Here is a 72089-nt window from a genome sequence, read left to right on the forward strand (position 1 = left end):
GAAAGATGAGCCGAGGTTATATTGCACATTCCAGTACCTTCAGAAAGTCTGAAACCTGGGTATGCATTTAAACACCTCTTAGTTGTGATAACTCGTTTAGCATTCTGAAGTGAGTTCTAAATGGAGCCTTCATGCTCTTTTGATTATGAGTCGGTTAACCAAGACGGTTGCACAGGGACAACAATGTAGAAAATCAAGATGTTACTCTTGATTTCATTGAACCTCCCAATGAACCGGGTTCCGATTCAACGAACCATTGGATCCATGAGGGATGCCATGGTGGAAAACATTAGTGTTCTTATGAAGATACCACCACTTGTGTTTTTGACGATGAAAACGCTTCTCCAAGGGGGGAGAAATGTCATGCCAAGGGTAGGACTAGATGGGCACGGCCCGGGCAATGTGCCGGACACATATGCAGTAAACGGGTCTATATATGGAAGAGGGCCAGGGGCCTATATATAGGATGGTTGGGAGGTTATTCGCATGTCTGTCTACCCGCTAGTCTAACAGATTTTGGGAGGGTCTTCAATAATTGGTTCATTTGGAGGCTCTCCTTTGTAGGGCTTGAGTAGGCTCCCATGAAAATCATTGTGTATGAGCCAATGGTTAGGCAACTTGAGTTGATAAGCCACCTCATTGATTGGCTTCAAAATTTGAAAAGGACCATAGTATCTTTTTGCTAGTTTAGCATAAATTACTTTTGATGGCCCATAGGATTTTTGCCCGTCGTTTGCCTCAATCCAGCCTTAAGAAACTTAAGTAAGACCCAATCATTTTCTTTGAACATTAAGGCCCTTCTGTGCTTGTCAGCAGCAGCTTTTTGTCTTAGTTGGGAGATGGATATAGCTTTCTTAATCTTTTGAAAAGATGCTTGCAGGTCACGGCTATACTCATCGGCAGTGAAGATCTTCCCATGTACTTTAAGTAGCAAGGGACTTTTAGGTCTTCCCTCTATGATTTCAAAAGGTGCTTTTCCCGTAGAAGTATGGGTAGTATTATTGTATGCAAACTCTACAAGAGGTAAGTACTTTTCTTCCCATTGTCAGCGTTGATCTACTTATGTAACATAGGTCTTTAGTAGATCAAGAATCGTAAGATTGGCTATCTCACTTTGGCCATCCTTTTGTGGGTATATCTCCCAAGCACCAAATGGATTAGTCATCCATCTTGGAATGATGTCGTAGGGTAAAAAGGGATCCTCTACCCGCTAAGACAAAATGACTAATGACTATGACTTTATCTCTTTTACCTCATAGTCGAGGACGACTATGATTTCAAGAGAGAGGAAATGTCATTAAATATCTAATATCTAACCAAACCAAATGATTTTCTCATATTAAACTGATCAATTAATGTGGGATAATAAACAGGAACAAGGGTTAGAATATAGACATATGCTTACGAATCTATCTCAACACGAGGCCAATGGTAAAGGGGCCCAAATTAGAGATGGTCTATCAAAGAGCAAGGTTAACTAATGGAGCTTAAAAGACCTTAGGGTTAGCTTCATTAAAGACCTCCAATGGTTAGTGTTAAAAGTCCTTTGACCTTAAGCACGTTAGGGCTGAGCTTGAGGTGGGAACCCTACCTAAACTTTTCTTTGACCTTAAGCAAGCTAGGGATGTGCTTGAGGTGGGAACCCGACCTAAACTTGCCTTTGACCTTAGGCAAGCTAGGGCTGAGCTTGAGGTGGGAACTCCACCTAAGGTGTTTGTCATGCTTGATGACTAGGGTACTTGAGGTACTTGTCATACTTAATGAAGAAGTTGCTTAAGAAGCTTCCTATGCATGGAGGGTAAGATGCTTGATTCAAAAAGAGACCCTACACACTTGATGAGAAAGTTGCTTGAGAAGCTTCCTATGCATGGGGGGTAAGATGCTTGAGTCAAAAAGAGACCCTACACACTTAAAAGTCCAAATTTAGGGGAATCTTTGACCTAACCTTCCACTCACCCAAGGGGCACCCCTTTTCTAAAAGGGCACATGGGACACATGTCAGACTCTCACTAAGCTTAATTGCATGGGTACTTGAATGCTATTGGTTGGGCTAAAGAGGGGTCCAATGAGCTTCTACTTCCATCCAGCAAATATCTAGATATTTTCAAGCTCTCTCTCTCTCTCTCTCTCTCTCTCTCTCTAAGGGGTAAGGAGGACACTTGTCAAAAGACTACCCATGTACTTGACTGCATGCTGCATGTGATTGGCTAGGGGGAGAGGGGTCCAATGAGATTGAAGCATGTGGAAAAGCTACCACTCACCCAAAGCAAGGAGGGGGGGTGCTAGGGGGATATACTCCACACACAAAGTCATTTGGAAGGGCATTCTCACTTGGTGAAAGTTGAGGAACACCACCTCCTGCTCCAAGCTTGTGGGAAGTGAGAGACTACATCACACTCTTGGCTATGGAATGCAAATCCAACCAAGATCCATGCGTCAATGCTTAAGCTTGCCATCTTCTCCATTTCCATTACTATGCTATTATGTATGCTAGCAAGAAGAGTAATGATAAGTGAGGAACTATTTCTTTCTCCTAAGGAATGTTTCTTCTTCCTCTTCACTACCCTCATTCCCCGCTAGCTCTCTCCACCTTCGAAGGTGTTTGAGGCCTTGGGACTGAGGCTTGGGATAGTTAATTCTTTCTACAAGTTTATGCTATGCTTGTGATGCATGAAGCTTTCCATCTTCATTGCATCACGTAGGTCACAAGGAACACAAAGATTGTATTGTACCAAGTCTCTCTTGATGGGAGAAACTATAATACAAATGTCTATTGGAGGGGGGACCGGCTCAATATGAATCCGGTCCTCAACTATTGTCATGTTCTCTAAACTCTCTCTCTTGCAAAAGTATTGTTCATGGCAAGTTAACTTAGTACCATGTTTATGTTGCTACCATCAATTAAGTTCACCCGCTATGCTCACAAAGTAATCTCTAAAAAATGCTTCACCTAATTTCCTAATTCTGCTACTCTCAAAGTTCATAGGCCATTTTCATTACATTGGTATCAAATCATTTGGCTTCTCTTTTCTTACTTAAGAAGAGAGGTCCTTAAGTAGCCTATTAATGGTTGTTTTTGTTAATTATATTATGGTAAGTGGGTCTGGGATATATTATCGGTTTTGTTGAGCCCACTATGTGGGATATGGTGCACACTTCATAAGATTTGGTCTTAATAATGGAGTCTTTTTAGACTTGCCTACGGCTTTACCATTATTGAGCCATAAGAAGTCTGAAAGGAGCTATCCCTCGGCCATTTTCTATGTTACACTCACTCCACTACTCTCTATAATTAACCAATTCAAGCCGTGGGTGTAGATACTTAAGTGCCTATTTTCAAAGGCTAAGAGGAGTAGCAACTAAGGTTTTGAATTTCCAAAACATACACTAAGTAAACATATAAGTTTAATTAACATGGCTGACAATAACCAAGAGAGTAGAATGAACATTGATAACTTTGATTTTGCACATGAAGGTGCCAATGATGATGCCCCCATGTTTGTTAATTATCTTGTCACTAGGTTGCAACAAGCTATAGGCAACCCTACTTTGCAAGTCGAAGTTACTCAACAACTTCGTGCTTATGGGATTTCCTTTCCTCTCCAAGAGGAGAGAGAGCTTACGAGGCCTCTTGAAGAGACCCCCAAAAGAAGACTCTCTCCCATACGAGAGGAGGAATCCAAAGATCAAGAAAGCAATGAATCCCTAAATTCCTCCGAAGATGTGGCTCCACGAAGAAGGGGGACTAAAAGATCGCCAACTCCTCTCAAGAGGAAACGGTTAACCCATAGTCCTTCTCCTCATCACTCCAAAAGGGAAGAGAGGAAACCAAGGAAGAAAAGGGCAAGAAAGAGGTCACCCTCTTCTCCTTCTTCTTCACCTTCCTCCTCTACTGATGAAAGCTATGGCTATTCTCCTAGAGAATATAAGAGGGGAGGACATCGCAAATCTTACCATGCATGGCGAAGGTCACAAAAGCTCAAGAAGTTCAAAGAGGGAGGAAATAGTATCTCTTTTCTCACCTATGATGGCACCTTTGGTGCTACGACAAAGTATTGGCCTTCATCCAACAAATTGATGAGGCCTTTGGAGATGAGGGCTTCACGGAGTCCTCCAAGCTATGCCATGTAGCTATGCACTTCCAAAAATCGGCTCATCAATGGTGGGCTGGCCTTCGTGGCAATGGCGAAGCCCCAAAGACATGGAAAACTCTACAAGTTTCCATCATGAAGAAATTCCTTGCAACTGATGCAAAGGACAAAGTGCTCATTGAATGGCGGAGCTTAAGGCTTCTCTCTCATGAGTCTATCCACAAATATGTGGACAAGTTTTGGGATTTACATCTCAAGGCTAATGTCTTTGAAAAGATAGACTTTGCTGAGCAAAAATAACAATTCTGTGAGAGATTACCTGAAGAGATGGCCGAGTATGTCAACTCTCAACGGCCTAACTCTATCAGCGAAGTAATCCACCATACCATGGTTGCTTCATGCATCAATTTCCAACAAGAGGTTAGACGGAATGTCAAACCCATGGAAAATAAAGACAAAAGTGATGCAAAGGGAAAAATTAATGCCCTAAATTTTTCCCACAGCCATTCCAATAACAACAACAACAATTGGTCCAAGGAGAAAGGAATTTATAAAGGTAAAAATAAACTCTCCTTAAGAGCTTGAAACTTTTCGCAAGGATCACAAATGTTTTAAGTGTGGGGAGCAAGGACATGGCTGTCGTTCTTTGCCCCAAAAGAAATGCTCGCAATGGGACTCCTAGAGCTTTGACTATCGAAGTTCCAAAAGAGGATACTCATTGCAGAGGATCACCTCTCTCCTATGCTTGGGGAAAGGTAAGGGAGCATGATGCTTTCATCTTGTTTGACCTTGGTTCTACTCTCAACTTCATATCAATGGAGTTGGCCACCAATTTGGGCATTCAAGCTTTTGAGATGGGAGATGCACTAACTGTCGATGCCGCTTTCAAGGGACAACAAGCCTCCGTTACTCCCTTGATTGGGAAGTTGAGGCTTCATGTCCAAAGCTATGTCGACAAAGAAGACTTCTTTATCTCTTCTCTCCAGCATGAGGATACTATCCTAGGGATACCATGGTTCAACTGCATGGCTGCCAACATGAAGTTCCCTGAAAGGAGAATCTACTTCACCTATAGGGGAAAGAATATGTATATGCATGCTAATGAGTCTGGTCGTACTATACCACTTGTAAATCCTCTCGCCCTTGATAAATCAATGAAAAGCTCAGTTTCTATGTACATGATTTTTGTCAAAGAATCCCTAAAAGGTCCTAATGTTTCATCAAAGGTGAATGGTAAGAATCAAGAAGAGTTAGACTTGTCTAACTTCCTAAAAGGATTCCAAGCTGTGTTCATTGATGATATCCCTATGGACTTATCTCCAAAACGAGGGGATGATGACCATCGAATTGAGCTCCTATCAGGAAGCTCACCGCCTAACAAACCTCCCTATCGAGTTTCACAAGCTCAACAAGAGGAGATCATGAGGCAAGTACAAGAATTGGTAGACAAAGGAATGGTGAGGCCTAGCTCCTCTCCCTTTTGCTCTCCAATCCTTTTAGTGCAAAAGAAAGATGGTATATACTGCATGTGTGTGGACTATTGTGCACTAAACCATATCACTATCAAAAACAAATTTCCCGTACCTCGGGTAGAAGGTCTGTTTGATAAGCTACAAGGCTCTACCTACTTCAGTAGGATTGACCTTAAGAGTGGCTACCATCAAATAAGGATAGTGAATGAAGATATCCTAAAGACCGCGTTTTGTACAACATTTGGCCTTTATGAATATCTAGTCATGCCTTTTGGCTTGACTAATGCACAAGCTACATTCAATCGATTAATGGAGAAAATTTTTAGACCCTACCGCAAATTCACTGGAGTGTTCTTTGATGATACCATCATCTACTCCAATTCCTTGGAGGAACACAAGCAACATCTCCAAGTGATTTTTCAAGCATTAAGGGAGAATAAGCTTTTTCTCAATCAAAAGAAAACCGAATTTTTCCTTCAAGAGATTCATTACTTAGGTCATATTATCTCTCGAGATGGTATTCGTATGGATCCATCAAAGTTGTAGGTAATAAAAGTATGGCCTAATCCAAGGAATCTACATGAGCTAAGAAGATTTATTGTTGGTATGTGTGCATACTATATACGCTTCATAGCAAAATTCTCTCAAATAGTAGGACCATTACATGACTTAACAAAGAAAAACGTTAAGTATCATGGACTGCTAAGGAGCAAAGTACTTTTGACAATCTCAAAGAGAAGTTTATCTCCCAACCAGTCCTTATTCTTTCGGATCTCTCAAAGCCATTTGAGCTCCAATGTGATGCTTGTGGTGATTGCCTTGGAGCAGTCCTGCTTCAAGAAGGGCATGCCATAGCATATGAGAGCCAAAGGCTCAACACGGATGAACGGGTCTTAGGCATTTATAAGAAAGAGCTGTTAGTTGTTCTACATGCCCTAAACACATGGAAGCACTATCTATTGGGGACTCCATTCATCTCACGATTAGACCATCAAAGTCTCAAGTACTTCAGGACACAAACAAAGCTTTCCAACAAACAAATGAGGTGGGCAAATTTTCTTTGACAATTTAATTTCCACATTTCTCACATTGGTGGCAAGCACAATCAAGTGGCTGATGCACTTTCACGATAACCAAAAGTTAATGCGGTGTCAATAACAACTCACAATGATCTACCTTCTATGATAGATGAGTATTCTATTGAACCTGACTTTAAAGACATAATGTCAGCCCTTGCTTTGGGGAAGAAAGAGGAAACATTCACCTTGCAGGATGGTTATCTTCTCCATGGCAAATAGGCTATGTGTTCCCACTCCCTTCGTGAGAAAGTCATGTATGAATCCCATGCTCCTCCCTATGCGGGGCATAGAGGCATTCAACCTACTCTTCAAGGAGTAGAGATGTACTTTTATTGGCCTACCATGAAGGTGGACATACAAGAGTATGTTTCAAAATGTGTAGTATGACAAAAGACCAAGTATGATAGAGGGAAGCAACCTCGATTACTCCAGCCATTTCCCATTCCTAATTCACCATGGGAGAGTATATCCATGGATTTTATCTTTGGATTACCATAATCTATCCATGGGAATACGAAAATATGGACAATAGTTGACAGGTTTAGCAAGCAAGAACACTTTATCCCTGTCAAGAAGACTATTAAGGCACACCAAATGGCAACTCTCTTTATATTATAGATTTTCAAACACCATGGATTACCAACATCCATCGTGTCAGATAGAGATCCTAGAATGACCAGTAATTTCTAGAAAGGTCTCTTCAAAAATCTAGGTACAAGATTGAATTTCTCTTCGGCCTATCAGCTGCCGCAAGCATGTCTGCTCTTTAGTCCATTTCATCTTCCCAAGTAGAGTGACAAATTCTACATGGTGTTTGAGAGACGTCGTCATCCCAAAAATGATTCTTAGTATGCATACTACTTAAATTTGTGCACAATAAAGAGAGAATTAGTCTTATAAGACAAAACATTGATCATTAAAAGAAACATGTACATTTGCTTACTCTAATGTAGCATTGTAAGCGTTGACAAGGTTCATACTATCCTTAAGCTGGATTCCTTGCATCCATCTAGCATCTTCAAAAGGATAATTTTTGAACTTAATAAGATACCGTCGAATAATCTTACCATGTCATAGTACCTTGTCTTCATACCGAAGGATAGCTTTGGGTTGTAGTAGCTCTTCTTGATCTTCGATTTCAGGAGGGTCTTCAATAATTGGTTCATTTGGGGCTCTCCTTTGTAGGGCTTGAGTACGCTCACATGAAAAGCATTGTGTATGAGCCAATGGTTAGGAAACTTGAGTTGATAAGCCACCTCATTGATTGGCTTCAAAATTTGAAAAGGACCATAGTATCTTTTTGCTAGTTTAGCATAATACTTTTGATGGCCCGTAGGATTTTTGCCCGTCGTTTGCCTCAATCGAGCCTTAAGAAACTTAAGTAAGACCCAATCATTTTCTTTGAACATTAAGGCCCTTCTGTTCTTCTCAGCAACAGTTTTTGTCTTAGTAGGGAGATGGATATAGCCTCCTTAATCTTTTAAAAAGATGCTTGCAGGTCACAACTATACTCATCGGCAGCGAAGATCTTCCCATGTACTTTAAGTAGCAAGGGACTTTTAGGTCTTCTCTCTATGATTTCAAAAGGTGCTTTTCCCGTAGAAGTATGGATAGTATTATTGTACGCAAACTCTTCAAGAGGTAAGTAATTTTTTTTCCGATTGTCAGCGTTGATCTACTTCTGTAACATAGGTCTTTAGTAGATCAAGAATCGTAAGATTGGCTATCTCACTTTGGCCATCCGTTTGTGGGTATACCTCCCAAGCACCAAATAGATTTGTCATCCATCATGGAATGATGTCGTAGGGTAAAAAGGGATCCTCTACCCACTAAGACAAAATGACTAATGACTATGACGTTATCTCTTTTACCTCATAGTCGAGGACAACTATGATTTCAAGAGAGAGGTAATGTCATTAAATGTCTAATATCTAACCAACCCAAATGATTTTCGCATAGTAAACTGATCACTTAATGTGGGATAATAAACGAGAACAAGGGTTAGAATATAGACATATGCTTACGAATCTGTCTCAACACGGGGCCAATGGTAAAAGGGCCCAAATGAGAGATGGTCTATCAAAGAGCAAGGTTAACTAATGGAGCTTAAAAGACCTTAGGGTTAGCTTCATTAAAGACCTCCAATGGTTAGTGTTAAAAGTCCTTTGACCTTGATCGACCTTGATCGATCACTAAGGTACTTGAGGTACTTGTCATACTTAATGAGGAAGTTGCTTAAGAAGCTTCCTATGCATGGAGGGTAAGATGCTTGAGTCAAAAAGAGACCCTAGACACTTAATGAGAAAGTTGCTTGAGAAGCTTCCTATGCATGGGGGGTAAGATGCTTGAGTCAAAAAGAGACCCTACACACTTAAAAATCCAAAGTTAGGGAAATCTTTGACCTAACCTTCCACTCACCCAAGGGGCACCCCCTTTTCTAAAAGGGCACATGGGGACATGTCAGACTCTCACACTAAGCTTAACCGCATGGATGATTGAATGCTATTGGTTGGGCTAAAGAGGGGTCCAATGAGCTTCTACTTCCATCCAACAAATATCTAGATATTTTCAAGCTCTCTCTCTCTCTCTAAGGGGTAAGGAGGACACTTGTTAAAAGACTACCCATGTACTTGACTGCATGCTGCATGTGATTGGCTAGGGGGAGAGGGGTCCAACGAGATTGAAGCATGTGGAAAATCTACCACTCACCCAAAGCAAGGAGGGGGGGTGCTACGGGGATATACTCCACACACACACTCATTTGGAAGGGCATTCTCACTTGGTGAAAGTTGAGGAACACCACCTCCTTCTCCAAGCTTGTGGGAAGTGAGAGTCTACATCAACACTCTTGGCTATGGAAAGCAAATCCAACCAAGAGCCATGCTTCAATGCTTAAGCTTTCCATCTTCTCCATCTCCATTACTATGCTATTATGTATGCTAGCAAGAAGAGTAATGATAAGTGAGGAACTATTTCTTTCTAAGGAATGTTTCTTCTTCCTCTTCACTACCCTCATTCCCCGCTAGCTCTCTCCACCTTCGAAGGTGTTTGAGGCCTTGGGACTGAGGCTTGGGATAGTTAATTCTTTCTACAAGTTTATGCTATGCTTGTGATGCATGAAGCTTTCCATCTTCATTGCATCACGTAGGTCACAAGGAACACAAAGATTGTATTGTACCAAGTCTCTCGTTATGGGAAAAACTATAATACAAATGCCTATTGGAGGGGGGACCGGCTCCATTGAATCTGGTCCTCAACTATTGGCATGTTCTTTAAACTCTCTGTCTTGCAAAAGTATTGTTCATGCCAAGTTAACTAAGTACCATGTTTATGTTGCTACCATCAATTAGGTTCACCCGCTATGCTCACAACATAATCTCTAAAAAATGCTTCACCTAATTTCCTAATTCCGCTACTCTCAAAGTTCATAGGCCATTTCCATTACATGCTTGATGCTTGTTTGTATTGCCATGTGGATGCACATGATGTGCGCTTTTCCGCGGATGATATTCTTTGCCTTGCAATAGCATATGTGGACTGATTTTTAGTTGTTTTGAGCATCAATTTGAGCCATATTTTGGTTAGTTTGCATCCAGGTTAGTGCTAGTATATGCCTTGCTTGTAGAGTGTGGTTGATGCACTTTGTGTGTTGGATTACAAGATTGTTTTCTAAGTTCAAGGAGTTGAGACTTTGTGACAGCTCATATGTGAACTGATTTTCAGTTGTTTTGAGCATCAATTTGTGTCATATTTTGGTTGGTTTGCATCCAGGTTTATGCTAGTATATGCCTTGCTTGTAGTGTGTGGTTGATGCACTTTGTGTTTCGGATTACAAGATTGTTTTGTAGGTTCAAGGAGTTGAGACTTTGGGGCAGCTCACGTATGCTTGAGTGCAGATTTTACGCACGATTCGCTCATGGTTTTGTGCATGTTTATGGCATGTAGGGTTTTTATGGTTAGATAGCCAAGACATTGTCAAAACTCTGATGGATTTCTCTTCTGATTTTATTTGTTTATGCGCATGGTGTGTAGTCACGTTTGATTGCATTTGGCACTTAGTGGTTGCTTTGCCATAGTGTTTTGGCATCGCATTGTGAGAGTGTTTGCTCACAGGATTATGTCATTTGACATATATGTGGTAATCTCTTCAAAAGGGAGATTGTTGATGATAGATTCATCGGTTATTGGTTAGTGCTCTTGGATTTGAGCAGAATTTGTGGCATCATTTGAGCGATTGTGCTCACTTGTTTTGTTACTTTAATCGCCATATTTTTTGATAGTTCTCTTGGACAGATTATGTTATATTTTGACAGTATATGGTGTGTGAGTTAGCCGGGCTTTGTCTATTCAGTTGATCGATTTGTGTTTCATCTTATCACCGGTTATCATCATGAATTTGGCATGTACATCATTGTCAGGGTTTATGCTTTTTCATAGAAAGTTTGATGGTGTTATGGAATTGATATTTTACTATTTATTGTAGTTGACAGGTCGAAAAGGCTTGACCAAGCTAGGCTATTGCAAAAGGATATCATATTTTATGTATTCAAGTGCTCTTGAGGACCTTTGGCCATTTATGCTTGGCCGGCCAGTTTGTACCCATTTTTGACTGTTCAAGAAATCTATAAATGAAATATGTACAAGAGGGAAATGGTCACTCTTGCACGGGGGAGATTGCACCAAGTGCTTGCATTGTTCTTCTCTCCTCTTCCCTCTTCTCTCTCGTCGTACAAGCATAGCACTCTGCTTTAGGAGGTGCGTCTGCACGTGCTCTGCTAATCTGTCTTGCTCTCTGTCTCTCTCATGTCAGATTTACTATGGTGTCGTACGCGTACAGGATTGTGCAGGTATGTAGATCTATTGTTTACTGTATACATCCCGTTTGTAGCAGATGGTTCAAACTTTGAGCATTGGAAAGCATGTATGCATGATGCATTGACTCAATTGGGCCAAGTGTTGCCACTACAGGGCATGGATGCTAGGCCAGAGTCTAGGCCAGAGTCTATGAATGATGATGAGTGGGAGGACTTGAATGAGCTTGCACGTTCAACGATCATGTTACACCTTGGTGAGTCTATCTATCGCATTGGTTTGGATGCATGTACAGCTAGAGATTTATGGAAAAGATTGTGCAATGCTTTTGGCACAAATGAGTCTAGAGAGATGTCTACAGTCAAAGGATGATCTTGAAGACATAGAGATGTTGTGTGTTGGCATTGTGTTCATATAGGGCATGTACATAGGCGTTGTTTTTGGTGGATGAGGTAGCACAGGAGACAACACCGGAGAGATGCTATCACTTTGGATGATGTGGGAGAAGATGTAACGTATGTGGCACAAATGAGTCTAGAGAGATGTCTACAGTCAAAGGACGATCTTGAAGACATAGAGATGTTGTGTGTTGGCATTGTGTTCATATAGGGCATGTACATAGGCGTTGTTTTTGGTGGATGAGGTAGCACAGGAGACAACACCGGAGAGATGCTATCACTTTGGATGATGTGGGAGAAGATGTAACGTATGTGGCTATACATGACGGAGATGTTGACTTTGCTTCCATGTTTACTCCTGACTTTCTTATGTCAGCTTTTGATGACACATTACCTTTGCATTGGATACTAGATATGAGTGCTAGATTTTGCATCATGTCGAGTCGTTAGTGGTTTAGCATATATGCTAGTGGTATGTTTGGACATGAGTGTCTAGCTGATGGTTCAATGCATGACATAAATGTGAGTGCTAGGTTTCACGTCACACCGAGTCATTAGTGGTTTAGCATATATGCTAGTGGTATGCTGGGACATGAGTGTCTAGCTGATGGTTCAGTGCATGACATAGTTGGTGCAGGAGATGTCAGATTATTGTTGTCGAGGGGTGCATCATACGTGTTGCAAGATGTACGCCATATGCCAGGTTTGACGTAGACCTTGATCTCTGTAGTCAGTTACGAGATAGTGGATGTCAAGAAGTGCTGGACGAGCACAATTTCAAATTGCATCATGGGCAGCTAGGTCATAACGAGAAGTGCCAGTGTTGGTACCATTCATGCAATGCGAGTACATCACGTACAAGACGGCACAATCTTTGTGAGTACGTAGCCATGCAAAGAGATGAGGCATGTCCCCTTTGCGGATAGGTTGCATGATGATCTAGTTTGTGAGCATGTTGAGACAATTGTGCAACAGGGCATGTCATTCGTGGATACGATGATCGATATGGATGGCTTGAGCGCTGATGATTCAGTTGTGATTTGGTCATTCATGGATATGCTTGGGCCACAGGTGGCAAAGGTCATGACACGCTTCAATATTCCCCTAAGGTATGTTGGGTCCAATAGCGGACATTCCCATGCGTTTTTCTTTGCCTTGCTTTGCATCCGGACATTGAGCTCCATCAAGCCACCCTATATTTCTGCCAGGTCTACCTAGAGACATTCCCACACTCTTTAAAAAAAGGCCTGGAAAGGTATAAGAATCCATCCATTTAGTGTTTCCGTTTAAGATAAAGTTCTCTAAAGATCCTTCGTCGTCGTTTTTGAAAAGATAGCACAAGAATTAGATTGAAATCAAAATGGAAATGTGAAAACAAAGAATAGACATGAGATTGGAACTGATATATTCATACACTAGAAAGTGCACAATGGCTTAGGCCATTTCAATGCCATTTTTTGATACAATATGATCTAGAAGTTGCTCCTTCCATACCATAAAGACCAATTTAAAGAGATTCAGACAAATCTCTTTCTCCTTGCATCTCTCAAACACCATTTCCAAAAATAGGAGATGCATATCCTTCCTTGAAAACATTGTGGAATCATCCAAAAATATAGCCACAAAATTATGTAAGAACTCACTAAATATCCCCATCATACATCTCAAAAATATAGCAGGAGCATTACATGCTTCAAATGGCATGACTAAGTACATGAATGCTCCCCATTTAGTCAGATGAACATCATTTTTGCTCTATCTTTTGGTGCTATTCTCAATTGATTATAGCCATTGTATCCATCCATGAAATTGTATATTTCGTGGCCAACAATTTTGTCTAACATCATGTCAGTGAATGGAAGAAAAAATGGGTCTTTGATTCTCCGACTCTTGTTTGAGTATTCAAATTTTAATGATCCACAGATACCCTCAGCTTCCCATTCTTCTTTGGTACAACCGCTATAAAAAATAACTAGTCACTACTCGCTACTTCAGTGATGAACCTTGGTTTCAATAACTTACCAATTTCCTCTTTGATCTTCTTAGCATAACCGGGATTCATCCTATATCTCCGGAGCCTTATTACTAGTCTTGCATTTGGTTTCAGTGGTATCCTATGTTGACAAACCTCTAGATCTTACCCTTTCAGATTTGTATGTTGCCAAGCAAACACATCCCTATACTTGTGAAATAGTTGATTGGCCCTCTCTTTGATCTCTGGTTTCAGATGCTTATTGATTTTCACCATTTTGAGATTCTCCTTTGAATCGAGATTGCATTCTTCAATTTCTTGATCATCTGGCAATAACCAATTTGGTCCACCTCCTTTCCATTTTTCCACTAATTTGCCTCCTTATCTATCTGAATTCCTGCTGCATATTCATTAAGTGGATTCCCTATCTTAGTTGAACCTGCTTACATGTCCATCCATTCACTGCTTTGATAGAAAATCTCTACATTAGTCTACCTTTTGACCCTCCTCTAACCTGAAGTCTTCAATTGCCTGTGCTTATTTTGCTAGTGTTCTTCTATCAAAAGTCACTGGTCTCTCTACTGGGCTAGACTTAGTGAAGTTTTGTGGATATTGTTTCCTTTGTCTTTCTGCTCTATCTCTATCCATTAGCACCGCATTCAAATAGAATTTTGCTATAGGAAATATGTTCATTGATGCGAGCATCCCCTCAACCTTCTTCGTCACATACTCCCTACATAGCTTTTCTACTCGCATAGCTTTCTTTCAGCTTCTAGTATTTTTGGTTTTTACCTGAATATGTCTATTGGGTCCATGGATTGTCAATGTGACCTCTATAGTCACGAATGGCTCTAGCATTCCTGAGCCACGGTCAACCCAACAACATGCTATATGCTCCTTGCACATCCAGCACTAGAAAACTGGTCTTACAGTTTTCTTTTCCAACTCTGATTTGTAAATTTTCTACTAACCCATTGGCCAAGACAACTCTTTGGTCAGACATCCTTATTTGAATGGTGTTGGCTTCATGTCGAATGCCTAATATGTTCTCCCAATATATTAACCTCTGCCCCGCCATCCAAATGACATGCAAGATGATCCTCACTTGCATAGAAGCATTTGATGGCATTGACAAAGTAGAACACCCTCGGGAGGTGTTCCTTGAAGGAACAAATGAATCAACTAGAACCTAGAGACAAAATCTCCCTCAAAGACTGCCATTATGGGAAGTACGCATGAATAATGTTTCTACCCTCACACTACATGCAGACGTTTGAAGAAGCTTTCATGATGGGTTTCTTTGAGATGGACTCCACCATCTCCAACCTACTAAGCAAGGATCTACAAGCAGGCATGTTGCTTATCAGAGCACGCTACTAAACAACCCACTACCTATCAATCAAGGTAGATATTATAGCCAAAGTCACCAAGTTCAACAAAGTCATTAAGACTTTGGTAAAAGAGACAATTTGACTATTGAAGATCTTCCACAACTTGCACGAGGATGTGCATCTGTTAGGAGGGGGGGTGTTTGGCTGAAGCAGTTACGGGCACCCTCCTAGTCAACCACTATAGAAGGCGAAGACAGTTCCAACAACAGGTGGGAACTGTCTCCTGAAAAGCCGAACAATGGATCAGTCACACGTCAGTAATTACCACGGCAGTTACTACAGTAACTTCTGGAAGGCTAAAATAGGACCCATTACATTGTAATCGGGCTTCTTGCTTCTTAGTTCTCTTGGCTTAGCACTTATCTTTTGGATTTAGCTTTCAAGTATTTTTGAGCTACAATCTCTTCACCTTTAACTTCACCTTGTAATCATTACTGCTATAATCATTTGAGCTTCAACCCGTTACACCTTGTACTGGTTGTCCCTGAACTATGAATCTGAAACTACAAACACTTTTCCAGTTGTCCAGTATGTCTCTCATTTCAGTATACTATTTCAGTTCAGATAACTATTTCAGTCCAGTCTCTGTTCTCTATTCTAGTTTCACTAGCTGAACTGACGACTTACCAGTAGCCTTAAATTCTAACACTGGAATCAGCTATCTGAAGAGATGATCAAGACTTTGGAAAAGAGACAATTTGACTATTGAAGATCTTCCACAACTTGCACGAGGATGTGCACCTATTAGGAAGGGGGGGTGTTTGGCTGAAGCAGCTGACGGGCACCCTCCTAGTTGACCACACCTTGTCCAAGCCACATTTTTTAATGTAATATATCTTTTTTTTTTGGGAAGCCTTGTAAATGCAGCTAATGTAATTTTGGTCCAAAAGCTGTAAACTTTGAGCCGTAATATTTGATCATGTGCTCAAAACCCAAGTAGTCAGTCGTTGGCCAATTTTTTAAACCTAGGTATATAAGCCAAACGCCTTATTTTTTATAGGGGTTTTTAAATATTATCTTTGAGAATTTGAGTACACGGGTAGAAGACCTATTTGATAAGCTACAAGGGTCGACCTACTTTAGTAGGATTGACCTAAAAAGTGGCTACCATCAAATAAGGATAGTTGATCAAGACATTGTAAAGACCGCATTTTGCACTATGTTTGGTATTTACAAATACATTGTCATGCCTTTTGGCTTGACCAATGCACCAACCACATTTAACCAATTGATGGAGAAGCTATTCAGGCCTCATCGAACCTTTACTGGAGTGTTCTTTGATGATATAATCATCTACTCTAACTCACTAGACGAACACAAGCAACACCTCCAGGTAATATTTCAAGTCTTACGAGAGAATAAACTTTATATTAATCGAAATAAAAGTGAGTTTTTCTTACAAGAGATTCAATATTTAGGTCACATTACCTCTCGAGATGGCATCCAAATGGATCCATCAAAGCTAGAGGTAATAAAAGGATGGCCTAATCCAAGGAATCTACATGAACTAAGAAGCTTTAGGTATGTGTGTATACTATAGACACTTCATAGAAAAGTTCTCACAAATCACGGACCATTACATGAACTAACAAAGAAAAACGTTAGGTATACATGGTCTGCCAAGGTGAACAATGCTTTCAAAAAGCTTAAAGAAAAGCTTATCTCTCAACATGTGTTGCTTATACTGTCGGATCTCTCAAAGCCATTTGAGGTCCAATGTGATGCTTGTGGTGATTGCCTTGGATTTTTTTTACTCCAAGAAGGGCACGCCATAGCCTACAAAATTCGAAGGCTCGGTCCTGTTGAGCAAGCTCTAGGCATATATTGAAAAAGAGCTCCTCGTAGTTCTACATGCCTTAGACTTGTGGAAGCACTATTTATTGGGGACTCCTTTCATTCTGCGAACGAATCTCCAAAGCCTTAAGGACTTCATGACGCAGACCAAGCTCTCCGACAAACAAATGAGGTGGGAAAATTTCTTTTCGCAATTTCAGTTTCATATTTCTCACATTGCTGGCAAGCATAATCAAGTAGCCAATGCACTCTCAAGACGGCCCGAGAGTGAATGCGGTTTCCATAGCAACTCACAATGATCTATCTTCTATGATAGATGATTACGCTATTGATCCTGATTTTAGAGATGTGATTTTAGACCTTGCACTTTATCTTCTCTATGGCAATAGGCTATGTATCGCTAACTCACTACGTGAGAAAGTAATGTATGAATCTCATGTTCCTCCTTATGCGGGGCATAGAGGGATTCAGTCTACCCTGAAAGGGATAGAAACATATTTCTATTGGCCTGCCATGAAAGAAAACATACAAGAGTATGTTTATAAATATGTGGTATGCCAAAAGACGAAGTTTGATAGAGAGAAGCAACCTGGATTGCTTCAACCTTTGCCAATCCCTAATTCACCATGGGAGAGTATATCCATGGATTTTATCTTTGAATTGCCTAAGTCTATCCATGGCAATATGGGAATATGGACGATAGTAGACAGGTTCAGCAAACAAGCTCATTTTATATCTGTCAAAAAGACTATCAAAGCCCGTCAAATGGCAACCCTCTTCATATCACAAATCTTCAAGTACCATGGCTTGCCAATGTCCATAGTGTCGGATAGAGATCCTAGAATGACTAGTAATTTCTGGAAGGGTCTCTTTGAGAATTTAGGGACAAGGCTAAACTTCTCTTCGGCCTATCATCCGCAAACGGATGGCCAAAGTGAAATAGCTAACCTAACAATTCTTGATCTACTAAAAGCCTACGTAACGGAAGTAGATCAAAGGTCCCAATGGGAGAAGTACTTACCCTTAGTGTAGCATGCCTACAATAATATTGTACGTACCTCCATGGGAAAAGCACCTTTCGAGGTAATTGAGGGAAGATTCAAAAGCCCGCTGCTACTTAAGGTACATGGGAAGATCTTCGCTTAGTATAGCCGAGACCTACAAGAATCTTTCCAAAAGATTAAGGATGTTATCTCTATCTCACAACAAAGACAAAAGGCTGTTGCTAATAAGCACAGAAGAGCCCAAACCTTTAAAGAAAATGATTGGGTCTTGCTTAAATTTCCCAAGGCTCGATTAAGGCATACCACGGGCAAGAATCCTGTGGGACACAAAAAGTACTATGCTAAGTTAGCAAAAAGGTACTATGGTCCCTTCCAGATTCTTAGAACAATCAATGAGATGGCCTATCAACTCAAGTTGCCCAGTCATTGGCTCATACACAATGCTTTCTATGTGAGCCTATTAAAGCCTTACAAAGGAGAGCCACCTCAAGAACCAACTATTGAAGACCCACCGGAGATCAAGGACCAAGAAGAGGTGATGCAGCCTGAGTCCATTCTTGGTGCTGCAGCCCGAGTCCATTTTCCGACATGAAGACAATGTATTGAGAGGTAGTAAGATTATCCAACGGTATCTTATTAAGTTTAAGAACTATCCTTTTGAAGATGCTAGATGGATGCAAGGCATACAATCAAAGGATAACCTAAACCTTGTCAATGCTTACAATGCTTCCCTAGAGTAAGCAAATGTGACAATGTTTAAAATGAACAAAGTTTTTGTCTTATAAGACTTTTTTTTTTAATTGTGCACAAATGTTAAGAAGTATGCATGATTAGGATCAAGTTTGTAGAGACGACGTGTTCCAAACACCACGTAGAGCTTGTCACTCTACTTTGGAAGATTGATAGGACTAATGCGTAGACATGCTTGCGGTAGCTTAGGCTCTCAAGCACCAAATGGATTAGTCATCCATTCTGGAATGATGTCGTAGGGTAAAATAAGGATCCTCTACCTGCTAGGAAAAGGACTAATGAATAGGCTTTATCTTCTCTACCCCATAGTCGAGGACAACTATGATTTCAAGGGGAGGTAATGTCATAATCTAATTCTCCTAAATGATTTTCTCATGTTAAACTGATCATTTAATATGGGGAAGTACCAGGGGAGAAAAAGCTAGAATATTGGTTAGGCTGGTAGACCAGTCACAGTAGGGATACAAAGGAGGGAAAATAGGGATCCAAAGGGGGGGCCATCTGCAAAAGAGCAATGTGCATCAATGGGCTTCAAAGACCCTAAGGTTTAGCCCATTAAGACTTCCAAAATGCTAAGGTTCCAAAATTCAAAGGTAATGTCCAATGGTCAAAACGTAGGGAATATTGGATGCTTGTGGGAAGACTCAAAAGCCTTCCCACATCCCTATCCTTGAGGGGGCTAGTCCTTTTAGTAGGGGATGAGAGAGAAACACACACACACACACACACACACACACACACACACTAGCAAGCTCCTTTTACACAAAGGGCATGGTGGACACATGTCAGATCCCTAGCCCAGTTGCCCCCAAGGTGCATTCAAATCCTATTGGATGGCCATAGAGGTGGACCAATGAGAATTAGGCTAGAGTAAATCTAGTAATTAATTTAAAAACACTTGATAAAAGAACCAATAGAAATTAAGCTCTCTAGAAGACTATTGGGGACAGTCTCCCAAGGGGTCCAATGAGCATTCAGCAGCACAATGGCTTGCCTGATTCCTATTGGCCAGAAGACTAAGGGGTCCAAGGAGAGTTTAATTGCATTATTTAAATACCTAAAGCTGTCACAAAAGGGGAAAGGGGGACACATGTCACAAGGCTATCACTTATGCTTCTTAATTGTCATTGGCTAAGCTTTGCAGGGTCCAATAGGATCCCAGCATGTGCAATTAGCAAGAGGGGTCGACCAAGAGAGAGAGGGGGTTGATTTTTGCAAGGCATTAACACTTACACACTCACAAAAGCTCATGTGGGAAGTAAATAAGACTATCTCTCCTTCTCAAGCTTTAATGGAAAGCTCATCATCTACTCCAAGCTTGTGAGAAGGGAGGCCTACACCAACAACTCTTGGCTTTGTGATGCAAATCCAACCAAGATCCAAGCTCCAATGCATGCTCATATCCTCTACCATGCTAATTACTAAACTATGCTAAGCTATTATGAGTGATTATGTGAGGAGACATACTTCTTTCTCGTAAGAATACTCCTTCTTCCTCTCGATCTACTCTCATACCCCGCTAGCTCTCACCATCTTTGAAGGTGTGTGAGGTCTTGGGTCTGAGACTGTGAGGGAATTGATGTTGTGTTTTACAAGTGTGAGCTTGCTGCTTGAAGCTTCCATCTTCATTGCACCAGCAAGTTATTGAAGGAACACAAAATATTGTATTGTAAAATGCCTCCCTTGATGGAGGAAACCTATAATACAAAGCCTTTTGGAGTGGGGACCGGCTCCATGTAAATCCGGTCCTCAACTATTGTCAATAGCTTAATTTCTCTCTCTTTATGAAGTATTGTTCATGCCTATCTAACTAGGTGTTATGCTTTTGTTGCTCTCTCCATCCAAGCACTCTTGCTATGCTCATTAGGAATATATTCTAATGAAATGCTCACTATGTCTATGTTATTTTCCGCTACACACAAGTTATTAGACCATTAAATGTTACATAATGAATGATGTTTGCTCTAGCCTTTGATAGAGGATCAATTTAATGGATCATTGGCAAGCAAGCACATGACTATCTCTAGCTTAGCTTCATGTCCTTAATAACAATACCAATGCTAGTAGATCAGCACACCTTACTTAGCATTGGGCAAAACAACTCTAGCAGCATAACTATAAGCACTTGTAGTGGATCAACCATAGACATTATATCCACATAATCTGGTTGTACAACAAGACTATGCACAAAGTTTCAGATGCCCTTTGCAACTAGAACGTGCTACGTCATGTAAGCCACACTAAATAATTGTCTCCATAGAATTTTTCCTTTAAAAAGAAGATGTAAAACACATCATTGTTATTCGCAATATAGTTACGATTGCATGAAATGGAAAAGTCGATGATGTAGAGGAAAATTTTCAAAAAATCAATGTGTGCTACATGGCACAACCCACAAAAGACTACTAAAAGTGCCTATATATGCTAAAATTTTCATTGTCCAAAAGCAACACCTCAGAGAGAAACAATTGGTTGCATAGGACAATTTGTAGTCGAAACAAAGGTCAAACCAAAGCAATGGGCAAGGTAGAGCTGACTTCAAAAGGAGAAATTTCAGTTGCTACACTTGCAAGAAGTATGAGCAGTTCGCAGCTCAACGTCCATATAGTTTGAAACCAAAAGCGTTTGAAGCAAAAGGAGTTAAACCAATTCTGGTAAGGGCAACCACAAGGAGTGTTGGACTAGTAATTGAAGACTTAATAAACAAGCTATATTAGGAGATGAAACAAACTGAAGAGGCTCAAAGGTGGGAAAAGTAGTGGGCTACATTGAATGCTAAGGCTAAGGCTAAGGAGGTTGATGAGTGGCAAGAGCAAAGAACTTTGGTAGCCAAGATCACAGAGGATCTGGTTAAGAATATTTCGGAGCAGTCAGGGTGCTCAGATGCTAGAACCATCAACAGACTCATGCCACAACTTTCAAGAGCTCAGGAGAGCAAGCCCACAAAAGGTGTATTTGGTAAGGAAGAAGTTGAAAAGAAATTTGATGAGTTAGTTAAGGCCTTGATGGAGTGCCTAGAAGAGGAGGTACGACAAGTCAACTAGACTTGGCCCATACCCCCTCTCTTGTGCTCACTCACACTCACATCCAACAAGAAGATAAGGTGAGAGAGAAAGAGAGCAAGAGCACTGCATTAGTATTTTGAGAATGAAGAAAACCTAGGTCACAAGCCTTTGTGTGGGGTCATCTTGCTCACAAACGAGCATCCATATTCGGCCAGTTAGCACTAATTTCTTCTCTAAATAAGTTTGTGGTGAGCCTCTCATCAACGATCATGCAATCCCTGACCATGCACCTACGAGACTGAGAAGCCCGACCCATGAATCATTATCAGAGAAATAATAAGAATGTCATGCTAAAGTTAATAGTCAGCAAGAAGCAATCTAACTAGGAAGAATATCTACCCTTTTGAAATTTTCCTATAATAGGTCCAAACATTCAACAATTGGATTTACACCATTCATGTTGATTTATGGTTTCTAATTGAGATCTCCTATGGTTGTAGGCCTAACGAAGGAGAAGATTCAAAGCTCGATGCAAGAGCATTCGTAGCACACAAGATCGCACTACAACTTATGCAAACAAAGAAGACATAAAAGTGAACTTTGTAGAAGGTGGACTTATATTCCTAAAGGTTCCTTTGAAGTCAAAAACCATGAAAACGAGAAAGTGTGATGAAATTTCTCCTAGATATTATGGTCCTTTTAGGATCCTTAAGAAGATTGGGGATGTAACATATAAACTTGAGTTACGTGAGAGTTTTCAAGTACATCGTGTCTTTCATTTTAGCAAATTGAAGAAATAAATTCATAAGTTGCAAAATTTAGTTTCCCTAGAGATTGGCGGCCTTGATAGAGCCACCAAAGATACCCCATGAACTTGAGAGGATTTTAGAGCATCGGGATAGACAAACCTAACATAAAGTATATCAAGCGGCACTTGTTAAATAGACAATCATGTATGAAGAGCAACTGCTTGGGAGCACCATAGTGTGATTGCCAAGAAGTTCCCCTAGTATGTTTTCAAGGACAAAAACTCTTCTCAAGGGGGGGTAGAGTCACATAGCTTGTCATTGCTAGTGATAATGGTCAACCGGATTCCCTGGGCGGTCGGAGTGCAAAGGGAATTTGGGGTTCAAGGGGATGACACCCACCGATGGAGACTAATGGGTGACCATGCAAGTGTGAGTAGGCTTTCCATCACTATAAATGCCCGACCATTAACAATATGGTTGCATTTGGAGTTCAAAATCCCAAAGTATACCAATTTCAAAGGGTCTAGTCAAGTTCAATTCCAATGTATTCTTTGAGGCTAGTAAGGCCACAAATTGCCAAAATTGCCACTTTGTAATAGAAGGGTGCACAGAAAATGATTTTTACTTTAAAAACCCGACCAAGAAGCCTCTTTTTAGGTCTTTGGAGTGGGTCTTAGATCTCCAAATGAGAAAAATTTATAGTGTAGGATTGCTCTACGTACGTACCTATGGAAAGAATGTACAATTCCAATCCCCTATGAAGAGTCCCAGACCTTTGGGCTTTCCTAGGTTTTTGACTCAACTAGTATAGAACCTTGCAACATACTTTGGCAAAATTTGGTCCCTTTCTACATGCAAATGCTCTCCCTATTTACAATCGAATGGAAAAAATCATTAATTATGCATCAATGATATTATTTTTTATGGTTTGATTATAAGATGAATTTTGGAGATCTTTGAGAGAGATTTTAGCCTACGTACCCTACTCCTAGTATGTTGGAAATCAAATGAACTTAAAAAAATCAAAACTCTGATAGTAATCTCAATGTTGTTTTTGAATGGTCTTTGGGGCTCTTGTTTTTTCCAAGGCAAAAAAAAAACAAACAAACTCAAATGTCCATGACAGTCAAGTGTATCACTTGACTCTACCCAAAAAGAGTTAATGAATGCTGTTTGCTCTAGCCTATGATAGAGGATCAATCTAATAGATCATTGGCAAGCAAACACATGACTCTCTCTAGCTTAGGTTCATGTCCTTAATAACAACACCAATGCTAGTAGGTCAGCACGCCTTACTTAGCATTGGGCCAAACAACTCTAGCAGCATCATCAGAACTATCAGCACTTGTACCATCAACCATATTAGACATTATATCCACATAATCTGGTCGTACAACAAGACTATGCACAAAGTTTAAGATGCCCCTTTGCAACTAGAACGTGCTACATCATGTAAGCCTGCACTTGTCTCCATCGAATTTTTCCTCAAAAAACAAGATGCAAAACACATCATTGCTATTCGCAATTTACTGATGATTGCACGAAATGGAAAAGTCAAGTACGTGGAGAATTTTTTTGTAAAAAACCAATGTGTGTTACATGGAACAACCCACAAAAGACTAACCAAAGTGCTTATTCTGCTAAAATTTGCAATGTCCAAAAGCAGCAAAGAGAGAAACAATTGCTTGCATAACACAATTCGTAGTGGAAGCAAAGGTGAAAATGAGCCTAAATTAGAACTTTGAAAATAGAAAGTTCTATGAGCTCTTCCAAAGGTTGTATCCCCGTAAAAATGGTCATCAAATATCATTGTGATATGAGAAAGTGAACTAGGAGGTTGTTGGCAATGCTGCTCAAAGTTTGCCATTGTACCAAATGTTGGAAATGGGAGTGCACGATGTGCATAAATGTGGGGAAGAAAAAAAAGAAGAAGGTCAAGGGCGGGGGCACAACAACACAAATTTCAAAGTCTACTATGATACCAAATGTTGGAGATGGGATTGTAGGAATGCAAATGGATATGGAGAAAAGGAAAAGAAGCTCAAGGGAACATATCACAAGACCAATATCACTGAGTATGCTATTAAAAAGATAAGTCTTGTCCTATGTATGTGGGTGTATATACAAGTGGAGGAATAGAACCTGAAAGAAATTGCCCCGATGGTCCTAAGTGTGTTCACCAATTCGGAGATACCGATGAGCAAAAGATCGTGAAAAGATGTAGGGAAGTGTGTAGAGCGTAGTAGAGTTATGCGGCTGCTGACGTATGGTAGTGAAATTTATGAGGATAGTTAGAGATACTTTCACATAACTGACAATGATTCTTGGGTAGGTCCAAGAAGCTATGGGTTGTTTTGAACAAATGTGAAGTGAAGTTTTGATTTGTGGCATGTGAGGAATGCACTTAAGAAGGGGGCCAACCCTAAGTTGGTGGGCAAGTGTATTCTTGAGGAGCTTATGGATGATATGGTTGGGTGCAAATGAAGGGTACAAAGGTTACTTGAGTCATGCATACTGATATGAAATTAGAGATTCATGTGTGTTTTATGAGGATAATTAGTGAGAATGATTGTGGGCAAGTGCATGCTCATGGTGGGCCTAGTCAAGCTAAGTGGACTAATGTGGCATTGTCCATGATAACCCACATCCAAGAGCACAAGGCTCATGAGCCACTACGCATGAGGCCTATCCTCCTCTCACTCAAGATGCAAGTTGAGCACAAATTAAAGCAAACTATTCTTTTGCCTTTTACTAAAGAATAAAGTGTGCTCGACCCATTTTAAGCACCTTCCATCCATTCCTAAGTAGAAATAGAAACTTGAACATCAAAAACACGAGCAACCTAGAGCTTGATGCTCATTAATTCATCGAAAGCGGTGCCAAAAATGTTAAGAATAGAGGCCTTTCCATGCGTTGTGTGCAAGCCACAAGGGCTGTAAACACACAACCTTGCTGTAGGCAAGCCCGACAGATGTAGGAAGTGTGTCACTCACCGTACTCTGTTGTCATCGAGTGATCCTCATGCCATAGTGAAGAGGGAGCTTGCCATTGCTTCTTGACTGCATCGTTGCCATTGTATCGACGTCGCTACTCTATCATCCATACCCTCTCTCTTGTGCTCACTCACACTAACATGCAACAAGAAGATAAGGTGAGAGAGAAGGAGAGCAAGAGCATTGCATCAATATTTTGAGAATGAAGAAAACCTAGGTGACAAGGCCTTTTGTGGGGACGTTCACAAGCGGGCGTCCACATTCGACCAATCAACACTAATTTCTTCTCTAAATAAGTTTGTGGTGTGCCTCTCATCAACGATCACCCAGTCCTCGACCATGCACCTACATGACTGAAAAGCTCGACCCATGAATCAATATAAGATAAACAATATGAATGCCATCCTCAAGTTAACCATAAGTAAGAAGCAATCTAATTGGGAAGAATATCTACCCTTATTGAAATTTTCCTATAGTAGGTCCAAACATTCAACAACTAGGTTTACACCATTCGTGTTGATTTATGGTTTCTAGTTGAGATCTCCTATGGTTGTATGCCTAGAGAAGGAGAAGATTCAAATCTAGACATGAGAGAATTCGTAGCGCACAAGATCGCGCTAAAACTTATGCAAACGAATAAGACATAAAAGTGACCTTTGCAGAAGGTGCCCTTGTATTCCTAAAGGTCCGTCTGAAGTCAGAAACCATGAAAATGGGAAAGCGTGACAAACTTTCTCTTAGATATTTTGGTCCTTTCAGGATCCATAAGAAGATTGGGGATGCAATGTATAAACTTGAGTTACAGGAGAGTTTTCAAGTACATCGTGTCTTTCATTTTATCAAATTGCAGAAATCAATTTTCTAAGTTGGAGAACATAGTTTTCCCAAATATTGGTGGCCTTGATAGAGCCACCAAAGATACCCCACAAACTTGAGAGGGTTTTAGGCTATCGGGATGGACAAACATGACATACAATATATCAAGAGGCACTTGTTAAATGTGAAGTGCACGAGATCAAGACACACTTGTCTCAACATGCTCACAAACTAGATCATCATGCAACCTATCCGCAAAGGAGACATGCCTCGTCTCTCTGCATGGCTACATACTCAAAAAGATTGTGCCGTCTTGCACGTGACGTACTCGCATCACATGAATGGTACCAACACTAGCACTTCTCGCTAAGACTAGCTGCCCATGATGCAATTTGAAATTGTGCTCGTCCAGCACTTCCTGACATCCACTGTCTCGTAACTGACCATAGAGATCAAGCTCTGCGTCAAACCTAGCACATGGCGTACATCTTGCAACATGTATGATGCACCACTCGACAACAATAATATGACATCTCCTGCACCAACTATGTCATGCACTGAACCATCAGCTAGACACTCATGTCCAAGCATACCACTAGCATATATGCTAAACCGCTAACGACTCAGCATGACGTGAAATCTAGCTTTCACATCTATGTCATGCACATAACCATCAGCTAGACACTCATGTCCAAGCATACCACTAGCATATATGCTAAACCACTAACGACTCGGCGTGACGTGAAATCTAGCACTCACGTCTAGTATCCAATGCAAAGGTAATGTGTCATCAAAAGCCGACATAAGAAAGTAAGGAGTAAACATGGAAGCAAAGTCAACATCTTCGTCATGCATAGCCACATACGTTACATCTTCTCCCACATCATCCAAAGTGATAGCATCTCTCTTGTGTTGTCTCCTGTGCCGCCTCATCCACCAAAAACAACGCCTATGTACATGCCCTATATGAACACAATGTTAACACACAACATCCCTACGTCTTCAAGATCATCCTTTGACTGTAGACATCTCTCTAGACTCATTTGTGCCAAAAGCATTGCACAATCTTTGCCATAAATCTCTAGCTGTACATGCATCCAAACCAATGCGATAGATAGACTCATCAAGGTGTAACATGATCGTCGAACATGCAAGCTCGTTCAAGTCCTCCCACTCATCATCAGTCATAGACTCTGGCCTAGCATCCATGCCCTGTCGTGGCAACACTTGGCCCAATTGAGTCAATGCATCATGCATACATGCTTTCCAATGCTCAAAGTTTGAACCATCAAACTTCGTATGAAAAAGCATAAACCCTGACAATGATGTACATGCCAAAATTATGGTGATAACTTGTGATAAGATCAAGCACAAATCGATCAACTGAATAGCCAAAGCCAAGCTAACTCACACACCAAGTACTGTCAAAATATAACATAATCTGTCCAAGAGAACTGCCAGAAAATATGGCGATCAATGTAGCAAAACAAGTGAGGCAAATCGCTCAAATGATGCCAAAAATTCCGCTCGAATCCAAGAGCACTATGCGATAACCGATGAATCTATCATCAACAATCTCCCTTCTGAAGAGATTACCGCATATATGTCAAATGACATAATCTTGTGAGCAAACACTCTCACAATGTGATGTCGAAGCACTATGGCAAAGCAATTACTGAGTGCCACATGTAATGAAACGTGACTACACACCATGCGCATAAACAAATAAAATCAAAAGAAAAATACGTCAGAGTTTTGACAGTGTCTTGGCTATCTAACCATGAAAACCATACATGCCATAAACATGCTCAAAACCATGAGAAAATCATGCGTAACATCTGCACTCAAGCATACATGAGCAGCCCCAAAGTCTCAACTCCTTGAACCTAGAAAACAATCTTCTAATCCGAAACACAAAGTGCATCAACCACACTCTACAAGCAAGGCATATACTAGCATAAACCTGGATGCAAAGCAACCAAAATATGGCAGAAATTGACAACTAAATATCACTCCACATATGCCATTTCAAGGCAAAGAATATCATCCGCGGAAAAGCGCACACAAGGCAATACAAACAAGCGTCAAGCATGCACCAAATGTGTATCAAATGAGCATCCAAATCAGCTGAAAATCCAGCTCACAATCATGCTAGAAATGCTTGCAAAACTCTCTGCAAATCCATGCACCACACTTTCCAAAATCTGCCGAAGGGCACAAGTCAATGCACATAACTTGTGATGAATCCACTCTTGAATCTTTAGAGTCCACAAGAGTGCATACATTTACAAGATGTTCTGAGCGTATGCGCATAAATTTGCTGAAATTTTCAGCCCACACTCTCTTCACCGAGAGCAAACCTTATATTGCACAAAACAAGAGAACTAACAAGCTCAATCCGAGCTCTTTGGATGTAAACTCCTGCAATGCAAAGGACCTGTAAAAGCAAAAGAACCTGCAAACGTAGACCACCCTACAGTAAGCAAGAGTTGAACCCAAAATCAATTGCCCCCCAGAGAATAGAGCATCTTCTTTCGTAAGTGAAGCTTCCTTTCTCGTTACGTTGTTGAAACAACACACACAAGATTATTTGAAATCGACTCTACAACCCCGAGAGCTATGGGAGCTCAAATAAGGTCCAAATAGGGCATGAGGGGGCTCATATGGTCAGGCATTATTTGCACACGCAAAATTTTGCAGAGAACTGGGGCTACGGTGGGCTCGAAATTGAGGCTACAAAACTGGGATCCAATGCTCACACATCCAACAATCAATCCAAGGCTTATTATGCGAAAACGAAACCTAAAAATGCAATGCAAGAGGTATGAATAGCAACCATCCAAGCAAGAAAGAGATAGTTTGGGTGACGTAGCATGGGGAGTGTATGCCCATGCAACTAGCCTTCAAGATCCAAACCTAGACTAATGGAAGTGTTGATACCGCATGTTAAGTAAAGAGGTTAAGAATGATAGAGCCTACATTAAAATTTTGGAAATAGAGACCTCTATGAGCCCTTCCAAAGTTCTTATCCCCATGAAAATGCTCATCAAATATCACTATGATATGAGAAAGTGAACCAGGAGGGTGTTGGCAATGCTGCTCGGGATATGGAAGTTTGCGATGGTACCAAATGTTGGAAATGGGAGTGCAAGATGTACAAAAATGTGGGGAAGAAGAAGAATTGCAAAGTCTACTCTGATAACAAATGTTGGAGATGGGATTACAGGAATGCACACGCAAGTGCCCCAATGGTCCGAAGTGTGTTCACAGTCATCAATACCATATCATGGTGAGGGATATAGAATACGGGCCAAATAGGAGATATTGACAAGGGAAAAGATTGTGAAGAGATGTAGGGAAGTGTGTAGAGCGTACTAGAGTCATGCGGCTGTGCTGACATATGGTAGTGAAATTTATGAGAATAATAAGACACAACTGAGAATGATTTTTGGGTAGGGCCAAGAAGCTATGGGTTGCTTTGAACAAATGTGAAGTGAGGGTTTGATGTGTGGCATGTGAGCATTCTTGAGGGGTGCAAATGAAGGGGAAGAGAAGGGTGCACAGCATGCTCGTGGTATTGTCCATCATATCCAGCATGCGGGCAAGTGGACGTGGTGCTGTCTATAATATCCCACATGCGGGGGGCGCAAGGTTGTTGCACCACTAAGGCTGAGGCCTGCTCCTTCCTGGGTTAAGGTGCGGGTTGAGCACAGAGCGAACTATTCTTTCGCCTTTTACTAAAGAATACCGTGTGCTCGGCCCAGATGAAGCACCATACTCTGAATTTTTGGCAAGGGCTTCCTCCTCTGCGAGGGGGCCCCTCTCAATCTTCCATTTTGAAGTTACATCATGCACCATCGTCTTCCTCAGGCAGCCTGTTGACCCTCCACTAAGCTATCAAGATGCTGTGCCGTTGCTGTGCAGTAGGGACTAGATGCAAGTGTTCATGATCTGATTTGGAGGCACGCCCTTACTTTGCACGTGATCTTCTTTGTCCTTTCCACATGGGGCATACCTCAAGACACTGCTGTAATTGCCTACTCTCTCAACAATCAAAGGCAAACACCATGAATGCTTGTGGAGCGTTGCTGAATCCCTCAAGGAGAAGTCCGATCTGCTTCTTTTAATTGATTGCTTGAAGTGTTGTACTTTTTATGTTAGAATTTACATGCTTTGGGGAGAGGATTGTCTGGTCCAATTGCTTGATGCAGCTTTCTCCTGAGCATGCATATTTGGGAGCTCATCAATGAGAGGGTCTCGACGAGAAGCCCCCTGGATGTCATGAATGAGATGACTAGAGGGTCCCCTAGTATCCTGTTGGATTACTAAACTGATCAGGTGAGGAAGGACTTTTTGTGGTGCATTGTCTCTACGCTTAGAGATTGGTCTAGTGTGTGTTGGATTCACTAGCTCTTCTCAGCCGAAGCTATTGCAAGCAGGGAGGTATGGTCGAGATGCCCTCGTGGGAGTTGCATGACTTTGATCAGGTGAGGAAGGACTTTTTGTGGTGTTTGTCTCTACGCTTAGAAAGCGTGTGTTGGATTCAGATTTGCCTTGCCTACTAGCTCCTCTCAGCCGATGCTATTGCCAGCACGGAGGCATGCTCGGGATGCCCTGGTGGGATGTACTTAGCGTTGTTGCATAACTTTGATCCTTGGCAGATGCCCCCAAGGCCTATTGCATTGTTGGCAACGGGGCAATACCCTACAATGGCCGCCGCCAATCCCAGAAAAGGCTGTACACAACAGCAGTTACATAGCAATGGGTGCATCTCTCAAGCCTAGGCGAATGATGAGGAATAGCTTTGCTAGTGCTCAACTATTGAAAGGGCATCACTAATTATGTCATCGATGGCTAGTCACGGGTAGAGCATATACAACAGGCAGTACTTAGAACCTTACAACAATTTCAACAAGATACAAGAGATTGTTAGGAGCTTACAGCAGATTGTTAGGATCACATCATGTACTGCGTCAAACAAGACCACCTTGCAAGAATCCACATACCCAAACAGTTTGACAAACTTTACATTCAGTACTACATATTTGGGCATCTAGGGTTTCACAAAGTACTCGACAACATCAACATTGTCCTATTACTGGCCTAAGTCATGCAATCCAGAATCCACACATCTCAAAGCATGCACAATTCGCCAAAAAATCAATGACCCACACAACATGCATGGAGAGTAAGCTCCAGTCAAGGTTAATTGTCCCATTCAAACTTATCGGTTGGGATTTGGTGGGCCCTTGCCCTACATTTGTCATCTCGGCAATCGCTATTTATTGCTCATGACAGAGAAATCTCACCAGGTGGTGTGAGATCCAATGTAAGACCTAGGAGACTAAGACGTAGGATCCCCCTCCCTACCGCCCTTTATATAGGCCTAGCTCCTAGCTCTTGCCCTAAGCGGATCCGCAGTCCACATTGGTCCCGTCCAGGCCCTTGGCATAGGTCCCTGACCCCCTAGGTTGGGCCTTGCCCCGTAGGACCCTTGTCCTGACATTACTCCCCCCTTAAGAAGAGTTTTCGTCCTCGAAAACAAAAGTGGAGAATGAGCATGCATTGAAGCCTTGCTGTTGGTTGGATTTGCATCCACATGCCAAGAGTGTGTTGATGTAGGCTTCTATCTCACAAGCTTGGAGTAGGTGATGAGCTCTCCATTAAAGCTTGGGAAGAGATAGTCTTCTCTTTCTTCACACATGAGATTGTGTGAGTGTGTGTGTGATAATCCTTGCAAAAATCAGCCCCCTCCTCTCTTGGCGATCCCTCTTGCTATTTGCTCTTGCTGAGCCCTCATTGGCTCTCCCCAAGTCAAGCCAATGACTATTAAGCAGCATAAGTGATAGCCTTCTGACATGTGTCCCCTTTCCCCTTTTGTGAGAGCTTTAGGTAATTAAAAATGAAACAAACACTAAACTCTCATTGGACCCCTTTGCCTCCTGGCCAATAGAAATCAGAATTGCCATTGGCTCCTGAATGCTCATTGGACCCCTTGTGAGACTGCCCAATAGTCTTCTAGGAGACTTAATTCTCATTGGTTTCTTTTATTAAATGTTTTTTAAATTAATTAAACTAGATTTACTCTAGCTTAATTCTCATTGGTCCACTTCAAGGGTCATCCAATAGAAACTGGGCACACCTTGTGGGCATCTGGCCTAGGGAGGTCACATGTGTCACTCACTCCCTTTGTGTAAAGGGAGCCTCTATGTGTGTGTGTGTGGCTTTCTCTCTCATCCCCTAGAAGAAGGGCTCCCTTTGGACACAACCTTTGAATTTTGGAACCTTAGCATTTTGGAAGTCTTAATGGGCTGAACCTTAGGGTATTTTTAGCCCATTGTTGCACATGGCTCTTTTGCAGATGGCCCCCCCTTTGGATCCCTATTTTCTCTCCTTTGGATCCCTATTGTGGCCGGTCTGCTAGATTAACCAATATTCTAGCCTTTTCTCCCTTGGCACTTCCCCACATTAAATGATCAGTTTAATATGAGAAAATCATTTAGGAGAATTAGATATTGATTATTATGACATTACCTCTCTCTTGAAATCATAGTCGTCCTCGACTATGGTGTAGAGAAGATAAAGCATATTCATGAGTCCTTTTCTTAGCGGGTAGAGGATCCCTATGTTACCCTACGACATCATTCCACAATGGATGACTATTCCATTTGGCGCTTGAGAGCCTTAGGCTGCCGCAAGCATGTCTGTACATTAGTCCTATCAGTCTTCCATAATAGAGTGCCAAGCTCTACTTGGTGTTTGGGAGACGTCGTCTCCGCAAACTTGATCTAAGCATGCATACTACTTCATTTTTGTGCACAATAAAGAAAAAGAAAGTCTTATAAGACAAAAACTTTGTTCATTTTTAACATTTTGTACATTTGCTTACTCATTGGGAAGCATTGTAAGCATTGACAAGGTTTAGGTTATCCTTTAATTGTATGCCTTGCATCCATCTAGCATCTTCAAAAGGATAATTCTTAAACTTAATAAGATATCGTCGGATAGTTTTACCGCCTCTTAGCACCTTGTCTTCATGTCGGAGAATGGACTCGGGCTGCAGCACCTCCTCTTGGTCCTCGATCTCCGGCGGGTCTTCAATAGTTGGTTCTTGAGGTGGCTCTTCTTTGTAAGGCTTTAATAGGCTCACATGGAAAGCGTTGTTTATGAGCCAATGAATGGGCAACTTGAGTTGATAGGCCATCTCATTGATTGGCCTAAGAATCTGAAAGGGACCAAAGTACCTTTTTGCTAGTTTAGCATAGTACTTTTGGTGGCCCGTAGGATTCTTGCCCGTTGTGTGCCTTAATCGAGCCTTGGGAAACTTTAACAAGACCCAATCGTGTTTTTCAAAGGCTTGGGCCCTTCTGTGCTTGTCAGCAACAACCTTTTGCCTTTGCTGTGAGATAGAGATAGCATCCTTAATCTTTTGGAATGATTCTTGTAGGTCTCGGCTATACTCATCTGCCCATGTACCTTAAGTGGCAAGGGACTTTTTGATCTTCCCTCAATTACCTCGAAAGGTGCTTTTCCCGTGGAAGTATGTACAGTGTTATTGTAAGCATACTCCACTAAGGGTAAGTACTTCTCCCATTGGGATCTTTGATCTACTTCCGTTACATAGGCTTTTAGTAGATTGAGAATGGTTAGGTTATCTATTTCACTTTGGCCATCCGTTTGTGGATGATAGGCCGAAGAGAAGTTTAGCCTTGTCCCTAAATCCTCAAAGAGACCCTTCCAGAAATTACTGGTCATTCTAGGATCTCTATTTGACACTATGGCCATTGGCAAGCCATGGTACTTGAAAATTTGTGAAATGAAGAGGGTTGCCATTTGATGGGCTTTGATAGCCTTTTTGACAGGTATAAAATGAGCTTGTTTACTGAACCTGTCTACTATCATCCATATTTCCATATTCCCATGGATAGACTTAGGCAATCCAAAGATAAAATCCATGGATATGCTCTCCCATGGTGAATTAGGGATTGGCAAGGGTTGAAGCAATCCAAGTTGCTTCCCTCTATCAAATTTTGTCTTTTGGCATACCACACATTTAGAAACATACTCTTGTATGTTCACTTTCATGGTAGGCCAATAGAAATATGTTTCAATTCCCTTTAAGGTAGACTGAATCCCTCTATGCCCCGCATAAGGTGGAGCATGAGATTCATACATTACTTTATCACGTAGTGAGTTAGTAACGCATAGTCTATTGCCATAGAGAAGATAACCATCTTGTAAGTTAAATGTTTCTCCTTTCTTCCCTAATGCAAGGGCTGAAATCACATCTCTAAAATCGGGATCAATAGCGTACTCATCTATCATTGAAGATAGATCATTGTGAGTTGCTATGGAAACCGCATTCACTCTCGGCCGTCTTGAGAGTGCATGAGCTACTTGATTATGCTTGCCAGCAATGTCAGCAATATGAAAATGAAATTGCAAAAGGAAATTTGCCCACCTCATTTGTTTGTCGGAGAGCTTGGTCTGCGTCATGAAGTACTTAAGACTTTGGTGATCCGTTTGCAGAATGAAAGGAGTCCCCAATAAATAGTGCTTCCATGAGTCTAAGGCATGTAGAACTGCAAGGAGTTCCTTTTCATATATGCCTAGAGCTTGCTCAACAGGGTCGAGCCTTCGACTCTCATAGCCTATGGCATGCCCTTCTTGGAGTAAAACAGCTCCAAGGCAATCACCACAAGCATCACATTGGACCTCAAATGGTTTTGAGAGATCTGGTAGCGTAAGCACAGGTTGAGAGATAAGCTTTTCGAAAGCATTTTTCTCCTTAGCAGACCATGTATACCTAACGCTTTTCTTTGTTAGGTCATGTAATGGTCCTGCAATTTGTGAGAACTACTCTATGAAGCGTCTATAGTATACACACATACCTATAAAGCTTCTTAGTTCATGAAGATTCCTTGGTTTAGGCCATCCTTTTATTACCTCTAACTTAGATGGATCCATTTGGATGCCATCTTGAGAGATAATATGACCTAAATACTGAATCTCTTGCAAGAAAAATTCACTTTTCTTTCGATTAACATAAAGTTTATTCTCTCTTAAAACTTGAAATATTACCTGGAGGTGTTGCTTGTGTTCCTCCAATGAATTAGAGTAGATGATAATATCATCAAAGAACACTCCAGTGAAGGTTCGAACAACTTCTCCATCAAGCGGTTGAATGTGGCTGGTGCATTGGTCAAGCCAAAAGGCATGACAATGTATTCGTAAAGACCAAATTTGGTGCGAAATGCGGTCTTTACAATGTCTTGATCAACTATCCTTATTTGATAATAGCCACTTTTTAGGTCAATCCTACTGAAGTAGGTCGATCCTTGTAGCTTATCAAATAGGTCTTCTACCCGTGGAACGGGAAACCTATTCTTGACAGTGATCCTATTTAGTGCTCTATAGTCGACACACATACGATATGTGCCGTCTTTCTTTTGCACTAATAGCACAAGTGAGCAAAATGGAGATGAGCTTGGCCTAACCATACCCTTCTCAACTAACTCATGCACTTGCTGCATAATCTCCTCTTGTTGAGCTTGAGAAACTCTATAAGGAGGTTTGTTAGGCGGTGAACTTCTTGGAAGAAGTTCAATTGCATGGTCATCATTACCTCGTTTAGGGGGTAGCTCACAAGGGATGTCGTCAATAAAAACATCTTGAAACCCCTTGAGAAAATTGGATAACTCTAATTCCTTTGGGTTGCTTTTATTTTCTTTTGCTAAAGCATTAGGTTCATTTTGAGAGTCTTTAACAAAAATCATGTACACGGAAATAGAGCTCTTTATTGACTTGTTGAAAACTGGTGTATGTACAATGGGGATAGTGTTACCCATTTCCTTAGCATCTATATACATGTCTTTTTCCCTGAACTTAAAGGAGATTCTCCTTTCAGGAAATTTAACATTGGCAGCCAGGCGGTCAAACCATGGTGCCCCTAGGATTACATCCTCATGCTTGAGAGGAGAGATAAAGAAGTCCTCTTTGTCCACATAGCCTTGGACATGAAGCCTCAATTTCATTATTAAGGGAGTGACTGAAGCTTCTTGCCCCTTGAAGGCACTGTCTGCGGGTAGGACATCTCCCATCTCGTAGGATTGTATGCCTAGCTTGGTGGCTAACTCCATAGATATAAAATTGTGAGTAGAACCAGGGTCAACGAGAATAAAAGCATCATGTTCTCTTACCTTTCCCCAAGCATGGCATAGAGGAGATCCTTTGTGGTGAGTTTGGTGAGTCTCCTCCTCTTGGATTTCAACCAAGGAATCTCTAGGAGGATCTTGGCGGTTGTTCTTTTGGGGACAAGCGCGGTACGCATGCCCTTGTTTGCCACACTTGAAACACCGGTTATCCTTACGATAACGCTCAAGCTCTTCAGGAGAGAGTTTATTCTTACCTTTGTAAACTCCCTTCTCTTTAACTTTGTTGGAGTTGCCCTTAGGAGACTTTTGGACATTGTCCTTCCCCTTAGGCTGATTGGAACCCTTGTTTTCCGGGGGCTTATTATTTCTTTTAGCCCCCGTTTGGAAATTGATTCGAGAGGCCACCATAGTATGGTGTATTACCGCCGATATGGTACGTGGCCTTTGGGAGTTGACATACTCCGCCATTTCTTCGGTTAAGCCCGCACAAAATTGTTGCTTTTGCTCTCCAAAATCTAACTTTTTGAAGACAGTGGCTTTGAGTTGTAGGTCCCAAACTTGTCTACATATTTGTGGATGGATTCATTGGGGGAGAGCTTTAAGCTTCGCCATTCGGTGAGTACTTTGTCTTTTGCATCGGTGGCCAAAAACTGCTTCATAATGGAAGCTCTTAAAGCTTTCCATGTTCCTGGAGCTTCACCGTTGGCTTGTAGGCTAGACCACCATTGTCTGGCGGACTTTTGAAAGTGCATAGCTACATGGCATAGCTTAGAGGACTCCGTGAAGCCCTCATCTCCAAACGCCGCATCGAATTGCTGGATAAAGGCCAAGACTTTGTCCGTAGCACCAAAGGTGCCATCATAAGTAAGGAAAGAGATGCTCTTTCCTCCCTCTTTGAATGTCTTCAGCTTGGACGACCTCTTCCATGCGGCATAGATTTCCTATGGCCTCTTCTTTTTGATGGTTAAAAGGTTGCACAATCACTTTCTTCAGAAGGTGGAGAAGAGGGTGACCTCTTTCTCACCTTTTTCTTGTCTTGATCTTTGTCGTCTTCACCATCACTTTCATAAGAGGAAGAGGATAAAGAAGATGGAGAAGAGGGTGTCCTCTTTCTCGCCTTTTTCTTCTCTTGCTTTTTATCATCCCTCTTTGAATTGTGGTGAGGAGAAAAATACGATGGTCTCGCTTCTTTCTCGTTCCTTCGGTGGAGGCTCTTGAGTTCTCCTTTGGGAAGGAGATGCATCATCAAGAAGTAAATTCTTGAGACCTTCATATGGATTCTCTTCTTCTTCCCGAATCGGAGAGAGACCTCTTTTGGTAGTCTCACAAGGAGGCTTCCTACGTGTTCTCTCGTCATGGTGATGAGCTTGGAGAATCCCGTGAGCACGGACGTGCCGTTGCACTTCACTTTGGAGAGATGGATTGCCCATGGCTTGTTGAAGCCTAGAAACAAGATAGTTAACAAGCATTGAAGCATCATTAGTAGCTTGCTCATGAGCGAAATCAAAGTTATCAACATTATTTTCACTCTCTTTACTATTATCAGCCATTCTAACAACTTTTAGGTGTTAACTTTTTAGGTGTACTTTGGCAGTTCAAGCCCTTGTTGCTACTCCTCTTTACCCCTTTAGAAAAAGCACTCAAGCTACTGTACCCGCGGCTCGAATACCATTAATTGCAAGGAATAGAAGAGAGGGTCTTTCGACACCAAAACAACACCGGCTCCTGTCAAGCTTCTAATAGCTCAATAGTGGTTAAGCCATAGGCAAGCCCCGTAGGACTCCACTATTAAGACCATAGCTCTCGACGGTGATGCCCTGTTAACTGCACAAAGGCAGGCGCACTGCAAGGCTGAAAAATCCCTATTCTACTTACTCACAGGCAATTAATAATACCAACCATTTGTAGCTAGCTTGAGGACCTCCCTTCTTGAGCAAGAAAAGAGAAACCTTGTGCTCTGATACCAATGTAACATTTGATGGCCTAATAACTTGTGTGTAGAGGAAATGAGCATGAACATAGTGGGCATTTCATTAGAATAGATTCCTAATGAGAATTACAAGAGTGCTTGGGTGGAGAGAGCAACAAAAAGCATAACACCTAGTTAGATAGCATCAACAATACTTTCAAAAGAGAGAGAAATTAAGCTAATGACAACAGTTGAGGACTGGATTTGCATGGAGCGGGTCCCCCCTCCAAAAGGCTTTGTATTATGGTTTCTCTCATCAAGAGAGACATTGTACAATACAATTCTTTGTGTTACTTCAAGACTAGCTAGTGCAATGAAGATGAAAGCTTCATGCACTAAGCAAAACACTTAGCAAACACAACTTGAATTATCCCCGTTCTCAGACCCAAGACCTCACATGATCTTGATAAATTATCATGATTGTATGAGTCTATTTTAATTTCTCTACTATAAAATTTAAAAATAAACCTCCAATATAGTTTTTGGAAAGAGGATTTGTATGACATGAGTGCTTTTCAAAATTCAACAAATGCTTCTAGAAGTAGCTTCTCAAAAAATGAGGTGTCAAAAAAACCAATTGATATGATTTTAAAGCAGCATATAGATTGATTACAGCAACTAAAAAAGATAATATGTAAAGGCAAATACTATTAAACACTCTTGTCATAATTTGGTGACCTTAATCCATGTATAACAAAATACTTGGTCATGGTTTGTAGCATGCTAATCAAGTTTTAAATACACGATAATTTAAACAACATTAAACTAATATTTCACACTTAAAGAGTCAAAACAAATACATATAGTATCCTATGGCTATAAGACCATGAGATGCTAACTATTGCACCTATGAACTTAAAGCCATATGGTGCTCTTTGTAGACATGTCTATGAATTTAATATGTCTCTTTATGACCTCAAGGCCATAGGGTTAGGATTGTTAGCTGGTCCCAACGTATAAAGAGGTCCAGTCCTTCAAAGCTATATGGGACTTTATTTATGTGCCACCCTATGTCCCTAAGGCTGTAGGTTGTCTTAGGGCCACAAGATGTTGTTTATGCCAATAAGAAACCCTTCTATGCTCTATGTTGGCACACTATGTCCCCAGGCGCACAAGGTGTGCCTCGTATGCTAGTTAGAAATCCTTTATTCTATATGTTGTCACCATATGGCCTTAGACCATAGGGTGCCCTCTGTGCTAGTAAGAAATCCTCTATACTCTGTGTTTGCACCCTATGGACCTAGGCCCACAAGGTACCCTCTTTGCTAGTAAGAAATACTCTACGCTCAATATTGAGACCATGTGGCCCCAAAGCCATAGGATATCCTCTATGGTAGTGAGAAAACCCTCTATGATCTATGTTCACAAACAATTAAAAAAATCTAAACAATACTATAGAGTATCTTATGGCCCTAAGACCATAAGATGTCATCTATTGCACCTATAATTCCATTTGGTATTTTATTTAACTATACAAAGTTAGATGAGGCACTTACTTAGATAAACTATCATAATTCTAACTTTGAAATTATTTCTTAACATAAAACTACAATATAAAAACTCCTAATATAAGTTTGTGCCAAAGAATCAATGTTAAGATGAAGATTTTTTACATCAAGTACATGCTTTAAAACTTCACTCAAAGGTTTTAGAGATGGTGTCTCAAAAAAAGGAGGTGTTTAAAAACACCATTTGATGTGAATAATATGAATTGTATACATTGATTATGTCAAAATAGTATAAAGTATAAACATAAAGATTACCACCAACTTGACAGTTTCATAAAAATGATGGTCTTCATCGCATGTACAATAAAAGACTAACTAGAAAGAGTATGATATCTCCAAGATTGATGGTGTTCAAAAAACACCGTTTTGTAACACTACCAAATGTCAAGAAATTTGATTGTTTGGATCACTTAATAAAGAAAACTAATAAGAAGAAAAAGTTAACAATACCATAGAAGCGTAAAACAATGAAAACAAAGAACTTGAATGAGAGAAGTCTCCTGACAATTGGATGCACTTCATTAAAAAAATAGTTTAAAGATGTTTCAAGATATCCCACAACATTCCATCAAGTTTAAATTTTGAAAAGTACACATTGCCAAATACTTGGTAGATGCTATTTAGAATACTTAAGTAGTACACTTAAAATGGCCTCCTTCTCTTGAGATTTTGAGTCCTTTGAGACATATAACATTGCATTACATAGTGAGTCTCAGGATCAGGATGGAACGTTACAAAATTCCTTATGGTATAGTCTCTCTTGTCTTTAGCATACAACCATCCACATAACCATGGAACAATTTCATCTTTTAAAAAACTTTGAAGCAATTGAGTAGGTTGGTTCCAAAACTTTGGAAAAATCATATAAGTTCCTTGCATATTCCACATCACTCGATATGGACTATCATCAAATATTATAGTGTTGCCCCCATCTAAATAATCAAATAGCTTCCATACGGTCGAAAGATTTTTGTGTGATAGGCTCTTTTGTAACCGATGAAATTTGAATTTTGGCAGCACCGGTTATCCATAATCATCTTGAATTTGTGACTTTGTGTACGAAAATAGGTCTTGATTATGTGTTGAGCTTTTGTAAATGATGGCAGCTCCAAATTCAAACCTCAAAGAACTCAAAGCAAAATCTTAAGAAATACTCTGCATCTGGACGCACCGCATACACCTCATTGTTATCTTCTACAATGCACATGCACTTGGTCCAAGTTGGCCTTGATTGAAGCTCAAATGTTGTAAGAAGCACACCCTCTAAATCCAAGATAAGCGTTCTTTTGTCCTGTTTGAAAGATGTTGGTAGATAATGAAACCATTACTCTTGGTTTGAATGTGATATTTGATGTAATATGAAAGGGAGCTCCTCTATTTTGTGATAATCTAATAGAAAAACATTTTTTCTTAGAAGCCCTAAAATGATTTAAAAAGAAATTTATATATAGAGATCTTAAGTGTGTTGAAGACCTTAGGGACATACGGTGCTAATTTGTGGTTACACTTAGTAAGTCCTATGCAAGAACACATGCCAAACTATGACCCTATGGCCTTAGATTCATAGGGTGTTGAGACCATAAAGTGAAATTCCCCGAAGGTTATAGAGCAAGATTTAACTTTATTAGCATGTAGATTGTCCTTGATGGCACAATGAACTCAAATTTCAAAGCAAACAACTATAAAAGCTTTTAAGAAAAAGAGCATTTGGCACATGAAACTCAGAAGTTACTTATAGTATTGAAAGACAATTTAAAAAACTATTAATCATTTACATCTGCATATATCTTGAAACCCTAAGCACTCTAACAAAGTCTCTGAGTACATAAAGATCTTTGTAAATGACAAAATGTTACAAAACATTGCTCCATCATTTCTTGATATAGGGCTATTTGAGATCATACTGAATTTTTAGATGCTTTATATAATTCCTGGCTTCATGTACTTTGATCACAGGCTCCTTGTATCCCAATTTTTGGGCAAGCATGATTGCTTCTGTACCTTTCAAGGCTGATAATGATTTGATATTCTTTAAGACCCTTACTTTTTCTCGATCACGTGCTGAAAGTTTCTTGTCTTGACTTCGAGTGGACATTCCACTAGTGCTAGATGCTGTAACTTTCTCATCGTGAAGAGGACGAGAAAATTTTGGTAGCCTTCCCGTGGAGTAGGTTTTTCCTAGAAAAATTAGATTTCTCTCCTCCCACTGTGCAACAACCTTGTGTATACGGTTATAAAGCTCATGACCTTGAGCAATGGGTGCTTGTCCATATAAATGAGACCCTATAACTATGCGAATGTCATTAACATGATTGAGAGCTTTGATATATGGTCAGCTCCCCAAGGAGGATATTATCCTCCTCATCATCAACATTAAATGATGGTGGAAAAATACAATTCAATGCAGGATTCACACATCCCTTTAATGGTTCATCATCTACAAGAAGCAATCTTCTTGCATCAAGCCCAAATTTTGATGATGCAATAGCCAACGGTTTGAAAAGTGATTCTACTCCTGGATTATCTAAGCGAGTGATCGTTGATTCTACGCATGGTTGACATTGGCTTTGCCCCCAGATCATAAAGAATGGAATTTTTATTTAGCTTCCTTTTCTAAAATCTTGATGATGTCCACAACATGCATGTCATTAGCAGCTGACCATATCCCTACATTGAAATTGCTAAATAGAGCCTTTAAAAACTCAATGCATCCTGGACGAAGAACAATATGCTCATGTCCAAACTTTAAGCTCTTCATTTTCTTGGAATTTTGCCAGCATCTCCTCAGGAACAATCCACACAAGCTCACTATTATAGTCAGCATTGGTTTGTTGGTGGATGGAAGGTCTAACTCACCATGCACTTCGATTTCCAAATCCTGGGGTGCTAAAATATTTGTGTTGGATTCTCCTTCTGGCTTTGCACATGTTCTGGAACTTCCATTGCCTTCTACTTCCATTGTGGTGTCATGCAATCCAATTCCCAAATCTTGGGCTACTAGAATATTTTCATTGGATTCTTCTTCTTCCCTTGCACATGTTCTGGAACTTTCACTGTCTTCTTCCATTGGATTACTCTTTAAATTTATCTCCAGTCGTTGTAGCAGTTGACCTTCAAAGACTTGTAGATTCTTGTCATCTTCGTCAGAAACTCTTTGGTTGACATAGAGATTGATAGAATCTTTCTCAGTAGGGTCAATGGCATTAGCATCCTCTATACCAACAATCTCGAGTAAAACTTTGTCAGTCACAATATCTTGTTGAAGGACTGCAAGTTTAAAGAACACCTAATTTTAGATTCCAAAGTATCTACATTTTCATAACTCTTTTTTGTCACACTCTTAGAAAAAACTAATCGCAAATAGCAAATTTACTAACTGACAACACATCTACAATGAATTTATTTTTATGCTCCTTATTGTCTAGATATTCCTAATCTTTATCTAGCTACATTAGTTCTTTGTCCATGATGGTGGCGCCTAGAAGTATACTTGGAGAAACATTTATGCCTTTAAGCTCTAGAGCAGAAGTCTCATTTTCTATTTCCATGATCTTCTTGCATTGGATGATTTCCTTGACTAAGTTTCTTATGGCCTTCAAGCCATACAGTTCTCTGTGTAGATATCTCTATGAATTTAAGATAATCCAAAATATGTCTCTTTATGGCCTCAAGGCCACATGGTTAGGATTGTTGGGAGGTCTCAACATATAAATAGATATATGGCTTCAAATCCATATGGTACTTTATTTATGTGTCACCCTATGGCCCTAAGGCCATGGGTTGTCATAGGGCCACAAGATGCCCGCTATGAGCACTAGTAAGAAACCATATATGGTTTTTGTTGGCACCCTATGACCCGAGGGCCACAAGGTCTGCCTCTTATGCTAGTAAGAAACCCTTTATGCTACATGTTGTCACTCTATGGCCTTTGGGCCATAGGTTCCCTCTGTGCTAGTAACAAATCCTCTATGCTCTATGTTTGCACCCTATGGACCTAGGGCCACAAGGTACCCTCTATGATAGTAAGAAATCCTCTATTCTCTATGTTTGCACCCTATGGACCTAGGGCCACAAGGTAGCCTCTATGCTAGTAAGAAATCCTCTATGCTCAATATTGAAACCCTATGGACCCAAGGCCATAGGATGTCCTCTATGCTAGTAAGAAAAACCCTCTACGCTCTATGTTGGCACCCTATGAAGACTTGAGGGCCACAAGGTACCCTTTATAATGCTATTAAGAAACCTTGTATGCTCTAGGGGAGCACCAAATAGCCCCTAGGCCACAAGGTTTCCTCTATGCTAGAAAGAAAACCTCTACGGTCTACATTGGCAACCTACAGCTCTCGGGCCATAGGGTGCATCAAATGGCTCCTAGGCCACATGGTGCCCTCTATGCTAGAAAGGAAACCTCTGTGCTCTACATTGACACTCTATGGCCCCAAGGCCATAGGCTGCCCCTTATGCCTAGTATGAAACCATTGAAACTCTATATTAGCATCTAAAGACCGTAGGCCACAAGGTGAGCTCTATGCTAGCAAGAAACCATCTAAACTCTATGTTGGTAGCCAAAGGCCATAGGATAGCCAAGGAACCCTTTAGGAGCATTCCCCACAAAGACCACCTTATGGCCCCATGGTGATTTAGTGGCCTAGGTGCCCTTCTTAAGACTCTTTTATTTTTTGTATCATATGGCCCCAGGGAAATAAGCTATCCACTATGCTATCAAAAAAACCGTTTATGATCTTTGTTGGAATCATATGGCCCCAAGTCCATAGGGTGCTCTCTATGCTAGTAAGAAACCCTCCATGCTATATGTTTGCACCCTATGGCACCAAGGACACAGGGTGTCCTCCATGATAGTAAGAAACCCTCTATGCTCTAAGTTTACACCCCATTTGACTATGTTGACACCCTGTGGCCCTGGGGCCATAGGGTGATCCCTAGGGCCACAAGGTGCCCTTCAACCTAGGAAGAGACCCTTTATGCCCTAAATTGGTACTCTTTGGCCTCAGGGTCATAGGGTGCCTTCTATGCTAGTAGGATACATTATATGGTCTAGGATTCCACTCTGTTGCGTAGGGCTAAAAGGTTTGCTCTATGAAGAAACCATGTATACTATATGTTGGCAGTGTATGGCCCTTGGGATAGAAGGAAACCCTAGGGCTATAGGGTGTCCTCTATGCTACTATCGTATGGTCCAAGGGCCAGATAGTGACCAAGGTATCATGTGTGTCCCAAGGATAACAAGGTGCTAATAAAAAGCCCTCTATGCTCTATGTTGGCACCCTATGGCCCCAAGGCCATAGGGCGATCTTTATGCTAGTAAAATTCCCTCTATGCACTATGTTTACGTGTATACTTATAAGAAGCCATTTATGCACTATGTTGGCATCTTATGACCCTAGACCCATAAGATGTCCTCTGTGATAAAAGAGAAATTGTACATGGGATATGATGGCATCCTATGGTCCTATGGCCATAGGGTGTCCTCTATGCTAGGAAAATGTGTAAGTTAATACTCCGAATTGAAAGAGCTTTTCAAAAAAAAAAGGAAAAAAAAAAACCTTCTATTGCCATTGCGGTGTCATGTAATCCAATTCCCAACTCATTTTCATTAGATTCTTCTTCTTCCCTTGCACATGTTCTAGAACTTTCACTGTCTTCTTCCATTGGATTACTCTTTAAATTTATCTCCAGTCATTTTAGCACTTGACCTTCAAAGACTTATAGATTCTTGTCATCTTCATCAAAAACTCTTTGGTTGACATGGAGATTGATAGAATCTTTCTCAGTAGGGTCAATGGCATTAGCATCCTCTATACCAACAATCTCGAGTAAAACTTTGTCAGCTGCAATATCTTGTTGAAGGACTGCAAGTTTAAAGAACACCTAATTTTAGATTCCAAAGTATCTACATTTTGATAACACTTTTTTGTCACACTCTTAGAAAAAACTAATCGCAAATAGCAAATTTACTAACTGACAACACATCTACAATGAATTTATTTACTAACAAATTTACTAGCTGACAACACATCTACAATGAATTTATTTTTATGCTCCTTATTGTCTAGAGATTCCTAATCTTTATCTAGCTACATTACTTCTTTGTCCATGATGGTGGCGCCTAGAAGTATACTTGGAGAAACATTTATGCCTTTAAGCTCTAGAGCAGAAGTCTCATTTTCTATTGCCATGATCTTCTTGCATTGGATGATTTCCTTGACTAAGTTTCTTATGGCCTTCACGCCATACAGTTCTCTTTGTAGATATCTCTATGAATTTAAGATAATCCAAAATATGTCTCTTTATGGCCTCAAGGCCACAGGGTTAGGATTGTTGGGAGGTCTCAACATATAAATAGATATATGGCTTCAAATCCATATGGTACTTTATTTATGTGTCACCCTATGGCCCTAAGGCCATGGGTTGTCATAGGGCCACAAGATGCCCTCTATGAGCACTAGTAAGAAACCATATATGGTTTCTGTTGGCACCCTATGACCCGAGGGCCACAAGGTCTGCCTCTTATGCTAGTAAGAAACCCTTTATGCTACATGTTGTCACTCTATGGCCTTTGGGCCATAGGGTGCCCTCTGTGCTAGTAACAAATCCTTTATGCTCTATGTTTGCACCCTATGGACCTAGGGCCACAAGGTACCCTCTATGATAGTAAGAAATCCTCTATTCTCTATGTTTGCACCCTATGGACCTAGGGCCACAAGGTAGCCTCTATGCTAGTAAGAAATCCTCTATGCTCAATATTGAAACCCTATGGCCCCAAGGCCATAGGATGTCCTCTATGCTAGTAAGAAAAACCCTCTACGCTCTATGTTGGCACCCTATGGAGATTTGAGGGCCACAAGGTACCCTTTATAATGCTACTAAGAAACCTTGTCTACATTGGCAACCTACAGCCCTCGGGCCATAGGGTGCATCAAATGGCTCCTTGGCCACATGGTGCCCTCTATGCTAGAAAGGAAACCTTTGCGCTCTACATTGACACTCTATGGCCAAGTCCATAGGGTGCCCCTTACGCCTAGTATGAAACCATTGAAAATCTATATTAGAATCTAAAGACCGTAGGCCACAAGGTGAGCTCTATGTTGGTAAGAAACCATCTAACTTAAAGAGTCTTTAGGTGACCTAAAATAACCAACCTATGGTCTAAAGGCCATAGGGTGTCATGTGATGTTTTATAAGATGTGTCCATAAGAGTTAGGTGATTTGCATCCATGGGGTGGTTTAAGTGCCCCTGTGGAGATTCTATGTCACCACCCTATGGCCCTAAGGCCTTAGGGTATCCCAAATGCTCTTGGATAACTTATGTTTCCTTCTAGAATAGCCCAAATACTCACATGCCCGTTTAGAGACTTTATGTAATCTCTCTATATACATAAGATTGTAGGATAGCTGTGTTGACACCCTATGGCCTTAAGGTTTTAGACTAGCCCAAATGCTTATGTGCCCTTTTATAGACTCTATGTAATCACCCTATATCCGTAAGATTGTAGGGTAGCCAAATCCTTTTGGGGGATTCTATGTTGACACCCTATGGGCCTAAGGGTATAGAGTAACCCAGATGCTTATGTGCCCTTTTAGAGACTTGGTGTAATCACCCTACATCTGTAAGGTTGTAGGGTATCCCATTTTCTTTTGGGGTATTCTATGGCCCTAGGGCCATAGGGTGTCATGTCTACAAAGAACTCTATGATCCTCAAGTCATAGTGTATTCTTCCCAAACCTCATATGATCAATTAACTTTAAAGTATTACATAATATATATCTTATGACCATATATAAATGTAGAATTCTATTTACCAAAACATGTCCATTTAATATCATACACTTAAGTCTAATTCATTTATTGTGAAAAAACTCAAACTCACAAGTTCACATTTTTTCAAAGAAAATAAATTGAGAAAAATAACGAGCCAAACATCAATGTTTTTAACATCATGGGCAGATTTGAGATGGGACAAATAAAATAAAATGACAACAATAATAATCTAAATATCAGTAATGTAATATCATGGGTGGCTAGCTTAACTTGTTTCCTGTAGACTTTCTAGAATGGCCTCAGCACTTGCATCCAATGGTTCTTCAATTTCTTCTTCCTCTTGGCATTGACTTTCTCTGTGTTATCTACACCTGCCCACCTTCTAAGATCAAGGTCTTCTTCCACTATGGAATGGCAAAGATATTCCAATTGCGTCATTTGATCACTACTACATGCAACTGATATCACCTTTCTCTGTTGTTGTAGTGCCTCTTTAGTCCCATAGCCTAATGCGAAGATGTCTATCACTTGATCATCTTCTTTGAGATAGATGCATTTGATTGCACGATGTACAAAAAAGGATTTGGCTGTGGTCATAGCATCATTTTCGTCGTCATTGATGCAGAGAGTATGCATTGGCTCCAACAATGACTCTTTTAACACTAGAGTAGTTGGTGTACTGCTCTCCTTGACTGAAAAATACCCAAACCCCAAAAATTACTTCGCGAAGAGCACATGTTTGGATGGTCTCTGATCCCATTAAGGAGCTCAAAGGTAGAACGTGCATTTCATACCATTTAGCTTTTTCAGAAATTGCCTTCTCTAGGGAAGCAGCATGCTGATACTTGACTAAGCCGGCAATTAAAAACTCTGATGGTTGATGTGCTACCCCACATACTCCATCAATTACTTTACCAAATTGGGTAGCACTCCAACCACTAGATGTAAGACTTTTGTGTGTTGTATCTATGATGCAAACACCAACACGAATTTTAGAGCTATTCTCACTGCAGAGAAACTCAATGCCTTCCAAATTATTTCCAACACACTTGATTGTCCATGGTAAAATGAATTGAAAACTAGAAGTGCCATTATTTTGTGCAATGATCCACTGCACATATCCCCTAGTGATCTCAGGAATTGGCTCTTTCTCCTTTCCTTTTTGTAGTAGGAGATTTAGCCATTGCGTACACGTGAAGAGAGATTTATAAATCTCATCTGTAATGTTATAATTAGACTTACATTTATCCCATGAAGTAACTGCTATTGCTGATGGATCTATCTCTTTAAATGCCATCAACATTTGAGGCTCAAAAACCCTGGTCTTCTTTAAAACCGTTGCACGTGCAATGAGGTCGAGCATGCCTGCTTGACGTGGTTGCTTCACTAAGCAGATCTTCTCATCTGCCAGCTCTTGTCGTAGTAGCTTGACATCATTATCTTCTAAACTAGCTAGGCATCTAAAGGTTGTTATGCTTGGTTGTCACCCACGAGAAGTTGATGTCTGATGCTTCTCCAAGATGTGTATCCACTGATCATAGATTTCAACATTGTACATGACCATGTGTGCTTCTTTGTTGGCAAATGATTTATGGTTGAACACGATGTTCGCCACATTTACAAAGGCCTTCAAAATAACGAAAAGAAAATTAACTTTATTTCAAGACATATTTGTAACAAAAACAAGCATAGGGAAGTGGAACTTACATCCCAACTTGCATGACCGACACGAACACCTGCCTTGGGTTTTGTTGGTTTAGAATATGCAAGCCATTGACTATGGCCATGCTTCAAGACCTCCACATACGGCTGGTGTTTCATTGTTGTTATTCTCTCCATGTTCTCCATTTTGGGAATTCGAACAACAACCTTTTTCAGAGCGTCTACCACTATCCTTGCAGTTCTAAACTTGTAGAACTCTTTTCTCAAAGCATACTTAGTGCTGTTGTTACGTGTGTCATAATAATCAATATCTAATTCTCTTAAATGATTTTCTCATATTAAACTGATCATTTAATGTGGGGAAGTGCCAGGGGAGAAAAAAACTAGAATATTGGTTAAGCTAGCAGACCGGCCACAGTAGGGATCCAAAGGAGGGAAAATAGGGATCCAAAGAGGGGGCCATCTGCAAAAGAGCCATGTGCAACAATGGGCTAAAAGGACCCTAAGGTTCAGCTCATTAAGACTTCCAAAATGCTAAGGCTCCAAAATTCAAAGGTTGTGTCCAAAGAGTTAAAGCTTAGGGGGAATTGGATGCTTTGTGTGCTCTCCAAAGTCAATGCACATCCCTACATGGGAGGGGGCGATCCCTTCTTCTAGGGGATGAGAGAGAAAGCCACACACACACACACAAGCCCCTTTACACAAAGGGAATTAGGGACACATGTCAGCTCCCTAGCCCAGATGCCCACAAGATGTGCTCAATTCCTATTGGATGACCCTTGAAGTGGACCAATGAGAATTAAGCTAGAGTAAATCTAGTTTAATTAATTTAAAAACATTTAATAAAAGAAACCAATAAGAATTAAGTCTCCTAGAAGACTATTGGGCAGTCTCCCAAAGGGTCCAATGAGCATTCAGGAGCCCCATGGCTTGCTTGATTCCTATTGGCCAGGAGGCAAAGGGGTCCAATGAGAGTTTAGTTTAATTATTTAATTACCTCAAGCTCTCACAAAAGGGGAAAGGGGGACACATGTCAGAAGGCTATCACTTATGCTGCTTAATTATAATTGGCTTTGACTTGGGGAGGGCCAATGAGGCTGCAGGAAGAGCAAATAGCAAGGGGGATCGCCCAAGAGAGAGGGGGGGCTGATTTTTGCTTGGCATTATCACACACACACTCACACAATCTCATGTCTTGCAGGAACACAAAGAATTGTATTGTACAATGTCTCTCTTGATGGGAGAAACCATAATACAAAGCCTTTTGGAGGGGGGACCGGCTCCATGCAAATCCGGTCCTCAACTGTGGTCAATAGCTTAATTTCTCTCTCTTTTGAAAGTATTGTTGATGCTATCTAACTAGGTGTTATGCTTTTTGTTGCTCTCTCCACCCAAGCACTCTTGAAATTCTCATTAGTAATCTATTCTAATGAAATGCCCACTATGTTCATGCTAATTTCCACTACACATAAGTTATTAGGCCATTAAATGTTACATTGGTTTCAGAGCACAAGGTTTCTCTTTTCTTGCTCAAGAAGGGAGGTCCTCAAGCTAGCTACAAATGGTTGGTATTATTAATTGCCTGTGAGTAAGTAGAATAGGGATTTTTCAGCCTTGGAGTGCGCCTACCGTTGTGCAGTTAACGGGGCATCACCGTCGAGAGCTATGGTCTTAATAGTGGAGTCCTACGGGGCTTGCTTACGGCTTAACCACTATTGAGCTATTAGAAGCTTGACAGGAGCCAGTGCTTTTTTGGTGTTGAAGGACCCTCTCTTCTATTCCTTGCAATTAATGGTATTCGAGCCGCGGGTACAGTAGCTTGAGTGCTTTTTCTAAAGGGGTAAAGAGGAGTAGCAACTAGGGCTTGAAGTGCCAAAGTACACCTAAAAAGATTACACCTAAAAGTTGTTAGAATGGCTGACAATAGTAAAGAGAGTGAAATTAATGTTGATAACTTTGATTTTGCTCATGAGCAAGCTACTAATGATGCTTCAATGCTTGTTAACTATCTTGTTTCTAGGCTTCAACAAGACATGGGAAATCCATCTCTCCAAAGTGAAGTGCAACGGCAGCTCCGTGCTCACGGGATTCTCCAAGCTCATCACCATGACAAGAGAACACCTAGGAAGCCTCCTTGTGAGACTACCAAAAGAGGTCTCTCTCCGATTCGGGAAGAAGAAGATAATCCATACGAAGGGCTCAAGAATTTACTTCTTGATGATGCATCTCCTTCCCAAAGAAGAACTCAAGAGCCTCCACTGAAGGAATGAGAAAGAAGCAAATCTCCCGCCACCTCGGCGGAGATGGCTCCACGAAGACGGCGGGCTAAACGCTCTCCATCACCACCAAAGCGGAGAAGACCATCATATTCCTATCCTCACCACAATTCAAAGAGGGATGATAAAAAGCAAGAGAAGAAAAAGGCGAGAAAGAGGACACCCTCTTCTCCATCTTCTTCATCCTCTTCCTCTTATGAAAGCTATGGTGAAGACGACAAAGATCAAGACAAGAAAAAGGCGAGAAAGAGGCCACCCTCTTCTCCACCTTCTTCAAATTCTTCACCTTCTGAAGAAAGTGATGGTGCAACCTTTGAACCATCAAAAAGAAGAGGCCATAGGAAATCCTATGCCGCATGGAAGAGGTCGTCCAAGCTGAAGAAATTCAAAGAGGGAGGGAAGAGCATCTCTTTCCTTACCTATGATGGTACCTTTGGTGCTACGGACAAAGTCTTGGCCTTTATCCAACAATTCGATGCGGCGTTTGGAGATGAGGGCTTCATGGAGTCCTCTAAGCTACGCCATGTAGCTATGCACTTTCAAAAGTCCGCCAGACAATGGTGGTCTAGCTTACGAGCCAACGGTGAAGATCCACGAACATGGAAGGCTTTAAGAGCTTCCATTATGAAGAAGGTTTTGGCCACCGATGCCAAAGACAAAGTACTCACCGAATGGCAAAGCTTAAAGCTCTCTCCCAATGAATCCATCCACAGATATGTAGACAAGTTTTGGGACTTACAACTCAAAGCCACTGTCTTCAAAAAGTTGGATTTTGGAGAGCAAAAGCAACAGTTTTGTGCGGGCTTAACCGAAGAAATGGCGGAGTATGTCAACTCCCAAAGGCCACGTACCATATTGGCGGTAATACACCGTACTATGGTGGCGTCTAGAATCAATTTCCAAACGGGGGTTAAAAGAAATAATAAGCCCCCAGAAAACAAGGGTTCCAATGAGCCTAAGGGGAAGGACAATGTCCAAAAGTCTCCTAAGGGCAATTCCAACAAAGCTAAAGAGAAGGGAGTTTACAAAGGTAAGAACAAACTCTCTCCTGAAGAGCTTGAGCGTTATCGCAAGGATAACCGGTGTTTCAAGTGCGGCGAACAAGGGCATGCGTACCGCGCTTGTCCCCAAAAGAACAACCGCCAAGATCCTCCTAGAGCTTCCTTGGTTGAAATCCAAGAGGAGGAGACTCACCAAACAACTCACAAGGATCTCCTCTATGCCATGCTTGGGGAAAGGTAAGAGAACATGATGATTTTATTCTCTTTGACCCTGGTTCTACTCACCATTTTATATCTATAGAGTTGGCCACCAAGCTAGGCATACAATCCTACGAGATGGGAGATATCCTACCCGCAGACAGTGCCTTCAAGGGGCAAGAAGCTTCAGTCACTCCCTTAATCGGGAAATTGAGGCTTCATGTCCAAGGCTATGTGGACAAAGAGGACTTCTTTATCTCTCCTCTCAAGCATGAGGATGTAATCCTAGGGGCACCATGGTTTGACCGCCTTGCTGCCGATGTTAAATTTCCTGAAAGGAGAATCTCCTTTAAGTTCAGGGAAAAAGACATGTATATAGATGCTAAGGAAATGGGTAACACCATCCCCATTGTACATACACCAGCTTTCAACAAGTCAATAAAGAGCTCTATTTCCGTGTACATGATTTTTGTTAAAGATTCTAAAAATGAACCTAATGCTTTAGCAAAAGAAAATAAAAGCAACCAAAAGGAATTAGAGTTATCCAATTTTCTCAAGGGGTTTAAAGATGTTTTTATTGATGACATCCCTTGTGAGCTACCTCCTAAACGAGGTAATGATGACCATGCAATTGAACTTGTTCCAGGAAGTTCACCACCTAGCAAACCTCCTTATAGAGTTTCTCAAGCTCAACAAGAGGAGATTATGCGGCAAGTGCATGAGTTAGTTTAGAAGGGCATGGTTAGGCCTAGCTCATCTCCATTTTTCTCACCTGTGCTATTAGTGCAAAAGAAAGACGGCACATATCGTATGTGTGTCGACTATAGAGCACTAAATAGGATCACTATCAAGAATAGGTTTCCCGTTCCACAGATAGAAGACCTATTTGATAAGCTACAAGGATTGACCTACTTCAGTAGGATTGACCTAAAAAGTGGCTATCATCAAATAAGGATAGTTGATCAAGACATTGTAAAGACCGCATTTCGTACTACATTTGGTCATTACGAGTACATTGTCATGCCTTTTGGCCTGACCAATGCACCAGCCACATTCAACCGCTTGATGGAGAAGCTGTTCAGGCCTTATCGAACCTTCACTAGAGTGTTCTTTGATGATATTATCATCTACTCTAATTCATTGGAGGAACACAAGCAACATCTCCAGGTAATATTTCAAGTTTTAAGAGAGAATAAACTTTATGTTAATCGAAAGAAAAATGAATTTTTCTTGCAAGAGATTCAGTATTTCGGTCACATTATCTCTCAAGATGGCATCCAAATGGATCCATCCAAGTTAGAGGTAATAAAAGGATGGCCTAAACCAAGGAATCTTCATGAACTAAGAAGCTTTATAGGTATGTGTGCATACTATAGACGCTTCATAGAAAAGTTCTCACAAATTGCGGGACCATTACATGACTTAACAAAGAAAAGAGTTAGGTATACATGGTATGCTAAGGAGAACAATGCTTTCGAAAAGCTTAAAGAAAAGCTTATCTCTCAACCTGTGCTTACACTACCGGATCTCTCAAAACCATTTGAGGTCCAATGTGATGCTTGTGGTGATTTCCTTGGAGCTGTTTTGCTCCAAGAAGGGCACGCCATAGGCTATGAGAGTCGAAGGCTCGACCCTGTTGAGCAAGCTCTAGGCATATACGAAAAGGAACTCCTTGCAATTATACATGCCTTAGACTCATGGAAGCACTATTTATTGGGGACTCCTTTCATTCTGCGAACGGATCACCAAAGTCTTAAGTACTTCATGACGCAGACCAAGCTCTCCGACAAACAAATGAGGTGGGCAAATTTCCTTTCGCAATTTCATTTTCATATTGCTCACATTGCTGGCAAGCACAATCAAGTAGCCGATGCACTCTCAAGACGGTCGAGAGTGAATGCGGTTTCCATAGCAACTCACAATGATCTATCTTCTATGAGAGATGACTACGCTATTGATCCTGACTTTAGAGATGTGATTTCAGCCCTGGCATTAGGGAAGAAATAATAACCATTCACTTTACAAGATGGTTATCTTCTCTATGGCAATAGACTATGCGCTACTAACTCACTACGTGAGAAAGTAATGTATGAATCTCATGCTCCACCTTATGCTGGGCATAGAGGCATTCAGTCTACCTTAAAGGGAATAGAAACATATTTCTATTGGCCTACCATGAAAGTGAACATACAAGAGTATGTTTCCAAATGTGTGTTATGCCAAAAGACAACTTAAGGTACATGGGAAGATCTTCGCTGCAGATGAGTATAGCCGAGACCTACAAGAATCTTTTCAAAAGATTAAGGATGCTATCTCTATCTCACAGCAAAGGCAAAAGGCTGCTGCTGGCAAGCACAGAAGAGCCCAAGCCTTTAAAGAAAACGATTGGGTCTTGTTAAAATTTCCAAAGGCTCGATTAAGGCACACGACGGGCAAGAATCCTACGGGCCACCAAAAGTACTATGCTAAACTAGCAAAAAGGTACTATGGTCCCTTTCAGATTCTTAGGCCAATCAATGAGATGGCCTATAAACTCAAGTTGCCCAATCATTGGATCATACACAATGCTTTCCATGTGAGCCTATTAAAGCCTTACAAAGGAGAGACACCTCAAGAACCAACTATTGAAGACCCACCGGAGATCGAGGACCAAGAGGAGGTGCCACAGCCCGAGTCCATTCTCCGACATGAAGACAAGGTACTAAGAGGCCGTAAGACTATCTGACGATATCTTATTAAGTTTAAGAATTATCCTTTTGAAGATGCTAGATGGATGCAAGGCATACAATTAAAGGATAACCTAAACCTTGTCAATGCTTACAATGCTTCCCAAGAGTAAGCAAATGTACAAAACGTTAAAAAAACAAAATGAACAAAGTTTTTGTCTTATAAGACTCTCTCTTTTTTTTTATTTGTGCACAAAAATGAAGTAGTATGCATGCTTAGATCAAGTTTGTGGAGACGACGTCTCCCAAACACCAAGTAGAGCTTGTCACTCTACTACGGAAGACTGATAGGACTGATGTGCAGACATGCTTGCGGCAGCCTCAGGCTCTCAAGCGCCAAATGGACTAGTCATCCATTATGGAATGATGTCGTAGGGTAACATAGGGATCCTCTACCCGCTAAGAAAAGGACTCATGAATATGCTTTATTTTCTCTACACCATAGTCGAGGACGACTATGATTTCAAGAGAGAGGTAATGTCATAATAATCAATATCTAATTCTCTTAAATGATTTTCTCATATTAAACTGATCATTTAATGTGGGGAAGTGCCAGGGGAGAAAAAAACTAGAATATTGGTTAAGCTAGCAGACCGGCCACAGTAGGGATCCAAAGGAGGGAAAATAGGGATCCAAAGGGGGGGCCATCTGCAAAAGAGCCATGTGCAACAATGGGCTAAAAGGACCCTAAGGTTCAGCCCATTAAGACTTCCAAAATGCTAAGGTTCCAAAATTCAAAGGTTGTGTCCAAAGAGTTAAAGCTTAGGTGGAATTGGTGCTTTGTGTGCTCTCCAAAGTCAATGCACATCCCTACATGGGAGGGGGCGAGCCCTTCTTCTAGGGGATGAGAGAGAAAGCCACACACACACACACACAAGCCCCTTTACACAAAGGGAATTAGGGACACATGTCAGCTCCCTAGCCCAGATGCCCACAAGATGTGCCCAATTCCTATTGGATGACCCTTGAAGCGGACCAATGAGAATTAAGCTAGAGTAAATCTAGTTTAATTAATTTAAAAACATTTAATAAAAGAAACCAATAAGAATTAAGTCTCCTAGAAGACTATTGGGCAGTCTCCCAAAGGGTCCAATGAGCATTCAGGAGCCCCATGGCTTGCCTGATTCCTATTGGCCAGGAGGCAAAGGGGTCCAATGAGAGTTTAGTTTAATTATTTAATTACCTCAAGCTCTCACAAAAGGGGAAAGGGGGACACATGTCAGAAGGCTATCACTTATGCTGCTTAATTATAATTGGCTTGACTTGGGGAGGGCCAATGAGGCTGCAGGAAGAGCAAATAGCAAGGGGGCTCGCCCAAGAGAGAGGGGGGGCTGATTTTTGCTTGGCATTATCACACACACACTCACACAATCTCATGTGTGAAGAAAGAGAAGACTATCTCTTCCCAAGCTTTAATGGAGAACTCATCACCTACTCCAAGCTTGTGAGATAGAAGCCTACCTCAACACTCTCTTGGCATGTGGATGCAAATCCAACCAAGAGCCAAGCTTCAATGCATGCTCATCTCCTCTACCAAGCTAATTACTAAGCTAAGCTATGCTAATATGAGTGATTATGTGAGGAGATGTACATCTTTCTCGTAAGATACTCCTTCTTCCTCTCAATCTACTCTCATACCCTGCTAGCTCTCACCATCTTCGAAGGTGTGTGAGGTCTTGGGTCTGAGAACGGGGATAATTCAAGTTGTGTTTGTTAAGTGTTTTGCTTAGTGCATGAAGCTTCCATCTTCATTGCACTAGCTAGTCTTGTAGGAACACAAAGAATTGTATTGTACAATGTCTCTCTTGATGGGAGAAACCATAATACAAAGCCTTTTGGAGGGGGGACCGGCTCCCTGCAAATCCGGTCCTCAACTGTGGTCAATAGCTTAATTTCTCTCTCTTTTGAAAGTATTGTTGATGCTATCTAACTAGGTGTTATGCTTTTTGTTGCTCTCTCCACCCAAGCACTCTTGAAATTCTCATTAGTAATCTATTCTAATGAAATGCCCACTATGTTCATGCTAATTTCCGCTACACATAAGTTATTAGGACATTAAATGTTACATTACGCAAAAAAGCTCTAGCCGCTATGATGGAATGCTGACTAGCTAGAATCCAGTAGTGGTATGTTGATAGCTTGTCTCCATGCACTTCAGTTGTTTGTAAAGGCATTTTTGTAATTGGGTTATACGGCATCAAGTCTGCTACACTGGAGACTGGCCTAGAGTGCCCTGCAAATTGCTTCAAGATATTTCACATATACATCTGACAATGGTCTGCATCTATAGCCATCTGGTGCAAGGTTGCATTGCTCAACTGGGATCAATTGGGTAAATTGTACACCAAATTTAAAATAGTGGTCAATTCCGACGTATCCATCTAGCCCACTCTTAGAAGTTTTGGCAACTTCTTTATCAAGATCTTTTTCTTTGGGCTGTATAATAGAGTCCAACACAGTTAAGGATGTTGAGTCCACAACCACTGCCACTGAGGGGGTTTCAACTGTTAGGGTTGCAAGTCCACTAGAATCTCCTGCTTCTAGAGTCTGTAAGGGATTAACTGAAAGATTTTCTTCGGCCACATTTCCACGATTTTCTCCAAGTGAGGGAGTCTGACTCTCCTTGAGCGTCTTAGATTGATTTTCTGTACCTGTGTCTTCATTATTTCTCTTCTTATTCTTCTTTGTGCTGCTCAATTTACCTAAATATTGATTGACTTTCTTAAATCCCTCAATATATAAGTCTATAAATTTCTCACTTGGAGTGTCTTCTTGAAGCTCCACCCACCCTGCTTTTGTCATTGTCACTCCTTCATAATCAACCTTCACCAATTTTTGAGCAAAGGCCACAGGCTCCAACAAGTAGGAGTCACCATTGAGTAGTTTTACTCCAAGGCATGGAGACATTTCAAGATCTGAACAATCTTTCTTTATCTCCTTGACAATACCACAGTCCTTGAAGGGCAATTTCTCTTTATCTTGAAAGAACAAGTGGACTTTCTCATCACTTCCACCATTTGGTAAGTGAAAATCTAGATACCAAGAACTTGGTGTTGAGCCTGTTGCATCAACTGACTTTGACTTTCTCTTCTGAGACATTTTCTGTAAAAAGAATGACATATATTTAGACAAGATGGATATTATTACATCCATATGGACCTAGGGCCATAGAGTCACCTCTATGTTAAACCATGTGGTCCTAGGTCCAAAGGGTGCCAAAAAAATGGTTCTACAAGTGTACCTAGGCCACTCTATGGTAGTGTAATCACATGTTCCCTTATGAAATTAAAGGACCCTCAAAGAAGTATCCCTTGAATGGCCTAAATACCCCTTTAGAGCCTCTACACCAACACCATATGGCATCATGTGGCTGAAGGCCATAGGGTCCCCTGCATGCTAGTAAGAACCTCTCTATGCTCTACATTGGCATCCTATGGCCCCAAGGCCACAAGGTGGCCACAATGTTTTAAAGAAACACTTCATGAGGGTTTTCTGGTAACCTATGACCCCTGTGCCATATGGTGCTCTCCATGCAAGTAAAAAACACTATTTGCTCTATATTGAGGAGACCTTGTGGGATGAAGTCCATATGGTCCCCTCTATGCTAGTAAGAACCTCTGTTTACTCTATAATGGCACCCTGTGGCCTGAAGGTCATAGGGTTCCCTCTATGCTACTAAGAATCTCTTTGTGCTCTATGATCTATCGTCTATGCTCTATGATCTATATTGACTTCCTATGGCCCCAAGACCACAAGGTTCCCTCATCGTTTCCAAAAACACCTCATTGTTTTGCTATGGCCCTAGGGCCATAGCTCTCTATGCCGATATAAAGCACCATGCTCTATATTAGCTCCCTAAGGCCTGAAGGCCATAGGGTTGGCCTCAAGGGCCCCAAGGGTGCATTGTATGCCAATGAAAAATACTATTCGCTCTATATTGAGAAGACCTTGTGGACTGAAGGCCATAGGAACCCTTCTATGATGGATTTTTGACAACCAATCCCCCTAGGTCAGGATGTTCTATATGCTAGTAAAAACACTATTTTCTCTATATTGGCACCATGTGACTTGAAATCCATATGGTCCCCTATATTCTAGTAAGAGCCTCTCCATGCTCTATATTGGTACCCTTTGGCCTGAAGGCCATAGGGTCCGATCTTTGCTAGTAAGAACCGATCTATGCTCTATATTGGCACCCTATGGCCTTCAGGCCATAGGGTCCCCTGTGTGCTAGTAAGAACCTCTCTATGCTCTACACATCCGATGACCCCAAGGCCACAAGTTGCCCTCTATGTTTTGAAGAAAACCTTCAGGAGGGTTTTTTGGCAACCTATGGACCCAGGGCCATAGGGTGCTCTCTATGCCATTGAACAACCCTCATTGTTTTGGTACCCTATGGCCCAAGTATAAAGCACTATTTGGTCTCTCTATGCTAGTAAGAACTGATCTTTGTTCTATATTGGCACCCTTTGGCCTGAAGGCCATAGGGTCCGCTCTGTGCTAGTAAGAACTGATCTATTCTCTATATTGGCACCCTAATTCAGGTAATAGGGTCCCCTGTATGTTAATAAGAACCTCTCTATGCTCTACACATACTATGACCCCAAGGGCACAAGGTGCCCTCTATGTTTTGAAGAAACCCTTCATGATGGTTTTTTGGCAACCTATGGACCCAGGGCCATAGGGTGCTCTCTATGCTAGTAAAAACACTATTTGCTCTATATTGAGGAGACTTTCTGGGCTGAAAGCCATAGGTTCCCCTCTATGCTAGTGAGAACCTCTGTTTTCTCTACGTTGACACCCTTTGGCCTGAAGGCCATAGGGTTCCTTGTATGCTAGTAAGAAGCTCTCTATGCTCTATGCTCTATATTGACATCCTATGGCCCCAAGGCCACAAGGTGCCCTCATTGTTTCGAAAAAACCCTCAATGTTGTTTTGGCACCCTATGGCCACATGTATAAAGCACTATTTGGTCTCTCTATGTTAGTAAGAACCGATCTATGCTCTATATTGGCACCCTATGGCCTGAAGGCCATAGGGTCCCCCCTATGCTAGTAAGTAACTCTCTATGTTCTACACATCCTATATGTTTTGAAGAAACCCTTCATGAGGGTTTTTTGGCAACCTATGGACCCAGGGCCATAGGATTCTCTCTATGCCATTGAGGAGACCTTGTGGGCTGAAGGCCATAGGGTCCCCTCTATGCTAGTAAGAATCTCTGTTTTCTCTATGTTGACACCCTGTGGCCTGAAGGCCATAGGGTTCCCTCTATGATAGTAAGAAGCTCTCTATGCTTTATGCTCTATATTGACATCCTATGGCCCCAAGGCCACAAGGTGCCCTCATAGTTTTGTAAAAACCCTCATTGTTTTGGCACATTATGCTCCCATGTATAAAGCACTATATTGTAATTTTTTTTGTAATTAGAGATTTTTGCAGTTAGAGTTTTACAATTTTACAGTTTAGGTCACTTATGAAGAGTCCCTAATAAGAGTTTTTCGTTTTACAAATTTAGGTCCCTAATTAGTGTCTTCTGTTTTATATTTTTAGGTCTCTAATTAGAGTATTCTGTATTACAGTTTTAGATCTCTAATTAGAGATTTTTCTGTTTTATAGTTCTACAGTCTACAGTTTTACAGTTTTAGAGATGTAAGTAATGATTTTTGTTTATTGTTTTAGAGAGAGGTAATTCACAACTTAGCTAAAACGTAATTAGATTAAGAACAGTTAAAACCGAATTAAGCAAAAAGATTAGGGTTTCTACAGGTTACCTCTTAGTAAATCTGTGTTTGATGAAAACCGGCTGCAGTAGTAGCAAGCAGTCACTTAGGTGTGTTGAGGCCGCGGCGATGATGGTAACAGATCTGTGTTTGGGAGGTCGCGACAGCAGTCCTTCTGTTGAAGGTTGTGATGATGGCTTAGCGTAGATCTGTGTGCGCGTCGCAACAATGGCTTAGAACTGTATGCATAGGGAGAGAGGGAGAGAGAGACAGAGAAAGACAAGCTCTGTGCAAGTTTCTGTGTAGGTTTCGAGAAAGAAACGAGAGAGAGAAAGAGAGCGACAGCGTGGAAAAAATTGTGGTAGAGAGAGAAAGAGAGAGATAAGGTTAGTTAGGTTAGGTTAGAAATTCAAATTTCGAATTTTGAATGTAGGGGCTGTTCTCACGGGTTTGCAGTCGAGATTACTAGAGTTTTAGGCTTTGTGCGAAAATGAGACATAGCTCGTCGGCTCCGAAATTGAAAGAGCTTTTTAGAAAAAAAAAAAGAGTATGGAAAAAAAAAAGTTGGTGCAAGGCTTTGTCAATGTCCATACCTTTGTAGTACGAGTGGAACGACACCCATGAAGCAAAATTTAACTCCAGAATCAAAATCTGCATAGTAAAAATACACTAAAAATAGCTAAATTTTAAAAAAATTATTCCAAAAATTGTGCGCTATTTTTTTTTCCGATATCAATAAGTGTATTTGAAAACCCATTATGACAAAGTTTGTCATAGCGTAAATTTTTTTTTAATTATTTTTTAAATTTATGCCACTTGTGGATATCCCTTGAATGGCCGAAATTATTATGAAGACACCTCAGCCACCCCTGGGCTCACACCATAAGACGGCAATGTTGGAGGTCAAGGATCAAAGCATGCACTCAGTTCCATTTGAAAATCCTATGTCCTATGCTGAGATCCTTGTGGCCCTACGGTGGCAATGTGAAAGCTTGTGGACCTAGGGCCATAGGGTGGCAATGTATAAGCTCAAGATCCATAAGTTGCCCTACATTCCATCTGGAAATCCTATGGCCCTAGGGTTTAGGGGCGACAATGGATAAGCTCCAATACATAGCCCTATGTTCCAGTTGGAGATCCTATGGCCCTAGGGTCATGGGGTGGCAATATGTAAGCTCAAGGGCCATAGGGTGCCACATGTCCCATATGGAGATCCTACGGCCCTAGGGCCATGGGGTGGAAATGTATAAGCTCAATGGCCATACATTGCCTATGTTCCATTCGAAAATCCTGTGGCCCTAGGGTAATGGGGTGGCAATATATAAGCTCAAGGGCCATACATTGCCTATGTTCCATTTGGAAATCCTATGGCCCTAGGGTCATGCGGTGGCAATGTATAAGCTCAAGGTCCATACGGTGCCACATGTCCCATATAGAGATCCTATGGCCCTAGGGCCATGGGGATGCATTGATATCTTGGCCACCCTTAAACCTGCACCCTTGAGCTTAGGGGCCTTAGGTTCTCTTATTGTATGTTGTGAAATCTTGTGGCCCTAGGGCCATAGGGTGGCAATGTATAAGCTCAAGGGCCATACATTGCCTATGTTCCATTTGGAAATCCTATGGCCCTAGTGTCATGGGGTGGCAATGTATAAGCTCAAGGGCCATAGGGTGCAACATGTTCCATATAGAGATCTTATGGCCCTAGGGCCATGGGGCTGCATTGATATCTTGGCCACCTTTGACATCTTGGCCATAGGTTGTCTTTTTGTATGTTTTGAAGTCTCGTGGCCCTAGGGTCATAGGGTGTCAATGCTCACACCCTTGGGCTTAGGGCCATAGGTTGTCTTTTTGTATGTTTTGAAGTCTCGTGGCCCTAGGGTCATAGGGTGTCAATGCTCACACCCTTGGGCTTAGGGCCATAGGTTGTCTTTTTGTATGTTTTGAAGTCTTGTGGCCCTAGGGCCATAGGGTGTCAATGCTCACACCCTTGGGCTTAGGGCCATAGGTTGTCTTTTTGTATGTTTTGAAGTCTTGTGGCCCTAGGGCCATAGGGTGTCAATGCTCACACCCTTGGGCTTAGGGCCATAGGTTGTCTTTTTGTATGTTTTGAAGTCTTGTGGCCCTAGGGCCATAGGGTGTCAATGTATAAGCTCAAGGGCCATATGTTTCCCTATGTTCCATTTGGAAATCCTATAGCCCTAGGGTCATGGGGTTGCAATGTATAAGCTCAAGGGCCATACATTGTCGTATGTTTCATATGCCGATCCTATGGCCCTAGGGTCATGGGGTTGCAATGTATAAGCTCAAGGGCCATACGTTGCCCTATGTTCCATTTGGAAATCCTATAGCCCTAGGGTCATGGGGTTGCAATGTATAAGCTCAAGGGCCATACATTGTCGTATGTTTCATATTCCGATCCTATGGCCCTAGGGTCATGGGGTTGCAATGTATAAGCTCAAGGGCCATACATTGCAGTATGTTTCATTTGGAGATCTTATGGCCCTAGGGTCATGGGGTGCCATAGATGTATATATACTTGACATGAAACTCCCTATGGCCCTAAGGCCATATGATGTATATATACTTAACATGAAACTCCGTGAGGTGATCTTGAGGACAACCCTATGGCCTTCAGGCCTTAGGGAGCTAATATAGAGCAAATATGCTTTATACCGTCATAGAGAGCTATGGCCCTGGGGCCATAGTAAAACAATGAGGGTTTTTTGGAAACAATGAGGGCGCCTTGTGGTCTAGGGGCCATAGGAAGTCAATATAGATCACAGAGCATAGACGATAGAGCATAGAGCACAAAGAGATTCTTAGTAGCATAGAGGGAACCCTATGACCTTCAGGCCACAGGGTGCTTCTCATGAAACACCCACATACATACTTGTTATGCTTTATGCTACGTAAATCAATATACTCTGCAAGCGGGTTGTTTAACAATTATTCTTGCAAATCTTCTTGCAGGAATGGCTAATTTCAATCATGGTGATAGAGTGTGCATGTTTGTAGCGACAAAAAAGATTGCCATTGGGATTGTATTTGAAATAAATCCAAGTGCATATTGTTCTGGCATGCTTATTGGGGAAGGCAATGTATCGGTGTCAGTTGATTTGTGTTTTGAAAAGAAAGCACTCATCCCTTTTCCAACAATGGATGCATTGACAGTGGGAGATGCTTTTCATAGTATTGTGAAATGGAGTAGTGGGTTGTTGCAACATATAAATGAGATGCAGTACAAAGGAGCTTCTATGCATGAGGCTGACAAAGCAGAAGGAGCATTGGATGCACAATGTAATGGAATGAGCTACAGAGAGGTTTGGAAGGATAAGAGGGTTCAACTTTGGATGAAAGCAAAACACATGTAGTAGTCGAAGGGGTTGTCATGCATGTGTATTCGTTTGACTCTGTGAACTTTGGTGAGCTAGGTGAAGATAACATTGGTATTGGTATCGAAACATCCTGTGCAGATGAGGCTACTATTTTTGCAGAAGCTAGTGTATGCAACATTAATCTAGTTTGTTGGACTATCAAGAGAGTGACAACTATGGATGGAAAAGAAATGTTATGCTATGAGGATCTACATGCTATGCATGCGTTACAAGACACATGCATTGAATCAGCTTATTTGGTAGAGCCTATTTCAAAAAAGCGGAAATATTTCTTTGTAAATAGGAAGCCAAAAATGTCAGTGAAAGCTTCTAAGAGATCCAATCAAGCATCTCTAGCATCTGTCCAGCTTGTTTCAACCATAGATTGTTGTTCCAAAAGGTGTTGTCAATATGCCAATCGAGATAAAGTCATGGCTATGCACAATGAATTTTGGGGACAGAGTTTGCAAAATAGAACAAACTATGTGTATGATACAATGTTGACTGCATAGCGTGAGAACAAAACAACTACAAAGACATGCTATGTGTTTTCTTTTAATGGCAGTGAGGTTTGCAGTAGAGCTTGGTACGAAATTCATGGCATTCCAAAAACTTCATTTTATCGTTACCATGAACTTTTTGAGAATGGGGTTAGACGCTCAGTGCATGGTAATGATGGTGTCATGAGAAAAGGAAGAGACCATACAGAAATGGGAAGGGCATTGATGCGCTCTTTTGTTGATGAAAACTCGGAGAGAATGCCACATAAGAGTAGAACCATGGAAGATGGTACTAGGGAAACTTTGCTTGCAATACCAAACACGTACAAGCAAGTAGAAATTTTACATGATGTCAATAAAACACTTGACAATATGAGTCTCAAGCCAATGTCTAGCATGACATTCAATAGGATTTGGAATACAGAGTTTGCTAATGTGACATTGTCAAAAACAAGTGAGTTCTCCAAATGTGTTGTGTGTAGTCGGATAAAGTCTCAACTAGAGTCAACAAAGGATGATGAGATGATGGCACGTTTGAAGGATGAATGTCGAATTCACATGTTGCAACAACAAAGTTGTAGGAACACCTGGCGTAAGTTCTCCCAGTTGCAAAAGGATAAGTATTTATGCATTATACATGATAAAATGGATCAAAAAAAGACAACAATACCTAGGTTGTGTGTGAACTCAAAAGATTATGCGAATGCATATCAATTGCAAGTATCATTAACAGGTATGATAACACATGGACATGGTCATGGAATGTATGGTCACTTCTCACTTGATGGTCTATGGCCTTCAGATCCCATTGCTACAATTGGTTCCCTTGCATCATGCTTACATAATCTGGAAAGAACAGAAAACCATGGACTAGGAGATTTGTGCCATGACGGTATGCCACGCAGCAATGTAACGTTATTCAATGCATTGAACTCAAGGAGAGCTCTAGACCTCCAAAACAAAATGAAGCAAGAGCGTGAGAGGAATGCATCAACAATGAGACCACCGTTGGCCATCCAAGGATGTAATGAAGAGATTGTACACATACAATCAACTTCCTCTCAATGTGTTGTGGATACCATATCCACTCCTGTATTTCAAAAATTGCCTGAGAATCTTTTGCTACAGCTAGATAATTGTGCAGGAGAGAATAAAAATCGATATTTGTTTGCATACTTATCCTTGTTAGTAGCAAAAGGAGTTTTCAAAACCGTGCATTTGGGATTCTTAATGGTGGGTCATACACATGAGGACATAGATGCAATGTATAGTAGGTTCTCAGAAAGATTGCGAACAGGAATGACATTCACTTTTCCACATCTGATGGAACATTTTCAAAAATGTGAAAGCTCATCTCCAACACCATTTTTGATGACACAAGTTCCCGACTTTAAATCCTTTGTGCAAGGGTACATGTGTGACGGACAAGATGCTCTAGTCGAACACTCTAAGCCACTTCAATTTCGTTTCTATATGCAAGGTGAAGTCCCAGTAATGCAGTACAAAATTCATCCCAAATCACCCGATTGGATGCCAAAGGAGTCGGGAATTGAGTTGTGGAAAAAAGATGACCAGGGAAAACCAAAATTACCAACAGGCTATCCAGATGTGGTACCTATAGCAGACTATGTGAGAGATAGTCCGCTTGTTATTCAAGGGATTAAGTCATATCTTGAATTTTGGAAAAGATGTTCTCTATTAAAGGGAAAGGACCATGACTCCACAAAATACATGGAGCTTGTTATCACTTATTGGCAAAACATAATCAATGAGCTTGAACAACCAACCAATAAACACATTGGTGAATATACAACATTTTGGCCAAAGACTATAGGGAGTCATCGAATGCAAGAGATAGAGGAAGACAGAGATGAGTTTCAAGGATATGAAGAATTGAATGATCACTATGTTGGTCCTCAAAGTGCAAGGCCACAAGAGGCCTTTAGGCCTCAAATTGATGTAAGAAAAGGGGATCTTGTTCTTGTGAGACCCGCAGATCCTGAATATCCGATATGGCTAGGAGTGGCAAAGTCAAACGTTGATGTAGACAAATCATCTCCTAAGTACAAGAAAGTTCTGATTCAGTATTGGGCACCAAAACATCAAAACCGAAATCCCACAATCCAAGAACAGTATGAGGATTGTTGGAAAAAGAGTTGGTGCTATAATCTTGCTGACCCAAAGCGCTGGGAGTGTGTTGATACAATTGTATGGTCATGGACTCCAAGGGGTGGAAGAATTGCGGAAACAATCAAGATCCCATCAAATGTCATGGAGAAGGCACAGGCTAGCTTAATAGGAGAAATTGAATAGCATTTCATATCTTGCTCATTGTTTTATTTCCCCAGCTTATGTATGATTTTATGAAGTATTTTTAAACACCCACATAAAAATAAAAATTCTAAAAGGTGTTTCTCAACACCACCATTTTCTTGGGAATCTATCTCTTTTATGAAGTGTTTTAAAACACCCACATAAAAATAAAAATTTTAAAAGGTGTTTCTCAACACCACCATTTTCTTGAGAATCTATCTCTTTTATGAAGTGTTTTGAAACACCCACATAAAAATAAAAATTTCAAAAGGTGTTTCTCAACACCACCATTTTCTTGAGAATCTATCTCTTTGTCACATTCCCAAATTAAATGAAATTTTTCCAAATTTAATGGGAAATAGGAATCCATAGGCGTTGAAATTAGTCCCAAAGTTGTGGGATTTTCCCATTTCATCTAAAATAGTGTTCACACTCTATACCTGTCAAAAAGACTATTAACGCACATCAAATGGCAACCCTCTTTAGATCTCAAATTTTCAAACATCATGGATTTCCAACATCCATAGTGTCGAACAAAGATCCTAGAATGACCAACAATTTCTAGAAGGGTCTCTTTTGGAATCTAAGAAGTAGATTAAATTTCTCTTTTAGCCTATCATCCACAAACGGATGACCAAAGTGAAATAACTAATCTAATGATTCTTGAATCTACTAAAAGCGTATGTCATGGAAGTAGATCAATGTTCTTAATGATAGAAGTATCTACCTCTTATAGACTATGCGTACAATGACATTGTACATACTTCCATGGGGAAAGCGCCTTTTGAGGTTAAAGAGGGAAGATCCAAAAGTCCCTTACTACTTCAAGTACATGAGAAGATCTTCACTGCTGCTGATGAATATAGCTGAGACCTACAAGAATCTATTTTAAAGATTAAAGGGGTTATATCCATCTCACAGGAAAGGCAAAAAGGGCTGCTACTACTAAGCACAAAAGAGCCTCAGCCTTTAAGGAAAATGATTGGGTCTTGCTAAAGTTTCTCAAGGCTCATCTAAGGCATACTACGGGCAAGAGTCCTACGGACCACCAAGAGTATGATGCTAACCTAGAAAAAAGGTACTATGGTCCTTAGAATTCTTAAGCTAGTCAATGAGATGGCTTATCAATTGAAGTTGCCCAACCGTTGGCTCATGCACAATGTTTTCCATGAGAACCTACATAAGCCTTGCAAAGGAGTGCCACAAAAGAAGCAATAGTTGCAGACCCTCCAAAAATCGAAGAGCAAGAAGAAGTACTTCAATCTAAGTCCATCCTATGACATGACGACAAGGTATTAAGAAATGGTAAGATTATTTAACGATATCTTATTAAGTTAAAGAATTATCCTTTGAAAGATGCTACATGGATGCAAGGTACCTAGCTTAAGGATAATATGAACCTTGTCAATGCTTACAATGCTGCACTAGAGTAAGCATATGAAAATGCATTTTAAATGAAAAATGTTTTTGTCTTACAAAACTAGTTCTCCTTTTATTGTGCATAAATTTAAATAGTGGGCATGCTTAGAATCATGTTTGTGGTGACGACGTCTCCCAAACACCAAGTATAATTTGTCACTCTACTTTGGAAGTATGATATGGACTAAAGAGTAGACATGCTTATGACAGCTATGTCTCCCAAGCACCAAATGGATTAGTCATCCATCTTGGAATGATGTCGAAGGGTAAAAAGAGATCCTCTACCCGCTAAGTAACATGGACTAATGACTAGGCTTTATCTTCTCTACCTCATAGTCGAGGATGACTATGATTTCAAGAGAGAGGTAATGTCATAAAATATAATATCTATCTTTACCAAATGATTTTCTCATATTAAACTGATCATTTCATGTGGGAGAATAAACGGGAACAAGAGTTAGAACAGAGACATGTGCTTCTAGACCTATCTCAATACGGGACCAAAAGGAGAGATGGTTGCATCTCAATAGGGGAAAAAAAGGAGATGGTCTATCAAAGAGCAATGTGAAATAAGTGCTTCTAGACTTACCTCAACAGGGGACCAAGAGGAGAGATGATTACATCTCAATAGGGGTCCAAAAGGAGGTAGTCTATCAAAGAGCAATGTGCATCTAATGGAGCTAAAAAGACCTTAGGGTTAGCTTCATTAAAGACCTCCAATGGTTAGTGTTAAAAGTACTTTGACCTTAGTCAAAGCTAGGGATGAGCTTGAGGTGGGAACCCAACCTAAACTTACCTTTGACCTTAGGCAAGCTTGATGTGGGAACCCGACCTAAACTTGCCTTGGACCTTAGGCAAGCTAGGGCTGAGCTTGAGGTGGGAACTCCACCTAAGGTGCTTGTCATGCTTGATGACTAAGGTACTTGAAGTACTTGTCATACTTAATGAGGAAGGTGCTTGAGAAGCTTCCTATGCATGGGGAGTAAGATGCTTGAGTCAAAAAGAGACTCTACACACTTAATGAGAAGGTTGCTTGAGAAGCTTCCTATGCATGGGGGGTAAGATGCTTGAGTCAAAAAGAGACCCTACACACTCAATGAGGAAGCTTCTTGAGAAGCTTCCTATGCATAAAAGTCCCAAAAATAGGGGAATCTTTGACCTAACCTTCCACTCACTCAAGGGGCACCCCTTTTCTAAAAGGGCACATGGGACACATCTCAAACTCTCACTAAGCTTAACCACATGGTGTGCTTGAATGCTATTGGTTGGGCTAAAGAGGGGTCCAATGAGCTTCTACTTCCATCCAACAAATATCTAGATATTTTCAAGCTCTCTCTCTCTAAGCGTTAAGGACACTTGTCAAAAGACTACCTATGTACTTGAATGCATGCAGTATGTGATTGGCTAGAGGGAGAGGGCTCCAATGAGCTTGCAGCATGTGGAAAAGTTAGCCCCAAGCAAGAAAGGGGGGTGCTAGGGGGATATACACCACACACACACACACACACACACACACACACACACACACACACACACACACACACACACACACACACACACACACACACACACTCATTTTGTGGATTCATTCTCACTTGGTGAAACTTGAGGAACTCCACCTCCTTCTCCAAGCTTGTGAGAAGTAAGAGCCTACACCAACACTCTTGGCTATGGAGTGCAAATCCAACCAAGAGACATGCTTCAATGAGTAAGCTTGCCATCTGTTGGAATTAGGGTTGCAGAGAAACACACACAGCTTGGAGAAGACGAAGGAAGCTCAAGGCACACAATAGAGAGTGTGTTACTTAGTGTGCAATGGAAAGATAGATAGCCCTAGAGTGATGGGCGTATATACAATGCACGGGGGAAAAAACCTCCTAAAGAGGGAAAAAATGCCCCGGCAGTCCTAGTGTGTTCACACACATCACTACCACATGTATATGGTAACAAATCCCCCCTGGAGTGATGCGGTGAACGAGAGCTGGCACATGAGTAAAGGGAAGTGCCATGCCCTGAGGACAGGATCAGTCCACAAAGGGGAGTAAGCCCAAAGCTTTGCGGAAAGCTTCAAGCTTCTCACGAGACAATGCCTTTGTGAAAAGATCTGCAAGGTTGTCCTGTGTTGGCACATAAGCCAAGCTGATCTCTCCTGCTGAGAGCCTCTCCCTGACATAGTGGTAATGCACCTCAATGTGCTTTGTGCGAGCATGAAAAACTGGGTTCCTCGCAACTGCCAATGCGCTCTGACTGTCAGTGTAGATAGTGTTGGCAGTGTCCTGTCCAACACCCAAGTCAGCCATAAGGCGTCTGAGCCATACACACTCAACCGTAGCTGTGAAGACTGCCCTGTACTCAGCCTCACAACTCGAAGTGGCCACAGTAGGTTGCTTCTTGCTCAACCATGATATACATGAACTGCCAAGCATGAAACAAAAACCACTTGTGGACACTCGCGTGTCAAAACAACCAGCCCAATCTGAGTCCGAAAAAGCATGTAAGTCTGGCGGCAATGATCCCCCCTTGGGATAAAACAAGCCAAGATGTAAAGTGCCACTAAGGTAGCGGAAAATCCTCTTGACAGCCTGCCAATGCTTAGACCCTGGGCTATGCATAAATCTGCTGACCTGCGAGACTGCAAACTGAATATCTGGCCTCGTGTTGCATACATAAATGAGGCAGCCAACAGCAGTTTGGTAAAGAGTGACATCAGCAGGATCGCCAGCATCATGTAGACTCAACTTCAAACCTGTTTCCATGGGAGTGGCAATAGGTTTGCAATCCTCAAGTCCAAACTTACATAGCAATGTCTCTATGTAACTTTTCTGACACAAGGCAATACCACCATCACACTGCTTAAACTGTATACCCAAGTAATGATGCAACAGCCCCAAATCTTTCATCTTGAAAGTAGCATTCAAATCAGCCTTAAATTCAGCAATATGTCTCTCATTTGGTCCAGTGATCAGCAAATCATCAACATAAAGAACCACAATGAGAAATACATCATCCTCACGCTTTACATACAATGTGCTTTCTGTTGGACTGTTACGAAAGCCTCGTTTAACCAAATGAGTGTCAGCTTTCTCATACCAAGCACGAGGAGATTGCTTCAACCCATACAAAGCCTTCTTACATTTGCACACTTTGTCCTCTTGTCCTT

General features: G+C 41.1%; 1 non-coding gene and 1 pseudogene across 1 annotated transcript; both read left to right on the forward strand.

The window, feature by feature from the left end:
• Positions 1-25227: 25227 nt before the first annotated feature.
• On the forward strand, positions 25228-25298 carry LOC147452065 (U5 spliceosomal RNA; annotated as a pseudogene).
• Positions 25299-30019: 4721 nt separating this feature from the next.
• Positions 30020-30143, forward strand: LOC147452066 (U5 spliceosomal RNA). Its single transcript, XR_015189045.1, has one exon. It is a non-coding gene; the product is annotated as a U5 spliceosomal RNA (small nuclear RNA).
• The last annotated feature ends 41946 nt before the right edge of the window (positions 30144-72089 follow it).

Source organism: Adiantum capillus-veneris, chromosome 8 (genome assembly GCF_014529385.1).
Source record: "Adiantum capillus-veneris isolate H3 chromosome 8, ASM1452938v2, whole genome shotgun sequence".
Classification (NCBI taxonomy): Eukaryota; Viridiplantae; Streptophyta; class Polypodiopsida; order Polypodiales; family Pteridaceae; genus Adiantum; species Adiantum capillus-veneris.